Below are 72,089 nucleotides of genomic sequence, written 5' to 3' on the forward strand. Positions count from 1 at the left end.
AAAGTATATCCTGCAGTAACTCCGGTGAGGAGGGAGGCGAGAAAACAGCCGTGTTCTTTGAACCACTGGTTTGGGCAAGAGGGTTGAAAGAGCATTTTGTTATTGTTGTTATGCTGTTTGGGCATGTAATGAAATATACAAAGGTTATAACTAATGTCCTCTAGGAAAAACAAGTACAAAAGGGAAGTGAAATGCTTTTGGGGTAGAAGGTTAGAAGAATAGATGTGTCAGTAGTAGAGGTTGCCCTTTGAACAGAAAATGAGTGGTTCAGGTATCAACACCACCATATTTTTGGGAACTAAATAAAAAGAATATATACACCTGAATATTCTATGGTGATATGTAAGTATTAACACATATCCGACTGCAGTTATGCAGAAATAGTGGGGTAGAGAATCATTTTTGCTTAACAGAGCAAGCTGAAATATTACAATTTCAGTTTTATTCATTCAGTCATTCATGACACATTGCACTTGTTTAGCTGTTTATGTTGTTGTTCTTACGGCTACTCCCTGTTCAGGGTCACCACAGCAGATAACTTGTTCCACATGTTTTGATTTGGCACAGGTTTTGTGCCGGATGTCCTTCCTGACACAACCCTCCCATTTTATCCGGGCTTGGGAGTGGCACTGAGATATAACTCTTTAGTGGCTGGGTTAGCTCCCTACCTGGGAATCTAACTCAAGCCATGGCAATGAGAGCCCGGGATCCTGCTGCTGGACCACCAGGAGGATACTTGCTTAACAGTTCATACTTACATTTAATGTTATGGACAGTCCACAAGACAAGTACATTACAAGTCATTACAGTCATCTCCCAAAAAAGCAGTTTGTCATTTGAACTCAAATTCAGCTCTGTCCTGAAGACATGTCTGGAAACTTATTGATGACTAAATACTACTATGGTTTAACAACAAAATTGCGCATTTGTTCATGTGGAGCCTCTGCCATACAAGTCTCTGTGAATTAGCTGTTCTTATATAAACATTAATGTACAGTATAAGAATATTAACACATGTTTTCATTTACAGCCAGTACTACTGTAAGAACATACGTTATTGTGAATTCAACAACATGATCTAACCGATCAGATATGAGCTTTCAAAAGAACTCTAGTTTAATCAATGCTTTAACACATTTAAATGATTAACCTTCAGTGACAATCTGTCCCAATCAGTGCAAGGGGCTTAATGGTTACTAAGTTTGCCTCATACCTCCAGGGTATGGGGTTCGATTCCTGCCTCTGGCCTGTGTGCATTGACTTTGCATGTTCTCCTCATGCTTCGGGGTTTCCTCTGGTTTCCTGGTGGGCTTATTGGTATTTCTAAAATGTGAGTGTGTTGATCCCCCGCCTTAGGATCTTAAGTTCCCTGGGATAGTCTCCAGGTTCTCTGTGACCCTGTGTAGGATAAGCAGTTCAGAAAATGGATGGATGATGGATGGATGGACTATCAGTCCCTTCCAGGCTTGCTATATATTGTCCTTTATGTCATTCCTTTAAAAAACACATGCACACCATGTAAAAAATATTATACTGTTAATCCAGGCTGTTGTTCTCTTCTCCTGATATTGAGGAGAAAGAAATCTGAAAGCGTTTGAGATCCATAAACATCCATCCACAAAACAACAGAGCTGCTTTCAAGCATCCTCTAGATAACTGTGGCTAATTCCTCTATAAGATGCAGGCAGTGGAGATAGCAGGCATCACATGCTTTTCTATCCAAGCTGCAGCTTGGCAAACACAATCACATCGGACAAGGTTACAAAATAGAGAAGAACAATGTATTTAAAACCCACGGTTTCCTTCTATTCGGATTTTCTGAGCATGACATACAATTCTATGTTTGGCAGCTGACCTGCTTATGTGATAACAGATTGAATTGAAACAAATCAGTGAGGGATGTTGGGCTTGTAGTGAAAAGGGATGAAACTTCAGAGATCAGGGTTTAGGAGAGGCTATCCAAGCACATCCTGACCTTGACTTCAGCCAAGTCAAACTTGGAATGATGTTCAAATGCTTGGCATATGTTCCAGCGCTTTTAAAACCTGAACTGTTTATTTCCCCTAACATTCTCATTTTTTTAAATATCATGAATACATTCAGTACATTTTCCATCTCTCTGAAAAATGCGATGTGAATATAAGCTAAGCTTTTCAAAGCCACCCCATTCACCAAAAGACCATCTAAAAAGTGTTCCTATAAAATAGTGAATAAAATAAAGAACACAAAAAACATATACTAGTTTGAAGACAAAGGAAATCTTAATGTCTCATTCTTATACATTAGCTATCTTACTTTTACTGTAAACCTATGCACCGCTCTAACTGCCTGATTGTTTACAGTACAACAGCTTAAAAATAATAAAACCACGGCTGCATTTTGATGCTTTCACACATCAGAAACTTTATCAGCCCCCATAACCCACACATACACTTTTAAATTATATTAACTAATTAAAATGCTTCAAAACATGCCTATGAATGGTCTAATGAGGTATGACAATCAGTATCCTGCATAATTTGAAGGTAGGACGTCCTTTAAGGAACATTAGGAGCACATTGTGTGATCAGTGGGTGAGAGGAAATACACTGTTTAACTTAATTTTAATTCATGTGGAATCGTTTTATCAAGCTAGGAAAACTTAACTGTCTAAACAACTCCCATATAGACCCTGAAGATCTGTACCTGCACCTTTTTCTATTCCTTGGAGTTTAGTTGCTAAATAATTCATAGTATTTTCTGAATAATATTCTATAAGATGAATATTTTTCCACAGGGTCTCATACAAAAAGCTGCAAAGGTGAGGTTTAGAGTGAAGTCTTTAATACTTTTTCTCATTGTTTTTGGTATGAAATCGAAGGAAATACTACTACAATGCCCTTACTTGTTCAGTCATTTATTCAATCATTTTCATTAGCCACATTGTCCTGGTGAAGGTTGCCAGAGCTTTCCTAGGAACACTGGGTGCGTTGTTGGAATACATCCTAGAATGAACATCAGTCCATTTCAGGATGTAACTCACACACACACACACACGCACACAAACATTCACACTTGCATTCATACCTAGGGGCAATTAAAACAGCCAATACACCAACCGAGATTTTTGGAGGTAGGAGGAAACCAGAGAAATCTCATGTGGAAATGATGAGAACAACATGTGAATCTACACATAAACAGTAACCCAAGCTCAGGATTTATCATGCCGCCCTCTCCTTCCACATAATTTCTCATGAGATCACATTTGAATAATAAGCCTGGACTTTAATGGGCTAAAGAAATTAAATTAGGTTGAAATTTCCAGTTGAAGAAAAAAAAATTATGTGATTATGGAAATTTAGGTCACAAATATTCAGGCTGTAGAAATTCCGGTTGTGGACATTTATGGATAATAGCTGGGAGAAACAGTTAATAAGCCTACAAGCCTTGAATACACCTTGCATTTGGAACTTGCAATTCACACCTGGTGATTACAAAAGGTTTGCTGTGTTCATGTGGAATTACAAACTTTCAACAGAGTCCATCAACATTATCACACGTCTACACAGCGATATATTTTACCTCTGCTATATTTAGAGGAAAGTAATATCTATTCTACTGGTTAGCACATTTGCATCACACCTCCAGGTTTGAAGGCTCAATTCGTGCCTCTGCCTCTTGTGTGGTGTTTGCATGTTCTTCCTGTGCTTCTGGGATTTCCTCTGGAATTTCCTCTGGGTTTTCTGGTTTCCTCCTCCCAGTCTAAAGTCATGTACTAATGACTTGGGTCATCTACAAATTAGCAAATGTCTAAATTGTCTGAAGTGTGTGAATTGATGTGTGTGTGTATGTGTGTGTGTGTGTGAGAGAGAGAGAGAAAGGTTGTGCCCGCACTGGGTTGGCAGCCCCTCCAGGGAGGTCGGAGTCCCCTGGGATAGTCTCCAGGTTCCCTGCAACAATGTGTAGGTTAGGTAGCACAGACAATGGATGGAATTGCAACTTTTCTAATGACAATAACATGCTTTTAAACACAGAACTACAATAATTTGAGCATGTCACATTATCTATGTACAAGTCAGGACTGAAAAGAAAAGTTTTACAATATTTTTGTAGTCCTATTGGTGTATCTAGTTACGTATCTATTGTTATAATTTTAAAGAAAGTTTATATAAAAATATTATGTTTCTCAACAAAGTGCACTTTTATTGCTTATACTAAACTGAAGTTTCTTAATTATTAGATTAAATTATGTACAGTGAGGCTGATCAATTAATGTAGTATTAACCTAAACCAAGTACACTGTGAAATCTCACAAGGATGGCACTTAAACTGTAGTATTAAATTTAGATGCTTTTAACATATGTGCTAGAATAATGTGGTAGTAATGTGGCTAATGCAAACCACCAGAATTGCTGGTTTGTGTCTCAGTTCAGGTGTGTAATTGGTCTTTGATTTTATTTAGGGCTTTGACAAAATGTAATAAAACCATGCTGGATGTACAAAAAGCAACTTTGATAATATTACTCAATTCAATCATGTGGATCCGATGTACGCATTTAAATGAATAAAATTCAAGAAGCTTTTTTTTTCCAGTGTAGGACTGCCATGAACTGCAGCTTCATGTCTAAATGGATTTACCCTGGTTAATTCATGAACAAGCCCAGTAGTTAACATTTTGCTAATAGTGCCTACAAGCACACAAAGAAGAAAAAAAATCTTTGAAATTCAGCCAAGGTTAACATTCATGTGACATTTACCAATATTTTTTCTGCCCCTACTGTAAAGACCCTTCAACCTATTATAGCCCAGCCTGTAAGCCCTCACCCTTATCTATGAAGATCACTAAGGTCATTTGTCATAAATATGTAACACTGTAAGCTGTGAAGACCTGCTGGTGCACAGATTATTTGAAAATACATTATTATACTGTCTATTAATACATCATTACTAGATATTATTAACCCATCATTAGATTTTGACATTTAACAAAGGTTAGCACTTCATGAATGCTGGATCTTTAATAACTATGAACGCATACATGAAGTGTCATTTATAAACATTTTCTGAATAATTATGGATTCATTCATGTCTATCAGTTATTTATGAATAAAATATATGAAGTTTACTACATATACTGTAAACAAAATAGGCTTTAGTTTCAATGATTTGCTTATTGCTTTACATATTAAATTGACATTTACTTTGATTTTGTTATTTAAACCTGTAATAGAGATGTAAAGTAAATAGTACTGAATTACAATGTATCTACTAATATTATAAGCTTTTTTATGCAAGACATTTAATATTGTTTAACAATATTTGATCATATGTTGCCTGATTAAATCAGAATTTAAATTCATGCTATATGATGCCTCTGGCCTGACTGCTTGCCTGGAACTATTGTTCTGTTGAATGAATGGACACTGTAGAAACATGGCATCTCATCCATGGAAATTTCCAAGGTCAGGAATTTGTTGACCTCAAAGGCCATTATGATGATTGTTTTTATTTATAGCCTCACACTAGCACCATGTGTTCTTTTCATAGTTGTTTTGAATTGACAAATTCGATCATATTCTGTCCAGGGTCTTAATATTTATTAAAAAGGAATTTCAACAATGGTTCTATGTAAGACCCTCTTAGATAAGGTAACTGTAGGCTTCTACATAGAACTATTATGTATCTGACAGTTTTGTCTTTGTGGAGATATTTAGTTAGTTCCCATTAGTTGATTTTTACAAAAACTGAGGGAAAAATTATGAAAGCTAATCTAATCCATAGATTAGGAATTTATGAAAGCCAATTTATTCTTTAGATTAGAAATATCTGATAGTTCTTGTGGGGACATGTAGTGTGGTTCCAATTAGGTGACTTTTGCAAAAAATGGGGGGAAAAAAACCCCTAAAATTAAAAAAGTTTCTTTCAAAAATGTTTGTGAGTATGTCTGTTGCATGTTTCAAGTTAGATCAGTAGTCTTATTCCTTCAGACAATTCATGTAAACCTCAGCCCTCTATGAAACCCTCACTTCTTTTTTGGCTTCTTTAACTCCTTTATTTCAGCTCTGTGGAAACTTTGGTCTATGTAACCTTCAGGGAAAAATGGCTCACAGCCTGATTCCTGATTGAAAGCGTTGATGGCGATCCATGGCCTGCAGGTTGAAGCAGGTCTCTTTGCGAAGGGCCGTGATCTGGAGGGACCATCTGATTGGAGGATTAAGGGTGGTGAAGGTTACATGCTGGCCTAAGGTCAGTAAGAAACGTTTTAATGAACACCTTGTCTCTAGCCACGTCTGTGGAACCAAGCCAGGTGGCACCAAACACTAATTATCTAGTAACCTTTCTGCTCGGGTCAAAGGCTCACTACCTCCACAATTTAATTTAAGAAGTAGTGGAAAGGAACAGTGAACTTTTAAGTCTAGTTCTTTAGGTCTAGATTTTGCCACAATATGACTCCTGTTGCTAGTAACTTTTCTGTTGTAGTAATAAACCCAAGAGAAATTGAAGGAAAAAATGCAAACAGCAGGTTCTTAATGTATTAACATGCATAGTAATGATCTGTGTTTTTGATTGTTGGAAGGAATTAAACTCTTTCCAGTTATCCTTCAACACATTTGCAATTCCTGTTCTCAGTTTCTCACACTCTGTCCAGAAATTTTAGCTCTAATTGTGTGAATTTGATTTGTGCACCGCTCAACACAACTAGAAGTGGCGTCTCTGATTATTAGCTTATTCTTCACACCCTTTCACCATCTTGCATGAAGCAAGGTGGTGTTTTCTCAAGAAAATAATTATTCTTCTAAGTTTTTGCAAGAACCCGATATCAAGGAAAATTATGAAGGGTTGCTGTGTTTTATTATTTTATGTACATATTAAGAAAAGCAAACTAACTAAAATATAACACTGAACATACCCAGAATTCCATGTGCTGTTTCAAGAATGCAAATAATTCAACATTTACATAGTAAATTCCATAATAGCCTTAAAGCTTGGTTATTAACTAATAACTGATTCATTCATCTTTACAATAAGGATCTGATTATTTGAGTTTATCATGCTAATATATATATATATATATATATATATATATATATATATATATATATATATATATAACAAGAACACTTCTTTGGGAAAGGTACAAATGCACAAAAAGAAATGTTTATTAATTTAGTCACTAAAGCCTGCATTTACCTCCTCCATTTTCCTCTTATGCAGTTTAAAGAGAAAAAAATAAATCAGTTGTGGTCAAAGTTCAGATTCACTTCTTTTTTTCATGTTACACTTCTCTGCACATCAACGTAAAAATGAGAGTTTTGTCTCTTTTTTTTATTTCCAGAATTGTAAAATTAATGCTTGACTTGTTTTTCACCTTTCTTAGTTTACAAATGACACAAAGATTGTCTCAGGGAAAGGCCTATGTGTGTAGAACTGTTAAATAATAAATAGAATGAACTCCAGGTTTAAGATTAGATTTAGTGTTATTGTATAGGCTAAACTTCAGTTGTTGTACAAGCATTTTGTGTTAATCTGTGTTTAATTAATGAGTTTGACGGCTTTAAAAAGGAATTTTGTAGTGATTTAATAATTGGCTAATAGATTATAAATGCTATTTAATTGTTTGTAAAAGTTAATACATAATGCATTGTTTCCACTTCAGGGTACTGCCCTATAATCAATTAATTCATTTTAAACATATTCTTGAAAGTAATTGCTTTTTTTTATTGGTTTAATATTCACCACATTTAAGAACACTCTGATACATATCACCTTCATCCTTTTAATTCATCCTGCAATTAAATCATGACCGTGAGCTTTATAATAGTGATATGACATATCTAATATCTTATTATGATATAATTTAGCATTGCACAATTGTAGATTTTTCACAATGGTGTAGCAGTTGTGTGTTCTGACCTGTATTTAATGAAGGCTGTGCTGATATAGAGTGACAAAATATATGTTTTACTTGAAACATTTGGATTACAGAGTATGAAATGATATGATGATACTTTCTTTTAAAAAACTGAATTTTTCAGTAATTGTATTTGTAGGCATATTTTTTTAAAGGGAATTATTTTTTCATTTACTTTAATATGTAATAATAAATATGAGTTAAATATGTGAAAACAGAGTCTTTATGTAATTTATTATGTAATAATAATTATGAGTACAAATAAATAAATACGAATAAAACTTTCATGTACATTTTTCTTTTTGTTGTTCAAAGCAGTTATTTTATACCATGTTACAAAACATGGAATACAGTTTATATTGCTGTGTTTTTATATCTCAGTTAGTAACACATTTATTATTATTTTCAACTATTTTAATTAGCACTGTTAATACGTAAGTCATGTTAGGAACATCTGTACACCTGTTCATTCATGCAATTTTTATATCAGCCAAACGTCTGGCATCGGTGCAATGCATAAAATCATGCAGATACAGGTCAAGAGCTTCAGTTAATGTTCACACTAAATATCAGAGTGGAGAAAAATGTGATCTCTGTGATGTTGACCATAGCATGGCTGTTGGTGCCAGATGGGTTGGAGTATTTCAAAAAGTGCTGATCTCCTGCCATTTTCATGCACAACAGTCTTTAGATTTCACACAGAATGGTTAAAAAAAAAAAAAAAAAGTATCCAATGGGCAGAAGTGCTCTGTTGATTAGACAGGTCAGATGGGCTATGGTATCTATAATAACCAGACTTGCTGAAAAGTATGTAATTATGTGAGCCTTTAGACTACAGCAGAAGACCACACTTCTGTTAGCTAGGAACACATTTCTGAGGCTACAATTTTACTGAAATTAGACAGAGCAGAGACAAATTATTAATGTCTACAGATGGACTTAATTTTTGATATATTTGTAGATTTTTTTTTAATAAATAGATTTGTGTATTTATAAATCAATAAATGCATCTGTGATTTATTTCTCATTTCATTGATAAAAATTATTTCATTTCTATCACTAGTTTTCATTAGTTTAGTATAGTTACTTAACTGATAACTGGTGAAATTCCATTAAGTTGGCAGACGGACAGGCTTGATCTCTGTAGCTCACCAAATTTTAAGAAAGAGACCGGATACTCCTCCTTTATCTTAGTTTAGCAGAGCCCTTAAGACTAGTTGAGAAAATGATAGCTTAAACACAGGTGTACGATGGAAACATGTTTGATTCAGGCTTACAACTCAAATCTTTGATGTCGGCGTAGGTCGCTTGGTAACTATTAAGCCACTAAGCTATGTAAGTTGCTCTGATATGAGGAGAGAGAAAAAAAAACACTGCATCCCTCTGGTGCCATTATCACCTCTTTTCTTGAAGACAGTCACGATTAACAAGAAAAAAGGAAGACAGATGGATCTGTTGGCATGTTAGGCTCAGTTGAGGCAAATGTGTGTTCATCTGGCTTAAATGCAGTGCACTACAGCCAGCTTAGCTGGTAATCCGCTAATATATGTTTATTCCTTTATATTCCGTTGCACTCAGACTACATGCTGGGCAATGAGAAGCTCTGGAAGAAAGGACATCAAACAGCCAATAGAAGTGTGGAGATTTGTAAAGCCCCCTGGGTCCCCACATGCGGGGTTGACGTGAAAATAATCATAATCGTTTGACAGTCGCTAGAAATGGACACGCATGACTATGTTCTAACCAACATGCATGCTTACTGTCTTCCTTGCTCTCTCATACACATACACCTACACACATACACACACTCCTTTCCATTCATTCACTTACTCACACATCCTTTTGATGTTTTGAAACCAAGAAGCAGTTGGTAATTAAAGCTTTGAGGGGATAATGTCGGCCTGAACGTGTGTCTGTGTGAGACACAAAGGCAGCCAATTAAAATTTAAAATGGATTCCACTCTTGGTCTTTCATAGATCCTCTTCCTGGGGAAAGAGGTGACAGGGATGACAGCGGTAATACACAAGAGTGTGTATGAAAGACCTAAGAGTCAGACTATAAAAAACAGCATATGACCTTTGTAGTGTGTCAGAACTGCAGCCCTGCATCCCATCATCACAGTATTGTTGAAACAGGTGACTCACACTAGCGAGCTGGTAGCTGATGGCAATGTTGAAATGAAATCTCATTAACTGAGAAGAAAAAAAATCCCAACATGTTTTTCCTTTTCCAATAACAAGTGTATTGCAGAAGGGCTTGTTTAATATGTAGCATTCAATAGCTAAAATGGACTAATTACACGTGATGCTGGTAAATACATTGACCATTTAAATATGTGCAAATGAATAGATGTGCTTGACAGTAACTGGTGCAATGGGTTAATGAATAATTATGTAAATCCTAAAAGGAATACTCTGCATACTTCTCAAAACAATGGAACTAAATAAAAACGGATGGCAATATTTCATCTTGATATTCATAGTGAAATAGTATTACATATATTGTGTATATTCACACAAACAGCTTGTTATGGCTACTCTTGAGTGCTGATATAGATTTAACATTAATCACTATGTGCTTACATATGTAACATGTGAACCAATTTATAATTACACAAGTCAATTTTAGACCAAATTTATAAGCAGTATTTAAAAGCAGTTATTGAATTGTAACAACAAATATTGCTGTGCAGCTTTCACCCAAAATACTGTATACAAGTAATTATTCAAAATTAATAAATACTTACCTATTAAAGGCGTATAATCAATAAATACATAAATGCAACCTTTTTTTCAGTTTGTTGCTGATTTTACAATTATTAAAAAGTTGCTTTGGACTTGTTTCAAAAATTTATCCAAATCAGGCTTTATGGGAATTAAAATTCATGTATTATGTTACTTAATTAAAAATATCAATGTCATTTGTTAATATTAAAGACAAAAGAAATTGGCATTTGTGGTATTTTAGAAAACAAGCTTTCAGGTGAGGCATTTAATATGTGACTTGATTGTGCTTAGTGTTTTGCATCAAAAACATGACATATAACATTTAGCTGTTGAGTAATGAAATATTTTATACAGTTTAAGAGAAAACATATGTCACTCGATTCATCATTTATCCCAAATGATCTCTAGTATCTTGGGTTAAATACCATGTACTTATCATACTGAATAAATTGCTACCAAGTACTCTTTATTAACACAATATTGCCATACTTCATAATTCATAATTACATACTAGTATTTGATGTATTACATGGAAAGTTGTTATGGCAAAATGGTCTGGCTCTTTACATTTAACCAGAGTAAGGAAGCTATTGAAATACATAGGGCTTTAAAATGTATAATGAGATGTTTGAAGCCTCTTGCATTAAAAGAAGCAAGAAATATGGCGACAAAACAAGTCACCAGTCTAGAAACCTTGGAGCATCTTGGCACAATAATTAAACATATTCAGCTCTATTTGCCAATACATTTGTCTGTATTCACCTTTAGAAGAGCCATGTGTTTATCAGACACCGAAACCCAGCTTGAGCTGTACGAGAATGTATTGATGTATTTATTTACAAATCAAACTCATTGAATCAATATTGAAAGGCGTTCAGGGGCTGTTGAGAGGCCCATTTGTGGTAAACATCTCATTTCCTAGAGTTCTCAGAGATGGAATAAATAACACGGGTGTCGTCTTTATGCGAGCTCATCGCCATCCTGCGCAGCTAAGCTCTCGGCAGCCCTGCTCACTCAATGGCCCATTCAGCAGTATTTATGGCATGACAGCAGGTGTCATTGAGAAAGAGACCGACACTCACCGAGAGTGAGGAGGGGACACGGAGAGCTGATAGAACAGAAGACGTTTGAACTAAAAGACGGATAAAAAAATTCCAACAGTTTCAGAGAGGTGAGTGTTTATTCAGCGCACACTTACATAGACTACACAGCTGTTGACTTCAGTCAAGTTGACTTCCACTTTTTGAGATAAAGTTTTGTTTGTGCTGTCTGACAGTGCTACCAAATATCATGTGCTGAATACAAATCTGGGGCAAGAAATAATAACAGATTCATCTGGGCCCATTTTTCTGTGCTTTCCTAGTGCACTCACTCAGTAGTGAAATAATTACTCTATTAACTATGTTATGTTAAAATGCTATATATTCTATGCTATATATGCTATACATTATTTTGCATAGCATATTACTTAATATTGCTTACTTAACCATCCCATATTTGCCCTGGTTATCATTTAATCTCTGCTTTATTCTAGATTATAAACGTACTATGACGTACGAAATGATTTTTTTCTCCCTTACAACCAAAATGCAAAAGGAAAAGCAAGAAAACAACTTGAAAGTCTGGGCTGAACTGATAATGTACAGGCCCAGTAGCTAGTGGAACATTGCCAGCCTTCCTGATTTGAAATCAGTAAAAAATAAACACTCTGCTGAGAATATTGCAGATAAAAGTGCAACAAACATGAAGCAAGTCTTTGCTAATCAACTTGCCAAATGGGCAGAGATATAATTTGGAAATTATAAATTATGAAAACATGCTCTGCTTAACATAAAAACTGAAAAAAAAAAAAAAAAATCTATTAAAAATATCAATCATTAAATGGTTTAACTGGAAGCAGTTAATGATCATTAATTGATAATAATTCCCAATACAGCATTTTGACATAGAACAATTTAACAAACAGGTCCATGGTTTAAAATAGATGGCTTGCTGAAACTGGCCCCTGGTGAAGTGTCTGTAAAAATGAGAACTGCGCCTTCTCTCAAAGGTGTGCTTTCGCTGCTTCGACACAAAAAGCCTGAACAGAAGAGGACGGGGAGAGATGGGTCTGACAGAGACAGTGTATCACAAAGAAGAATACAAAATATAACAAAAGCAGAAAAAGGCAGAAAAAAAAACAAGATGGTGGGGTAAAGACAGACAAGCTCTATCAGACTAACAGTTTGAAGAAGTAGACAGGACATCTTTCAATAGTAATACTCACAAATGATATTTTCCAAAGCCAAAGCATAAATATACTGAACCCCTAAAGGGTCACAATGAGATTTCTTTTTTTTTATATATATATATATATATATATATATATATATATATATATATATATATATATATATATATATATATATATATATTTGTGTTCCCTCACAATATTTTTGTCTTCCCTAGTGTGGGATTCATTTCTATTTTTCCATGATTATGTGATAAAAGATATATGATTCAATCATTTAAGCTTTTTTTTTATTATTATTATTTTTTGATATATACGTATACGTATGAAGTCACTGTCTTGAGTGTATCCTTTGCGCATACACCTCAGTATAAAAGTTGCCCTGACTTTTAGTCTTCTGATTCTTCAGTCATCTTACTTCTGGTGAAATTTTCTGATTATCCAGAAAGATTAGCAACACTAGCAATTGTTTTCTGTTCCTTTGAAATAATATTTGTGTTTGCTTGCAATAATTTTGCCTTCCCTAACAGGAATTTTCTGTTACTGCACAATGCATTGAGTTTCCCCTGCACCTCTTCTGTTAGTCACTTCATGCATTGTTATTATACACACCAAAGACTCTTCTGCACCACTATGGATGCACTTACTGAAATTACTTTAAAGCTGGCTTTAAATATAAAGAGATATCTTCACATTGCTTACTACACATGTTCATGTTAATTAGTCAACAAAACACTACAGCACATTTTAAAATGTAAGTGACTTCTTAAACGACAGAACGTTTTAATTTTGGGGATGCAGACAGTTATATTCATGATCAGTTGCAGCGCTGCAGACAGCTTCACAGATACAAATGAGGGGATTGCAAGTGCAAAGAATAATATGTATATATATATATATATATATATGTATATATATATATATATATATATATATATATATATATATATATATATATATATATATGTGAGATAGGAAGACGAATCTTTGATAATCAATGAGCTGGATCCAAGAGGGGGTTTACTGAGGAAACAAAGCCATCACAATTGTCACAAGGGAAAGCAAAACTATTGCGAGAGAAAGCCCAAAAAGTATTGCACAGGAATACAAAAGTAATAAAAAATAAAAAAAAAAAACACTGTGACTCTTTTGGGGCTTGGTAAAGAAAAGTAGATAATGGGAGACATTTTCGAAAAAGTATTTATGTTAGACACATGAGAAAACCTGTGATTTTTTTATCATCGTAAAAGAATGCTAAGTGCCTTTAATTGCATAGTTAGTGCTCATGAAATGAATGTTTTATCTGTATATCTGCACTGTATTATTACTGGGATTCGTGCTAAATTGAGAATGGCAACTAGAGTCTGAGCTTAAACCTTTTTATAGATATACACACTTGTGTTTTCTCTGTTAATTCAGTGCAGTCCTAGCCAATCAATGTTTGTGCTAGGTGACGTCAAGATTTTAGCAGTTAGCACCCTCTTCCACGCTCGTTCAGATGTCCTTTGACAATGTGTGAGCAGTACTTTGAAGTTGTGCAAATGACTGCATGTGCCAAAGCTGCCAAGTCTCAGCCTCACTCAGAAGCTATTGTGCAAATAAATAAATAAATAAATAAATAAATAAATAAATGGGAAGGAATATGTTCCAAGTAGGAAATGACCATGATTATTATGAGAAAATTGGAAGGAAAGACAAGCTTCTTATATCTACAGAAAATCAAGATTGTAGATTAGAGCATAAAAGTTTCCTTAATGCTTACATTAGACTTTATCTTCTGCTTCATCTTCCATGACTAACCAGATTCCTTCAGTGTGATCGGTCGTGACAATACCTGTCATAAATATATGGCTCACAGGTGATGATATTTAATTCGGTGTCTAACTCACCAGCTCTAGAATGAAATCAGTTAGGCTAGCTTGCATGCCTGACTGCCTCATATCATCATATTTTTGAACAGACAAACGCTGAAGTAATTTGGTTGACATTTCTATGTCAAAGAGGCTTTCGTATGGTCTACACACGTACATGATTTTCGCTCTTCCTGATTCCAGAAATACTATAGGACAGGTGAGGTCCAATTTCATACAATTCCTTCCTTCCTTTCCAGATGTATGGATAAAGAAATAAAATGAGTAAATGGTGGAAAGTTACATTTTAATGCTTGACTATAGATGTTTCATTTATAGCTATTAATAAGACTAATCATGTTGAAGTGGTTTTGTTTTGTTTTGTTTTGTTTTGTTTTGTTTTGTTTTGTTTTGTTTTGTTTTGTTTTGTTTTGTTTTGTTTTGTTTTGTTTTGTTTTGTTTTGTTTTGTTTTGTTTTGTTTTGTTTTGTTTTGTTTTGTTTGTTAGCAGCTGTGGCACATGCCCCAGACTATAGATGATGAGATATTGAAACAGGGAGAATGAATGCACATTTGTATTTAAAACTATACTGTTTTATTTATCAACACTTTTTATATAAGCCATGATTATATTTAATAATCAGAGGAGAGAGCATAACTGAAATGGGGAAAAAACAATACAAGAATCTGTGAAAAGTCTCCCCTTTCTGATTCAATGTGTCTAGCTCTGTAGCTTGTCTCTGCTCCACTGAGCTGCCTTCAGCTAAATAACTGATATAAATGCATGTATTTCAATATGCTCCAATAAAGAATCTGCTAAAGAAGCCACAATGGTTTATATTTTGAAATATGGAATGACTGAACTATGACCAGGTTTTAAAGGGTATTGCTATAGTTCTAGTACAGTCCACTCATATATGTTGCTGGGTCCCACATCTGTCAGTTCCCAGTCACTGCTATTGTTTTGTGTGTGCGGTTTTATGGGAAGGGTCCACAGCCCCTTATTCAGCAGAGCTTACATTCGCTGAATCTGGTTGAACCCCTCCTTTCTTCTACATCCTTCGCTGTCCTATAATTCCCCCTTTGCATATCTGACTCTGCTTCTCTCTTATTCTCTACCATTACCCTGAGCTCCCTCTCTTTACCTCTGAGCTCCATCTCTGCTCCCTGAACATGCAAGCCAAAGAGATAGAGCTGCTAAGATGGCAGTTCTTTCATCCTATTGGACCACAGATTGAATTGGCGAGCTGCACTTTGATACATGTGTCTTGAAGGCCCACTGTATACCATAGAACTATATGTGCTGGCAAATGGTATATATGTATAGGCGTACATCGTATTATATAGAGAAAGTCTGCATTAATATTGTATGCAGCTTAAATATAAAAAGGTGAAGTGCCATCAATTGAATCTGACTGAAACCCTGTCACACACATGCATATATAAGAACAGAAGTTCAGTCTGGAGATAATGACATAGTCCCTCTCACACACACACACACACACACACACACGCACTGCATCAAAGTAGGAGCCAAAGAGAGAGACACTTTGTAAAAATGTGCTGTGGCAAAAAGCCCCTGCAGAGCCATTCATTGGCTGGTTGGCTGCATACATGCCTTGTACTCTCCCTTGAGATAAAAATGTAGCCACAGTGCCCTCTGTTGGAGAGTGTTACCATTCCACTGAAAACAGCACCGTTTTCAAACAGGAAGCAAAAAGCAATGAGCAAAGGAATCACACGTGTGCATGTATGGATGTAGTGTTTGTGTACCTGAAATTGATTTGCTATATATACATGTGTCAGTGTGCATTAGCATGAGTTTAAATTCTTTGCTATTTATATTTATATAAATACAGGCACTAACCAATCAATTTACAGGAATCAACCTGCCTTTGGGTTGCTTAAATTTTATCACTCTACATATTATTCATGAATCAAATCATGAACACCAGTAATTGAAAAGGATGGGCTTGGCCCACACAGAGCTCTGGTTGAAACTACAGCACCAGAGGCTACACCAGATTATTCATTCATTCATTTATTTTCAGTGAGTACTTTATCCTGCCCAGGATAGTGGTGGATCTGGGGAATATCCCGGTACCACAGGCAGTGATAAGGGAATACTGTCTGGAGCCAAGTAGCGAGCTAAGGAAATCTCCATGGACTTAACTCACCGGGGGAGCTATCTGTTTCAGAAAACTCTTCTCAAGTAAATCATACAGCTCTAAGAACCAGTATCAGAAAACACCTGAACAGGATTTACCTAAAAGTGGTCGCTCTTCTCAACAAGGCATCCACCAAAAAAAAATTAAGCAGAGCTGATTTCTGTGATTTCTGACTTCTGTGATTGTCCAGTTTGTATTTAGTGTGTGTTGTTGTATTGTATTTGGATTTTGTTTTGTGTATATTATTTATTCTACACTATATATGTTTGCATTTGTATTGGTCTGCACATGTTTGTTGGTGTTATTTTTTTATTCATTTATTTATTTTTGTACTAATCTGTCATGCTAAGTTACTGTATTATTGTATATTTTGGCTGATGGGATGACACTTTCCCATAGTGCCTGACCCTAACCATCTACAAACCTTCATACAGTCATTCATATATTTCAGTGTAGTAAATTTTTGGGAGGTGGGAGGAAAACAGAGAACCCTGAGTAAACCTACATGGACATAGGAAGAGCATGCAAAACTCCACACAGGCTGTGGAGGAAATGCCACTGCAGAATTTAACTGGAAACATTTATCCATCTATTCATTCAATTTCTGTACTGTTTATCCTACACAAGGTCTGGGGAACCTGGAGTCTATAACAAGAGACTCAGGGCACAACGCAGAGGACTCCCTGGACTGGGTGTCATAATCACAGGGCACAATTGTGCACAAACACCAGACAATTTAGAGATGTCAATCAACCTACAATGCATGTCTTTGAAATAGGAGACGAAACTGGAGTACCTGGAGGAAACCCCTGAAGCACAGGGAGAACATGCAAACTCCGCTCACACAGGCAAATATGTCAACCCCTCAGCCACCAGGCAGCATTTACACAACCCCCCAGCAGCATCTACACAACATTTAATAAATGCGTTCTTACCTCCCTTGTGACACCAGTGGAAATCACATATGCATTTTCTCATGAACCTTTTTCATCCTGATCTGAGAAGTCTGTATTCTTAAAGATCTCACTTGGGAAATCAGTTCCTAAATCAAGGCATGCACAATGTCTAAGTATAGTCCCAATTAGCTTGCTGCTCCTGTTAGTTAAAAGTGTACCTCAGATGGTCCTCAGAATGTTATTTTGGGCTTCCATCAAGGAAGCTCAATTTTCCCAGATGGATATTCAGTAAGAGTCAATCAGGAAACAAGCAGGGATAACGACTGAAGATTATTAAGATGGACACCCATGGTCTCACGTTCACACACTCCTCAGGTGTACAGTTTCTCTCTCAGACATTACACATATTAAAAACAAGCACATTAGAGTTTAGCAGATGATGTTTTCCTAATTTTCACCCCAACACTCTATATCATTATATGATATCGGTTAAAGACATGGTTTTAAAGCAGAGGCTTAATTCAGGCACAGAGCACTATTCAGTTTAGACAGATTCAGACACCTCTACTACTGAGCTGCTAGAATGTTTGTGATGTGAGGAGTAGCAAGCTCTGTGGTGCCTTCAATCACAGTGTATCACTCAGACAGACTTGGAGCGTTGACTGATCTTTGCACTGAGGTGTGAATAAAGGTGCCTAGAATTACTCTCAAACACATTAGTTAATCTTAGTTAACGCTTTTAACCAGTACAGGGGTCTTCCATTCCACCGGCAGAACTGAAATCAACTTCAATTATATCAGACCGCAAGTCTGCTATAAAATTAGTCAGGATGGCGTTCAGTGTGAGATGTTTATTACCTGGGTCTTCCCATTTTAAAGCTTTCACATTTTAGATGCTGATGAACAAGAACTTGAGGCATCTCTGAGAGCAGATATGGGTTTTATATCATAATTTACATTGAAGATATAAACAGTTGTGTGTTTATTAAAAAACGTGTTTGAATTTTGTATCTTTGCTATAGTAGGCTCCTAGTAGGCTAGGCTGAAACAAGAGTTAAAAACCTAGTGTAAAAATGGGAAATTAAAGTTCTTTGGAAAAGTACTTTGAGCATGTACTAGAAAGTAAGAATAAATATTAGTAAATCTTAAGTATAAAAGACAACAGTTGCTGTAAATTGATCAACCACACCCCATTCCTGTAACATAATTATAACAGTGTTAGAAATCACAGTCATCATAATGCTGATCATTATCTTCATCAACATAATTATCACCATCTTCATCAAGAGGTGGAATGTTGGTGCAGCAGGTAAAATTGACAAGGTCCATGGTTTAATTCAGAGCTCAGTATAGTAGAATTTCTTTGGCTTATGTTCTCTCTATGTGGGTTTCCTCCATGTTTTCTGGTTTCCTCCAATTTCCCAAAATCATGCCTATAGATGGACTGTCCATGCTAAATTGACATTAAATGTGTGAATATGTGTGTATAATTGTCTTTAATTATCTTATCATCTTCAAGGACCTGCCATCATATTAAGCATGTATTCCTGGCAAAAGCCCAGTGATCTCAGGACAAACTCTGGATCTCTTGTGGCTCTTCCCAGGATAAAGCATAATGTACTTACTGAAGATGAATGAATGAAGGAATGAATAATTATAATGATAATAGTAAATGCAAATATATTCATGTGAAGTCTGAAAAAAAACCCCACATTTAATAAGCTGCAGTGTCAGTGATAATGGATTTAATGCCACTTCCACCAAGGACATCCAATTACAGATGCTCTATATTTATTAAGAGCTGTCTTTGAGATTTGGCCTGCATATGACATCTAATTGTTCTTTGTTCAAACACAAACCAAGTACTGTATCCACATACAAATCTTATATCTGAGATGAAAGAATGAAAGAAAGGACAGTATAAAGGGTAGATATGGGATCAATATTACTTATAAAGACAAAGAAAACTGTTTGCTAGGAGATGCTAGAGGTGAATAATGCCTTGTTTCCCAGTTTGCCCAATACAGACACAGATTGCAGCATTTAAATAATCACAAGAAGCCACAAACAATACAAAAAAATCTGCACTAAAACATACTTAAAGTGTATATCAGTATTGCTTTTGCCAAGATCAGAGGTAGACTCATCAAAATTGATTATTTTCTGATTGGTTACTCCAGTAGGGGTGTTGCAAGGTCCCAGCAGATCCAAGCATTCCTGAAAAAGTAATTTTTTAAGATAATGATATGTAATGTACATTATTACATTATATTATATATATATATATATATATATATATATATATATATATATATATATATATATATATATATATATATATATATATATATATATATATTATTATCATACATTATATATGTACATGTATATTAAGCAAAGATGATTTAGTTGGCTAAGACCAAAGATGTACGGTCCACACATGTTGTGCTTTACTTGTGTAACTGAACACTCTGCAAAATAGGGCATCTCAAATATTTAAGGTTACTGATCAGAAGGTTGGGGGTTCAAAGCTGCCACTGTTGGGCCCTTGAGCAAGCCCCTTATCCCTGTCTGCTCTAGGGTGCTGTATCGTGGCTGATCCTGTGCTCTCACCCCAACTTCCTATAAAAGGATCTGAGAAAAAAAGAATTTGACTGTGCTATAATGAATATGTCACAAATGATGGCTTCTTTCATCTTCTTAAACAAAAAACATCTCAGCAAGTTAAAATGACTTGAATCTAGTCAAATTGATTTTCTATATTAGATTATAGTGAACCAAAGATTATTCATTTCTACCACACTATATCGCCAAAAGTGTATGGCCATCACACCTATATGTGGGCCTTCTCTAAACTGTTGCTGCAAATTTGGAAGCACTGTAGCATTACAATTTCTCTTCATTGTAACTAAGAGGACCAAACCATAACACTGCCCCTGTGCAAAAAGCAAGCTCCATAAAAACATGGTTAGCCTAGGATGCAATGGAAGAACTGGAGTGACCTGCAGAGAACCCTGACCTCTAGCCCACTGAACACCTCAATGAAGTGGAAGAGCAACAGCACCCCAGACCACCATGTACAACATCAGTACCTGACCTCACTAATGCTCTTGTGCCTGAAAGAAACACATATCCCTGCAGCCATGCTCCTAAATCTAATGGAATGCTTTCCCATAAGAGTGGAGGTTATTGTAGCAACAAAGGGGAACTAAATCTGGAATATGATGTTCAAAATGCACATATAAGTTTGATGATCAGGTGCCCACATACTTTTTGCCATATAGTGTATTTCTAGAAATATCTGATTGTTTTAGGCTTTACATTTCCCAGTTCTGTTAGGAGATTATTTTGCCAATATTAAGCATTAATTTCTAGAAAGGAACAGTATTATCTGCCAATAGAATAAGAAAATTTAAAGCCTAAAAACAGTAAATGAGGTCTAGAGATATGTTTAAAAAATCATGCATCACTTTGACTAGATTCAAGATATGTTAAGATTTTTTTGTAATGCAGAAACACCAGATGACCACGTGTAGTGTCTGAAAGTAAGATATTTGACTGGCCATTAAAACCCTGATTTAAAAAAAGAATAATATCTTTATTAGCTCTGCATAAAGTATAGTACATCCTTCATACATCTCTTTCACTGCCACGTTTCAATCTTCCTAACAGACTGAGACACTTCTAAAGATCTTCTAAATACTTGCTCATTAAGGCCAAAAATGTTTGAACATTACTTTCATTCTTAGGTATAGAAAGTAAAGAAGTTCCTGACTTCTAAGAATTCTTTGGCATTAAAGACAAAAATGTAACTCTAATATTCTTTATTCATACTGACCCTGATCCTAGACTTGCATTCATGCTGCTATAGTGGCAAGATTTTAAATTTAGATGCAATTTATGGCTGAAGGAACATTCAGTAACCCGACATCCCATTCATCTTTTCATTATTAATTCATGAAAGGAACTCAATGCAGGTACTTCTCACAGCAAAAGCAGCTAAACAAAAGTACAGGAGATGGGGCACAATGATCCAAAATCCATAGGGGAAAGCTACATGGATTTAAACATCTTTCTTGAGAATCTAAAAACAGGGTCAGCAAAAACATAGCTGTAATTGCACTTGCCGTTTTTACGTTCTAACTAAACATAATTTGCTACCTCAGCCTGGAATCAAGTCAAAAATCAGTTTCTTACATGAAGTGCTTACTCATAGGAAGTGTTGTTACTGAACACTTTTTTTAAAGCAGATAATGCGGTATTTCTATAACCGGATATAAATCATCCTGGAGCTTGTGAGTTTTCATTCCGCTTCGCAGATGCAGGTACGTAACACTGAAGCATTTGTACACCTGTACTGTGTCAAAACAAAGGCAAATTTAAAAAGAAAAATCTGCAAACTAAAGAAAAAAAGAAACATCTGTCAGAGAGTGCACCGTCACTGAACTCTACCATTGTTCCGTAAATGGGATACATATATACGTATATTGGAAAAATAAAGTATTTGGACAATATTGTTTTTGTTATATATTACTCGAAGTGCATATATCCACTGGACATTTACACACATAACCTTCTTTCACTTTGTACTTTCAAAAAGTATGCATTTATAACAATAGAAAAATATATTTAAAACAAAATATTCGGTAACCACAAATTACCAACAGCAGTGCTTTGTTGCAAAACTATTGTTGGCAATTACAGCCTTGAGATATCTACAGTAATATTGCTGCTTTTTTTTGCAGCGTTGTAGTTCAATTTTGGCAATTTTTCTTGCTCTTGGCAAATTATCTTCAATTCCCTAAGGTTACGATGATTTCTCTGATGCACTTGAAATTTCAAAATCCTCCATAAATGTTTAGTGGGGTTGAAGATTAGCGAGGACTTGCAAGGCCCTCTTGAGCTATTTAGGCAGTATGTTTGGGATTTCTGTCTTGTTGAAACATCCATCTTATCCCCAGATTCAGTTGCTTTGCTCATGAGATTCAATTCTCCTCTCATATGTTCTGGTACATGATATCATGTAATGCGCCAGTGTCGTGTGCAGAGATCCAGCCCCATATCATGGGCAGGATTATACATGTGACTCTTCTTTTCCCAAAGAGATTCATCTGACCAATTGTTCCAACAAAGGTCTGATATGTCTAAATGCTTTAAGAGGTTGATTTTAGCTCGTCCTGCAACTGACAGCTGGTTTATCTCTTCACTGTCTTATCATTATTCAGAGATTGTGTTGTGAAATGTTGCATGTATTTTTTCAAAATAGTTTTCATATAAATCTTACCCCCATCATTTTTGTTTTTGTGTGTAAATGTGAAGTGGATACATGCACTAGAATCATTTTAAATTAGTGTCTGAATGGAAGAAGTGGAAGCTTTTATTATCAACAAACATGCATTTGGAGCACAGTGGAAATCTTTTCTTCACATATCCCAGCTGAGAAAGATAGGGTCAGAGTGCAAGGGTAGCTATGATACAGCGCCCCTGGTGCAGAGAGGGTTAAGGGTCTTGCTCAATTGCCCAACAGCAGCAGCTTGGCAGTGCTGGGGCTTGAACCCTGACCTTCCTATCAACATTGCAGAGCCTTCAACAACTTGAGCTGCTCCAATGCATGGTTCCCTTAACTGTAAGTGTGACATTTACAGTATTGTAATTGTATATTTCTATAAAAATAAATACTTTTCATTCTAGTTTAAACTTTAGCCTTAAATTTGTCATGAAGTATTAATGCAGCTGATGGGTCAAATCACATTTTGCCATATAGCCAACTATATCTGCACCAATTGTCAAAATTTGTCTACCGGTAATGATAGTGCCTGTTCAATATATATGAACTATGTTGGTCATAGTTGATCTACTATGATTTTTAGGCTCTTGTATTTGTATTCATGAATTTATTCAAGTAGAATAGTCTGAATGACCACCATGTCTCATGAAAACTGATAGGTTCAACTTTAAAAACTGGCCAGAGAAACAGCTCTCAGCTGCTACATCAAATTACATCAAATGTGTGTGTGTGTGTGTTGCTTTGGTCTAAGCCCTGTTTGATAGAATGATTCTTAACACATATCAGAGGAGCACTGCTGTGATGGTATGTAACTGACCTGCAGAAATGATAGACATGTCAGCTTGAGCCTGAGAGAGAGAGATGAATCTGAGACACATCACAGCCTTCAGGACAAGATGTGTCTACATTCCATCTAATATATAACCTAATAAAATACAATGCATATAGATCTCGAGTTGTTTTGTTGCATTGTTGCAAAGCATAGTTGAGTGATGTTAGATAAAGATGTATGCAATATAGATGTATATAACTAGTAGCAAATACTTGAAGGAGGAAAAATGTTCTGCTTCTAATATCAGGGCAGGTGTTGAGTGAATGACAAGATGTCTAATAAAAAAATTAGAATTTTTCTAGTATAATATCCAGAAAAATAAAATTCAAAAAGAAGCTGTTCTTGCTCAGATTTATAATGAAATTACTTGGATCTATGGCTGCCCTGGTAATTAACAGACTAATCATAATTTATGAATCATTCTGTCCATGTGGTGATTATGTATTCACTGCAAACCTAACACATGGTAAGATCAAGGTTTCAATTTTATATTGTACCATTTTAACGCTGAGAATCAGCTAACTCGATAAATATGCAGAGCAGATACAGTATGTACATAGCAGATGTAGCAGCAGCACTATTTAATCTAAAACACTGCATTTCATAGCAATACACAACCCAACTGTCTCTCATGCATTGTCTAGGTTTCTAATTCAGTCAGTGAAGTCACGTTTTCAATGATCCTTAATGAATGAGAAACAGGCTACTAATTTTTAATCTAGAGTCACATGTATGTATTCACTTTCATTTAATTATTACAATAAACATTAACATAATTCTCTGTCTGGATGAGGGCCAGTTATCTACTCTACACAAAGTAAAGAGCTACTTGGCCCAGGTTTTGACTGTCCTTGAACTCTCACTGGTTTCCTAAAGAGTGCTGGCTTTGAAAGAGATAGATAGAGAGAGAGAGAGAGAGAGAGAGAGACCTAACAAAAATTCCAGGTTTTAATATAAAATACAAAATTATAACTAAATTTATCCTCTATAGAGGATTGTATATTTCAAATATGAACTCTCTTGTGATCTTTTGAGCATTTTTTAAAAATCAATATCTGATTTAAAGCCTACACATTCATACAACAGTAACATTTTACATTATGGTTATTAACTGCAATAGTCATCATTAAGTAACTTTCACCTTTAGCATTAATAAGTCAAGTAAGAGAGTAAGTTAAAACATAGGAACTGATGTTTGTTTAAATGGTAATAAACATTCATTTGCTAGTTAGTTAATATATGACTTAAATAATGTTGATAACTTTATGATAACCTGCTACTCAGCCTCACTATGGAATTTTGACTGAACATAAGGGGCTTAAATAAGGGGCTGGTTCATTTGGGTCACTTTACCCATTGATGAGATAAAGAATAGTGTATAGGTGTTCATTATTTGGCTTATTTAGTTATTGGAAAATGTAATATAGTGTGGCTTTACTTTGTAATGTAACTAGTGCTGTTAAATGATTCAGTTAAAGAAATTATTTAGTTAAAGAAATATAAAGTGTGAACACAATCAAAGGGGAGGTGTTACAATGGTGTTACAAAGCCCATTTCTCCCAAGAACAAATAAAATCATTTTAAAAATTGTATCATGGTCTCTCAATTGTAATGAGAACATTTCTCATTATGTATGATTTAATATTGCCATGGTAAAGGTGGTTTTGTATTAAATATGCCAAAAACAATAAAATGAAGCCTGTGGAAAGGTTTTCATTGCATACGCATTAATAGCATAGTGCGCACTCATGTCGAGACATCTCAACAAATTTGACTGAGATCAAATTTACGCGAAATTCTGCATGTGTCTCAGGATTCAGTTTTATTGTTCCGGGAGTCTTTTTGAGACTAAAACCTAGCACATTGATTGTGAACAGTTGTTTTCTTCGCAATACTTTGCACAACATCATTTATGTGTTTTGATTTTTTTTTTTTTTGAAAATCATCTTCAACACACCCATTAAATATATATGCAATTTATCAGACTACAGAGGCAAACTAGTGATCTTTACTTATGTTCTTAGTAAATATGTGTATTAATATGTTGTATTTTGGTTGGTAAGCCTTTATGGATGTTTTGTAACTCACAGTCCCTATTGGTATTCTTGGCAGCACATTTGTCTTTCAAGTGCAAGTGTAAATCTTCTCCATGTCAGAGTAGTGTTGTGGCACTGGGTTTGTCTCTTGGGATAGCGTAGGAGTGGACAATGGACAAAGCAGAATATAAAGGAGTGTTGGATGTAGCATAGAGCAGTTGTTGTGATGAACCATTCCCAAAGCTAAGGGTGCTATATTAACTAGGATAACACTACATACAGTATGGCCTTACATATTACTCACCATCAAAATCCAGGGGTATGTGTTGTTCATCTGACTTTCACCCTTACATGCATCCAATCCACTGGTCATTATGAGTACCAGGATAGTATGCTGCAATAAATAAAGCATAACATAGCATACACTAGCAGTGCTTTTATCCTTAACAATAGCATAACAGCACAACACAAAGGCCCATAATCTTCTTTAAAAGTTGATAAAGAAAGATCTTTCCAACCATTTTAATGCAAAATTACATTTCATCTGAGTCAAGTGTGAACAGTGTAGTTGTGTATTAATTCAAAAGCTATGACTTGTTACATGAATGGGCCCTTTGGTGCATTCAGTCTACATGAATATAAAATGTTTAATGACAAGTGAAACTTTCGCAAAACCCCATCAGCAAAAAACATCATAAAAATATATTTAAGGTTTTGTCTAGACACAAATTGGAGATAATGCTGAAACTGTATTGGGCCAACCTACTGTACTGTAAACCCATTCTGGTTATTTGAGCAAAGCATTGTCTTGCAAATCTATTGAATTCTGAAATCTATTTAGAGTTGACTACTGTACACTTTTAAAAGAAAGCAAACTATAAAAATAACTTAAAAGATTATTTAAACTGTGCATGTGTGTGTGTGTGTGTGTGTGTGTGAGAGAGAGAGAGATAGAGAGAGAGAGACTATATTCAGTACCAGGAACAAGCTTTACACTAAGCTTAAGAGCTAAAGGAAATGTAATTTTCAAAATAAATAAATAAAATAAATAAGAAAGAAAGAAAGAAAGAAAGAAAGAAAGAATACATGTGAGGAAGGTGTTTGAGAATCATTTATAATCTAGAAAAGTGATTACATGGGAGAGATGGATTTACACACAGGCAGATGGTTGAGTGGCATGGTACAGATAAGAATGAATGCAAATATACATGAAATGTGACAGATTAACCTTGACCAAGGACAAGGTAAGCACAGAAATACAAAATATTATGGTACAGTACATACCCACAGAGATCCTTCCTTTAGCCATTTATTCCAGAATATTAACTCAGTGTGGTTATACAAGGGTTAATGTTTTAAAAAACTTAAATATTCATTTAAACAAATGAGGGCAATGTTGATTGATGAATGAAATAACCCTGCCCCAAAGTTTAACTTTCAACAACATCTAATAAGAAATGAAGTCCTGGAATAATTGAAGGTGTAAGAGAAGTTTTTGTTAGACTTGTGGTCTATACACAAGGCAGAATGGAAATCTGTATGTATTCAGGGATGGGAAATCAAAACGTTATTCATTGTTAAAGTGCTGAATGTGTTCTTTCGTTCCCTTTTTGTCATTTGTCTCTCTTCAACCTTTTCTTTAACTGTCTCTTCATTTCTGATGTCAGCAATGTGATGCAGCATCTACTCGCATGTAAAAATAGTACCTCTGCAGATGGACAGCTGGAGCTATGGAAGCTGGCAACACAATGTACTACGCTAGCAGATCGTCAATGTGGATTTTAATGTAACACAAAAGAATATTCTTCATAGGCTTGTTTACTCTCAATCATTTATTTATTTATTTTTTACTTCAGATCAGGTTTATTAACTACATACATTCATAGAGTGGCTAGTTTATAGGTTACACTATATAGTAACTAATAAACTAGGAAATAAGTATTAAAAAATAGAAATAAAATAATTCACATAGCCAGGCCAGAGTTTGTCTTTTCTCCCCTGAGCCCTAGTGATAAACACTGTGGGCTTGTCACTCCATCACTGAGCCATTACCTCCAATAAATCTGCAGTAGGTTGACAGGAAGCATGAGTGGTTGAGAGCACCTCTTTATTCAGCCCTCTGATCCCAGCAAGTAGCCGGAGAGACATTGCAAATGATTCAGGCCAGATTTACACTTGAAAATGAAGATTTCGGGGATGCTGTACATCTGAAATCATTTAGCTTGCAGAAACATAGTTTACAGTTACATTTTTGGCACTAAAACAATTTGATTCAGCCTGAAGTCTTTCCACAGTAATGACTAGAGAATGTGATTTAGGCATATGTCAACTAATGAGCTGTATTCAAACATAAAATGGATAACTAGGTTATATCTGACAGCACAAATTTCATCAGAAGGGTAATTCCTCTACTTGGCATGGTTTTCAGCATTGGTTTTCAGTTTCACAATAATCCAGGGGTGGAAAACACTTGAGAAGTTCTTTGTTACAATACATAAATAGTTCATCCATCAATCCATCCATATATCCATATTCTGTCTATTATTCCTATGAAGATATACTATAGTCTATCCCAGGAGACATGGAACACCAGCCAGGGGAAACCCTGGACGAGGTGCCAATTCACCACAGGGCACAATCACACACACTTACTCTATTTAAACACTACTGACAATTTAGAGATGCCAGTCAGCCTACAACACGTCTTTGGATTGAGGGAGGAAACCAGGGTACCTGGAGGAAACCACTGAAGCACAAGGGAGAACATGCAAACTCCATACCCAGGACAGAAAGGAAAATCAAACCCCAGAGGTGGCAAACACTTAGCCACCATGTCCCCGATTTAGTACTGTTTTTCCATGTTTCATATTTTACTTAAGCAGTATTTAGAGTGAATACTTGTGCTTTCATGCAATTTCTTGGCACAGAATTTATTGGTATTGGTATTTATTAAATCATTGTTCATTTCCAATGTTTTATTTTAAGCTACTCTTCCACCTGCCTCCATTTAAAGCCCTGCATGTGTTTTTGCAAATCTAAACTTGCGTCATTATTTATGCAAGGAAATTTGCTTGTATTCAGAGATGTGTTACGAATGTGCTTAAGCTGATTTTCTGGGTTCACCATTCAGAATTAATTTGCTATTTACAGTTGTTGAATTAATAGAGTAATGCCTGTATTCTTGTTAAAACGATGTGCAATTCTTTAAAGAAATTGAGTCCTAGAGAAGGATTTATTATTCAATTTAAGTGTATTTAAAGCCTAAACCATAAATTGCAGTGTATGGTTACGTCAGACAGTGGTGCTGGATTTAATACTGTTTCTCCCTCAAGCTGATATCAAGAATAATGGGTTTATGTTCACAGCTAGAATCATGTGTAACTCCACCCTGTCTGCACAATACGAAAAAGTTTATTGTTTAAGTACAGGGGAATGATCTCAGGCTCTGTGATTAATGAAATACACAAAGAATTCAAGCTAGATAAAAAATAATAATAAAGAAACTACTTCTTAAAATAAATTTAGCAAATGACAATAAGATATTTATTTAAAAAAAGCTTCTTTACTACAAGTCTTTATTTACCCTACTTTACTTTATAAGAAATTACTTCCTTCGAATCAATTAATGTAACAGAAATCCACAGCACAGTGAATAACTTATGAAAAATAAAACATAAAAAAACGCTAGACTTTCCTCCATAGGCAAATGTAAACCCTTAGAGGCAATTAGGGACAGTGAGTGGAGAACATTTCTCACTGCAGTCTTGTCCAATTTGGCTCCAAGAAACAGAAGTCTAATATAGCGTAATTACGGAAATGCACTCTTTCCTCTTTTCTCATCATCTGAAAATGGTTCCACTGTAGATAGATTTTTGTGAAGTAATAGGCAGATTTTCCAAGAGCAACCCATGCTAGAGAAAAACGACATTGTGCAAAATGTGCAGTGGAGTGTATATCAGTATAATGAGTAATATATTCCAAAGATCACAAATAGCAACCTAAAAATGCACCCATGGAGCGCCTAATATAAGACAAGTCAACATGCCAGATGTCACATATGTGACTTTACATTTACAAACTGCTCTCAGTCATGGAATATATCTATATCTTACATTTTAATTTGACTGTAAAAGCACGTCCTATATTCACACTTTTTACGCTTTTTACTGCCTGAGCTGTGGTTAAATAGCTTAATGCTTAATCGCAAGATATGGTTTGCCAAGGCTGAACTGGACAAACTTGAGTGTCCTGCATAAAGCCCTGACCTCGACTCCACTGAACACCTTTGGGATGTACTGGAACACTGACTGCTCCCGAGGCCTCCTCACACTACATCAGTCCCTGCCTGCTCTTGTGGCTGAATGACCACTAATCCCCACAGCCATGTTCAAAAATCTAGTGAAAAGCCTTTTCAGAATAGCAGAGGTTATTCTAAGAGCAACTCTGTGTTGAGATATTCATCAAGCACACATGGTTGTGATGGTCAGGTGTCCACCTACTTTTGGCCATATAGAGTAACTAAAGAATTTTTTCAGGTGTTAGTATTACACTGTCACTAAAAATTCACCTGAGCATTTAGGAACCTTTATGCAGTCATCCATGACTCCCTCTTTAACTGAGGAATAAACATGAGGTGAAACAGAGGACAAATTCCCTTAGTCCTTCATCAACAGGGGACCGATTAGAGAATGCACAAAAATGAAAGGAGACAAAAGTGTGTTGACCTTCATAAATCAAACAATGGCTATAAAAATATCTACATGCCAGAAAACGCCCATATTACTGCAATAATTGGGAAGTTTCCCAAACATACAATTAGGAGGATAATTAGAAAGGCAAAGTTTTCTGCAACGGTCAGAAATCTACTGCCATCTCCATACCAAATAAACTATTTAGAAAGCACACCAGAAGAAAAGCATTATATTTCATTTTAACCAAAATGACACTACTAGATCTTGGCTTTATGGCTATCTAAAGAAAGCATAAATAGATCTTTTTTGCCAATAATCAAGGTGGGTTTGGGTTAAAAAGAAGCATCTTTATAGAGAGAAGAGTCTAATTCTGAATGTTCAGTACGTATGGTAAAGGATTTGCAATGTCGAGCATCTATTTTTCCTCCCAAGCCCCTGGGAAACTTGTTAGTATACATGGCATCATTAATTCCATGAAGTTCCAGAGGATTTTAAATGAAACTCTGGCTTCCTTTGCCACAAAACTACAACTGGGTCATGGCTGGATCTTCCACCAGGGCAGTGATTCAAAACATATGTCTAAATCCACACAAAACTGGTACAGTGACAGAAGAATTAGGCTTTTGGGATGATCGTCTCAGTTCCCTGACATAACCCCACTCAAAACCTGCAAGTTGAGCTGAAGAGGCCACAAGAGAAGACCTGAACCCTGGAGGATCTTGAGAGATTTTGTATGAGCTCAGATTCGTTTGTTTGTAATCTAAAGTCTTATCAAATATTAGAGGAGAGGAGGAGATTCAGTGCCATACTGTGCTATTATGATGTACATAGTACTAAATGCAGGGGTACTCATAATTGACACTCTCCAAACACTCCCACATTCCGGGTTAAACCTTAAGGGTCATTGCAGTTCTGTCTCCTTGGCAGTTTCAGTCATCGGGACTGGAGCCTTAGGTGTCAAAGAAACCGTCATGCACAAGAGTATTTTTTCACAAGACTCGGTATATAAAAAATCCCTTTTGTTTGACGTAAAGTTTTTATGGTGTATTATTATTATTATTATTATTATTATTATTATTATTATTATTATTATTATTATTATTGTGAGGCTGCCTTAAATTGTCTGCAAATTCTGTTGCCGTCAACTACAGTACTTTTATTAATTTATGTATATTAATATTCATTATATCTTTCTTTATATTGTGTATTACTCAGTAACAACAGTGAAGCAATTGAAAAGATGAGTAGTAAGGAATGCAGCTCCTGACCTGAGAGTTTAAGGGGTTAAGTTAAATAAAAGAGAAAATGAATTTATTCAGTTACTTCTTATCACTGGGTCACAGGGTACACAAATGATGATTGAACTCAAAAAGTTGCTGACCCTTGCTGTTTTGCCCGAGTATGCATTACAGAACTATAGAGCAATGTAAGATTCTGGTTTACCTCATATGTGCTTATCCTGCAAGTGCCATCAAAGTTTAAGTCATGAAGTGCTCAGAATATTAGAGCTAAGTACATGTGCAAAATCTATAGGGATGTTGTGTGCATGCCAATTGCATAAGTAGCAAGCATAGCAGCAAAGGTGAGGCAAGAGGATGTATTGAAATTCAGCACCACTTCACCCAGCCCAGGAGAGGCCATCACAAGATTAATGAGCTATTTGGTTAGAGTTCAGCCGTTTCTCACGCACAAGGTCCACATTAGTGAAATAATTAATTTTACAACACTGGGGTGTTGTCACCCTGCTGAAACACAGCATGCAGCTATGATAAGCATTCGCTAATTAATCGGCAAGAAACATGAATGACAAAGAGGCATGGACCACCTTTTGACATTTAAATGCTTTAGACCAAAACAAGCTTTCGAGCAGACATGTTACTGAAAACGGATGCTTTGAGTTGCTGCCAGGTATTGATAGCTTTAATGTGGTAGGGAAGCCTCAGTAAAGTCCTGCCAGGATGTTAGTGGACAGCACACAGCATACGCTGATGTGTTTATCCCAGGAAATGTGGATTTTCCAGACTCGGATCAGAACTTTCACAACAAATGTCATCTACTGCTCCACCTCAACATACCTTTATAACCATTACAAGATTAACCGTGTGGTGTCTAAATTCCTGAGGTTAGAAAGTATTAGAGTTGAGTGGGTGGTATGCATAAAACATATGACTGGGAAAACTGTGCGCCTTTTGACTGCAGCTCTCAGGTAAAATAAATAAATAAATAAATAAATAAAAACACTGTCGTCGAGGACGCATGAATTTTGATTTTTCTGAACTTCATGCCGGTTTTAAGGCAGATGCATTATTAATGCCGCCAGCTCAGGAGCAATTTCAAACACTGCATATTTTAAAAGATGGATGAAATAAAATGAACTTGGTTAAATCTAGAACTTTTTATCCAGGATGTGCTTAAGGGAAGATGCTGTACTTTCTCTCAGGAGAGTGTGGGTATGTATGCGGGCATGTGTGTACGTGTGTGAAAAAGAGACAGAGAGTTAAATGCAATGGCAAAGTGTATATGACATTGAGGATACCGTCGCAGTTATTCACGTTTCTGGGGTTGCACTGTCTTACAAAGAGGCATATGAATTTCGGAACACAAAATATGCAGTATAAAATAAAAACAATAATACTAATTTGATTTCAGGATCATGATGTGTGCTAGAGTCAGGTAGAAAGAGAGAGGCACACACAAAGCAGTTTCATATTTTCTACGTAGCGCACTACTAGATTTTGAGAACCTGCCATTTTGTTGTCATGACTAAAAGCAGGGCAAAGATTATTTTACGGTAGTGTTTTTGTGAAATTCCACAATGCACCACAATAAGTCATGTCTAAACAATGTACACAAACAGGCATACAACATATAAAACATTCTTTCAAACAGCATGGATTGATGGAAAGACATTTAGAATAATAAAAAATAATGAGGAAAATATTAGATGCATGAAATTGTTTTACTTAATATTACAAATCCCATACTCTGTATTACTGTGCTGCATAGAGTTTCTGATTCTCCAGTGTATGGAATGTAATGTAATGTAGTGTAGCGAGAGAGAGAGAGAGAGAGAGAGAGAGAGAGAGAGAGAGAGAGAGAGATTAGGACAGAGACTGAGAAAGAATTTGTGAAACAGACCAAAGCAAGCTGAGATTGCAAGTGTACTCTAGACAGTGGTGAAAAAAATGGAGACATCAACTATTCAAGACAGAAAGCATATTCCTGTTATATTTGAGAACTACAATCATAAGAATCATCTAGATTTACTGCTATGTAGATTCTTGGGTCAATCAGGGACAAGTAGTGCTGCAACAGGCACTTAGACATACATACACATGGCCACACACTTCCCCACAGCCACACACACATACACACACAGACACACACACACACACATGCACAACCCACAGTAGTGCCAACACCTTGAGGCTCTGCCTAGGCGACAGATGGATATTGTCTGTGGGCAGATTAATGTGTTGCTTGGGCCCACTTTTCCAGCAGGAAAGAGTGAGGTCGAGATTGGGTTTAGTTCATCCATCCAGCCCTCTATCTACCCACCACAGGTGCGCCACATGTTCAGAGCCGACCATCATGATATACGTTTACCTATAAACTTACTGAGCATATTAATCTATCTGTTCGGGATTGTTTGTGAATTTCAGTTTCTTATATAACTAAAGTATGAATGAGTCACAAGAAGAGCTATTGAAATAGCAACAGTGATAATAATAATAATAATAATAATAATAATAATAATAATAATAATAATAATAATAATAATAGGGAAGAAGAAGAAAAAGAAGAATTGTCTTATTCAGGGTTATTTCCTGATGTATGCTCAGTGGTCCTGAGATTCTGCATTGTTATTAGTAGTAGTAGTAATAGCAGTATTTATTTATTTTAGTTATGTATTGTTTGATATATTGGCATATTTGTTTGTTTGTATGTTTGTTTTCAAAACGAATATTGTTTTAAATGACAAATCTGTATTTTAGAAGTTTATTTTCTCTTCCTCTCCAATTGTATGTAAGAATTTAGGAGACATCTGAGATAATATTAACTAATCTTTATGCATATTAATAATCATCTTGACTTTGACCATAATGCATTACATACAATTTGTTGCATGACCCTTTAAAAGGTAGCAGGTAATGATATGATATGTAGCAGGGAAACAGTAAAGACACTATTTATCAAACTTCACTTGCACAAACAGTAATCTTAGCATGTATCTGCTTTGCCCTCTCCAGTGGCATTATGCTGAGGATTTCGGCTTTTCTCTTCCACAGAGCTATTTGCTGGCTCCCATGCACCACTGCTTCGATATTTACTCCACCTCTTATGCCTGGGGAATTTCACTATTAGAGCCCACATATATATAAAAGAGAAAAATCAATATGCAGCAGGGCTCATAGGTCAGGGAATAAGTGGCACTTTATCACACAAGCGCAATCTGGTTGTTCAAGTCAGCCTAAAAGATGTCTCATGTCAGTGACAGAGCCATGACCCCGGGGCAGGCCGAACCAGAATCCGGTGACCGGTCCCTGAGGGTCACAAGGAACAATGTGTGTTATCTCAGCTGTCCTTACAAACATAACACATGCACACCCACTGATACACTCATGGACATGTGTCATACGTCATTTGAGCAGAGTAAGCCCAGCTCGTCGGCTGATAGCGAGCTGAAATGACTTCTCAGCCTCTCTACAGGGAGACGAGTGGCATTCTATTACAAAGGCAGCATAATACTTTGGCAGCCACTCTTCCTCGCTGCGTCCCATTGTCTTTCACTCCTCTAAGCTCTGTTATTGTTCCCCTCCTCTCCATAAAGATCTCTTTTCCCCCCGTGGAGAGTGGTGGCGGGTAAAATGAAAAATAGCGTTTTCAGCACGGTGACATCTCATCTGTTTGTCAAGTTTAAATTTCCCATGATGCCAGGCCATTGGTGGGCTGCTGGCTTAGCAGCTCCGGCACGCTGCTTTTGTTCTCGTGAGTCGTGAGTCAACTTTTCTTTCTGGACCTCTTCCTTATTCCTTGCATTTATTCTAGCAGAGTTAAGCTGCTTTGCATTCTCATTATTGCTACATATGTGGGCTAAAGACACCATTGGAATATGTACTGTACATCTGTCACCATGCAGTTTGTGCACATAAGAAAAGCTTGCCAAAATGAATCTGTCTGTCTCTTTCTTTGGCTACAGTATCCATGTATTGATCTTCCCACAAACACACCTTCAAATTAAATTTCATCTCTTTTCCCTCAAGGACATCTTTCCCCAGGTGGGTGGTCAGAATGGAATCACGTTTTCCTGATTTGTCACTACAAGGAAGAAACTCATTGCTTTACTGTAGATGGATGGGAGTAGTGAGAGTTGGGGAAGGTGAAGAAAGAGGCAGAGAAAGTAAATCAGATCGTCATTTCTGGCACTTGATAAGTGTCTTTAAGCAGACTGCTGTAGTTATGCAACTCTAGCAGCAGTCTAGAAACTGCTGATGCCCTTGTTGTGTGCCCAGCTATCTGGCAGATAGATATTCACGGGGCAGACAAGCAGCAGGGGGGAGGGCATTGTAATGTGGTGGACGCAGACACACACACACACCCACACACACACACAAACAAAATCATTTGACGTTAGCATTCATAACAGGGACAAAATTACAACATGCACATCTGACGAATTTTACTGTACAGAGCCAGTAAGAATGTATCCAGTGCCATTAAAAAAATGCTTCATTAAAAATTTTAATGAAATATTATTTAGCAAAGTTTATAATATGTTTGTCAGTTTCAGGCCTGGTTATTCAGTTTACTAAATCTGATTGTGAGCTATGTGCATTAATGACTGGGGTAATTTTCTGCACTATTTATGAAATGCCTTTAGATGGATTTGCAAAAACAAAGACCTGGCAATATCCTACAACTGCATGTTTAAAGATACATCGAATTGAAAAACACTAAAGCAGTGGGAGACTGGGAACAGCTTATGCATTAAACTTACTTCTAATTGCTTTACTTGTTACTTGGTAGTTCTGAAAGAAACACCAACAGCGATGCAATTATTCAATGTGCCTTAACTGACCTTTTGAGGTTAGCAATTGTTAAGGCTGTAGGCATGCTGACAACACTGTGCCATATTTCTGCCTTCAATTCATGTCTTACACAGTTTGTTTACAGGTAGCTCTGCTTAGTAAGACACCTAAAACTCCTGAGATGGCAGAGGCAGTAAGGCATCAAGACAGCAGCACCTAGAGTGTATTAGTGAAAGGCTCAATTTCCATAATGCATTTTCAACCACAGTTCATTATCTAAATTGCTTTGTCGTGACCAAATGCTATCTGTATTTCAGTTCCCATAGACTAGGAGGAGGAAGACAGGAAAATGCTTCTACTGCATCTTTAACTCACCAGCGCCACAGTATTTTTTTTTAATGGCTCAGTATATTCAGAGGAGGCTGTTAATCCCTCTATACTCAAACGTAACCATTTACAATAGGAGAAGGAGAGATGTTGGTATCCTTTTTCTGTTCTATATATAAATGGGAATATGACTCCTGCCCAGATACATGTTACATTCAAACCTAAATTAAACTTCTACCTCTTCCCTCTGTATTTTTATGCCGATCTCTACTTGGTTACAGCAACGCTGCTTATTAAAGGGGAATTATCTGATATGAAGGAAAGATGTTTGCCAGTAAATCTGTAATATTTTCCATCTTAACTCCAGAATCCTGCGAAAATGTCTGAATTGAGGCTTAAATATTACTCAATAATTAAACAACATCTTCCTTTTTGAATAATGCATTAATAATTGAAGAATTATATGGGATCTGTCAAGTGAGCCTATTAGCATTCATATGAAGTGCTCATGAATGTTGCATTGAAATGATACATTTTTTGCAAAGACAATAACAGAAGCCTTTTCAAATTTATGTTCATTTCAAATACGTAGGCAGAAATCTGAAAAAAAAAAAAAAAGCAGAATGACTGGATGTTGAAATGGCACACAGAATTCAAAAAGAATATGGAAATGCTCCACAGCTGTAATACCGAGATTGAAATTTATAATGTGATTAATAGGAGATGACACTGGATCTGCAGACTGAAGCTGATTTGAATACCAGAAAATTACTGGATATCATTCTGAGGCCTTTACACAACTCAAGCCCTGTCAGTCAAAAGAGCATATTGTTAATTTTAATGACTATCAATTCTAGCAGCATTTGGTCGGGCTTATGTCAGTGTCATGGGTAATAATGAGCAAAAGTACCTGTAATTCAGGTTTTATTGTGAGTGTAGCCTGGTGGTGAATGAAATCTCTATTTTTTTTTTATCTCTTAGACATAGCTATGCCTTGTTCTGATGTTATCCAAGTAGTCTGGAAGCTCTTTCCCTGCCTATCAAAGACAGAATGAAGTGACAGGTCTCAGGATGGATGTTAATGTCCACTGCATCTTTCTTTCCCTCCAATCCATGCATTCATCACTCCCTGACTTCTTTCAGCTGAATTCCCAGATGCTTCTGTCTCAGCATTCATTAACATAGAGCTCTATTAGGGTGATCTGCAGCCCTGTACATTAGCCATTCACCTACAGATGCTGATGGCAAAACTTTAGCCCCAGGCTTCACAGCCATGCTGTCATATACTGTCCATATCTAGAAGTGTAAGTAAGGATATGTTGGAGAATGGTGGTGAAACCTGCATGACCAATTGTATATTGTTTCTTTGTGTGGAGATGTAATTGATGTAAGAAAATGATGTAACATAGATGTAAGAGAATGACATATATTCAGAGAGGTGGCTGTTAAGATGGGGATAACATTTTCTCCTAATTATGGAAAAAATACATTCTGATTTCTTGGAGAAGCAGCACCGAAGTAGTATTGGGTTTAAACTTCTCAGACACACACACACACACACACACACACACACACACATGCACATTGTATTCTTGTATTGCTCTGTTAGTTCAAATCTGTCTATAATGGATTACCTGTTTTTTCCTCTCTTTACCTGATTTCTAATATTGAGAGATTCAAATTAGCTGCTAACTATCTCGCTAAATAACAGAGAGAAAAAAATGGGCCTCTAAAACCTCTGATCTTTTTAAGGTGTGTCCATGCATACTTTATTATCTAATCAAAGTATTTTGTTCTGCATCCTTCAAACATGTTAGGCCAAAACTGAAGTGTTTGTATGCTAGGCAAGACAAAGAAAGCAACAGGTGTAAGTTGCATATCAAGGGCAAGCAGATGCCCCAAGGATGCATTCTCACCTGTGCTAGGTTAAAATACAAAAATACAGAGAAATTAAGATACACTTCCTGTTAATAATTTGCCAATTATCATGGTATTTCTAGCTAAATAACTTCTCAACTGGCTTACAATAAAAACTACAAAGCATAAATGCATCATTCAGAAACGTCTTAGCAAATAAGAAAACAAATAAAAGCCTTAAACTCCATCAGTCCTAAGCTCTTTTCCTTTTTATTGTAAATTAATATTATTATATTTTATTATATATCACTTTTTAGTTCCTTTTTAGATCTCTCTCTCTCTCTCTCTCTCTCACTCACTCTGTCCTGATTGTCTACTGGCTAATGCCTGTCAAAATCATCAGAGGTCTTTCTTTCATATTTAAGGAGGCGATGTTAGGTGTATCTGACTTGTTGAACTACCCACAGGCCCAAGGACAAAAAAAATAACTTAAGCACCTATATAATCTAACTGAACATCAAGCTCATTCCTCAAGTAAATATTGGTGTAACTTTGAACTTAAGTCAGCAACTGAACACAAATACTAACCCTACCCTTAACCTAAATACTAACCTCAACCCTAACCCTTGGATTGTTTTTTGACATTAGACCTACTCTCAAAAAAACCTTTTAATAACATTATTCACCGTTGATATATTAGCCCAAAACCTAACAGTGAAATCCGCTAAATGAAATTAATTAATTAAACTTATTTTTTTTTAAAAAGTTAATTTCACTTAATAAAAAAAAGTTATGGTAACTCAGTAACTGATTATTTTAAACAGAACTCAAACTGAATGAGTTATGAATTAATTAGTTATACTTTATGTGCTAATTTAACTCTAATGGTTTACGTTAAAATAATTTATTTAATCTAGTTTATGTCAAGAGCAAACAAAATAATAATAAAAAAATATTCAAAAGATATTACAAACAAGTACACTTAAAATAAAGTTTTTTACTACCATTTGTGGTTCCCAGAAGAACATGTAACACCCATGGAACCTTACATTCAACAAAAGGTTATTTGATTTAATAAAATTATTCTTTTAAGTACTGTTCACTGAAAGGGCATTTTTTTCACGTGAAAAAAAAAATCTATCGAAAGAGTCCATTTGTGTATCTCTGATAATCGTCGTAAAAAAAGCACGGTCTCAATCTGGCAACAGAACGGAAACCGCTGCACATATTCCTTCAAGTCCCATCTGCCCAGTAGCCCACCCCCCACCCCCCTAACAGATTATGTCCAGGTAAGCACTGCAAAATTATATCGTGTTTTTGTACTTTTAAACGTTTTATTATCACGCCACTTCATCTTAAGATCAGCCAAAAGTTACGCGAATTTATATTAGCAACAAAGACAAAAAATTACCTCAGTATTTTTTATTTACGGCAATATGTAATGTTGAGTGATTACACCAAAGCTTTTTTTCCGGTGGAAAATTGATTTATATTGTTGTATTTTCTTACAGTTTATTGTAAATGACGAGTCCAGCGCAATTTTGTTGGAGCACATCATCTGTTCTGTAGCTCACACGCTGAAGCTAAAATCAACAGGTAATGTGGGCACAACAATTTTAAAATAATCTTAAAATTTGGAGAGTCTTTTCTCCAATGCATAATTTTTATGCGTTTTGTTAGTTACATTAACTCGCGTTTCTGTGTGATTCTTAATCTGGAGGCCTATAACGTGAGTGAACAAGCTCGTCTAGCCAAAATATAAAGTGGACAGTTAATTTGGAATAAACGAGTTTGCCGCTGAGTTCAGTATGTAGCTAGCGTTAGTTGTTTTATGCTATTTTAGCATGTGAGACAAAGCTATTTGCTCGTCACTTTTTTTTTTATTGAAGCTCTTACAGACATATCATTGTCATGCAATGCAAGTTATGGCCATTTGTTTGCTCTACCAGGCCAAGCCTTTTAAAACACTACAGACTGCACCATTTTTTGCATTCAACTGTATGTCCAGTGCCATGTTTGTATGAGGGCTGTATGTGTACATTGACATCATACAATTCCCTCAAGACACACATAACAAGATTTCACTCTGAGAAGAAAGAGACACATGGCCATGAAAAGTCTTTAGTATAGGCAAGACAAGGTTCATTTTTGGGTGAACTATTTCTTTATGCACATCCCTGCCCCCAGTAATGCTTACAGGTTATAAAACCACTGTGAATTATTTTATTTTTTGTTTTTAAAATTCTCTACAGCACTGTCATCTGGTGCATTTCCATTTATTGTTGTAGGTGCTTGCAGAGTTTCATCGCATCACAAACCAAAATTTGCGGCAAACCTTTTACAGTTCCCTGGACAAGCACACTCCACAGCTCCTGACACTTTTCAGAGCTAAGGCATCGAAGGGTGGTACCATTGGCAACCAGATGACTAAAATATTAAAAGACTATCATGAACAAGTAAGTGGAATTCCCATTGAACATACTCAAGGGCTGTACAGGTTAAAACAATTGTCACATTATCAATCATTAAAATCAGTTATTAGTCGAGAAAATATAATAATGATGAATGTTTTCAGTTGCCAGAAAAGACAAAAACATGAAGGCATTCTAAAAAAGTAGTCTATACAAACAAAATAAATAAATTACACAGAGTAGTGTAGAATAACCTGCAAGTAAGTGAATGATGACAACTTTTGTGTGTGGATGAACTAATCCTTAAAATGTGCTTGTGCAATTATTAAATTGCCTAAAGGAATTTGCCCGTTATGTGGATTTGTAAGAAAGTGTCAGGTAATAACTAGTGCTGTTACATGTTGTAGCTAAGTTTGCAGTGTTAGAATGTTGTCTCATCATTAATCACTTTAATAAATTCAAAATGTTGCTTAGTTGGGAATTAAAAGTATGGTCATTTTTTGTTTTGTCTTTAAGGATCAGGATGACATCAGTGTCATTCGAACTCTTGTCCTGGCTGGACTGCCACTTTACCTGAAGGAAGACTCGTCAGATGTTTTCAAGACACACACGGTAAGGCTCATCAGGACTACTTTTTGAAACATTTTGATCTTTTTGTTGACATCGGAAAAAAAATACAGCTAGAGTAGAGTGTATGCATACATCTTCACACATAAGGAGAAAAAAAACACAGTGCCAAATATTTAATTAAATTTAATAATATTTAATTTGAGATATTTTGATATATTTCGATTTTTTTTGACAGATAGCTATTAAGAATGCCTTTCCTGTAAAGAATTTAACAGGAAACACAACACACACATCACACGTATGATGGCACATGTTGCCAAACTGGGAGCCAAATATGGAAGACAATTCTGTGTTTGTTTGCAAAAAAGGGGAGAAATCATGTAGGGGATGTTTTATAAATAAATTTTATTTTTTAAAAAGGGTTTATATATGGTGTAGCCTTTGTCTGAAATCCTTCAATGATTTGTTGTTGCCCTTGCTCTTGATTACACCTAAGCACCTTAAAGAAGAATGAACAACTTGAAAGCAACAGCAGATTAGTCTAAAAGCCATAATGTCTAAATATTTAAACACAATTTGAAATATTTTACTTTAAAATAGTTTAAGGGCCCAAATAGATGTTATACAATTTGATAGAGATTGCCTTAATAAACGAATAAATGGGAAATTGACCAAATCGAGAATATCTATACTCAACTTGAACATTCAGAATTAGTTCAACAATTACTCCAGCTTCTCGTACTATAAGGGCAAATGAAAGATGAAAGAGATAAGGGGCGAAAAAAAAAAATCTTCCACAAGACAGCTGCGAGGCTGCTTCCATAATGATTCCCTTAGAGCACACACACACATTTCTAATGAGTAAAATGTAAATTATGTGGCCAAATTAGCTGAGAAACATCAGGAAAAAAAGGCACACAAGAGTCACATAACAGAGTCTCTTATTCAATGATATCCTGCTCTCTCCAGCTGTACTGATGCTACTATCTTGGGGAATTAATTTATCAAAGCCACTTTCATCCTTCTCGCCTCCTAACAAAATTGCTGACTATGACTTTGAATTCTGAATACCTCCAAACTGTTTTTTTTTTCCATATGCTGTGCAGCTGCCCAAAGCTTTCCACCAGTATCACATCTTTGCAAATTAGATGAAGTAAGCTTAGTTGTGTTTGTATTCAATTAAAACATTTACTATAGCCAACATTGCAGTCATTTACAGCTAATTCTGTCCTCATGGGCACAAAGCTAAAGCAAGAGAGAAAGTGGGCCAAAGAGACAAATGAAAAGAGAGTGAGTGCAGGAAGGAGAGAGGGAGAAAGGAAAAGAGGGAGAAGAAATAACCCATTTTACACAGTGGGAAAATTAGAAGACTTGTTATCTTGCCTGGGAAAATGCAGCTTTCAGCATTTTTTTTTTTTTTTGTACTACAGGGTGCAGATATTGCTTACAAGCTATAAATGACTTTTTAATACACACCAGATATAAATGACTTTTTAATACATACCAGATTACAGACTCTAAAGCAAACGCAAAGCCAGTGACCCACACTCAGTCACACACACACACACACAAATAAACAAACAGCATATATATACTCTCACCAGCCCAGCCACTTTAATAGGAACAACTGAACCTTTGCTCATTCATGCAATTATCCAATCAGCCAAACATGCAGCAGCCTAAAATCCTGCAGAAACAGGTAAAGAGCTTCAACTTCAACTTGCTGGTGCCAGTTGAGCTGATTTGATTATTTTATAAACTGATGATTTCCTGGGATTTTCACACACAACAATCTCTGGAGTTTACACAGAATAGTGTGAAAACTATAGGCTGAAATGGGTTGGTATTATGAGATCAGAGTAGAATAGGCAGACTAGTTTGAGTGAACAGGGAGGCTATGTTAGCACAAATAAACACTCTTTACCACCATGGTGAGCAGAAAAGTATCTCAGAATACATAACCCACTGAACCTTGATGTAGATGGGCCACAACAGCAGAAGATTACATCGGATTTCACTGCTGGAATACCGGAATTAGAGGCTAAATTACAGGAATTACAGTTTCCAACTTCCAGAAACAGAAAGACTAATCAATGTTTTTATTATCTTCAACTTGTCCACTGAATTTGTTGGCTGTAATATGAATTGTACTTCTGCATTGGTTTAGGGTGTTGATGTAGATTGTAGATTTAGTCTGTATTTATTTAAAGCTAAGCTCTACAAAGGCACTTGATGATGACGTTCATACAGTAATGAAAGAGAGAGAGAGAGAGAGAGAGAGAAAGAGAGAGCGTCCCAGTGTGCTTGGGCAGATTGCAAGAAATGCTGATGATGCAACGTGCTGACCCACATGCACACTACCTATTCCCAGCAGATTGTGCAGGTTGCTCTCACCATCTCCTTTTCTTCCTATTTCAAAGTTTCTATTGTTTTGCACATCAGTGTGTTTGCAATTTACATCGTCTATCCTCTCTATTCTTTTCTTCCGCATCTCATTCACATGAATCATGGCTGAACAGACAGCCAAAAGTGCCTTTATGAAGGTGAGATAAATCAGAGAACGCTCTTCTTTCCCACAGTTCATCCCTTCTGTTGTAAAGTGAACATAAAATCTGAGAGGGAACCTCGAAACAGCCTGGCCATTTATTTAGAGCTTAAATCTTACTGTGATTCAGTCATTAAAATTAAAAAAAGAAAAAAAAAATAGATTTACTGTGCTTTTTTTTTTTAGCAGATGGTTGAGCTTTGATATTCTATTTTACCCTCATTGTCATTTTTTTCATAGCCTATGTGAGCGGCACTGAAAATGAATTTGACAGCTAACATCATAGCAGAACACCATGTTTTTGATCCCATCATGATTTATCACACAATGGGATACCTCCAACTTGCTCTCTCTGCTAAATAACCTGATGACCGATATCTCACTAAAGCATGAGACAAGTACAGGCAGACACTGACACCATTATTTAGATCTGCAGGATCCTCAAAAACTGCCCTCGTATGTGGCTACGGTTCAACAGCTCTTTCAGTCCACTGCGACGACAAACGATTCTCTTTGAAAGTAGTACAGAATTTCAGCACCAAATCCCCAAAGGGAAGCACAAAACACTTGTACCACATGTGTACAGATAGAGGGTCAAAGAGGAAAAATGGTCACAGGACAGAAAAACACAGCGAACACAGAGAAACATAAAGGCTAGATGTTTTACAGCATTTATACTGATATATAGTTTTTCTTTCATTACTAACAAATACAACTGCTTATATGTATTCAGTATTTTTCTTTACCTTTAAGTGGTGTCTTAAGTGTTTTGTTACATCCCAGGATGTGTTTTTGCTGTGCGTGTGTGTCTACCTTTTTCCTATTCTTTCTATTCCACATTACCAGAAGAGAGAAGGACTGAAACACTGGGAATTATGTGTTCTAAAGCGACATTCACACCTACAGTGTTTTAATCGCTGCAAGTCACTGTACTATGAAGTTGCCAGTAGACATTCCTACTACTGGTTGCCATAGTAATAACAATTATCAGTGGATGGAAATATAGCATCCTTAATCATTTTTCTTGCATCTAAAATTAAACTTTCTGGAGCTAGAGCTTTGTCACACATCACATACGCTCTACTATTTTCACTTCCACTGAATGTGCACCAAGTTACTCCACATTTGCATAAAGATAAACTTTTCTCAACTTTGCCACGTTGCCTGACACAACCACATGTAGTTGATAGTTCATGTTGCCAGAAGTCACACAGCTCTCACTGAAAATGAAAGATCTCTGGTCGCTGTGAGTTACTGTATGTGTAAATATATCATACGAATATAAAAGGAAGGAAACGCCACATAAATGCGCATTATGCTAGCTTTTGCACTTTTGTTTCAGATCAGTGCCAGTCTGAACTTTGTGTACTGTAGCTGTATACTCTGTAAATTGTGTCTATATGCTACATCTTCGCTGGTACTTTAGAACTTTCAGCGTTTTAAACATTTTCTCTGCTTCGTGTGTAGTTATTGCTACAGACATCAGAAAGTTGTACTCTGTAAATACCAGATAATTGTTCCCTTTATAGCTACATGGGCTCTGTAGGGTGAGTGCCTTTTTTGTGAGCATATTGTATTTTTATTTTGATGCTGAAAAAAAAAATATCTCAGTTAGCACTTTTTTAAAATCATTTTGGCATTACTCACCCTGACACTAATTCTCCAATACCATGCTTCTTTTTCTACATTTTTTCAATATGTCCACATCAAAATGACTAATCTGGTGCCTGGTGTCTTTGATTTATGTAATGACCCTCACTTCCCACTGGCACAAAACTGATATTAACTTATTTTTGGAGATAAAAAAAACAGTCTCTGTAGAATAAGTGTGATTACCACAGATAATAATTTCAACACATTTGCCTGTGCTGAGAATCTCACTGATAATGGAGGTATTTCGTATATAGGAAGTTGTTAGTTTAGTCAACACCTTCCCCAGCAACCTCCTATGTTTTTCTCAGTACAGGGAAATGTTTGGAAATGTGTGTCTTTGGTAATAACACCTAGGCTGCAGCTATGGTAGAAAGATGGGAAAAAAAGCTGAGGATTAAATGTTTGGTTGTATAAACATATTATTGAAATAAAAATTCTCTCCTGTATTAATACCTAAAATAAAATAAAAATAAATAAATAAATAAATAAATAAATCAACAGAAAAGACATCACCAGGAAGAAAATCAGCTTTGGGTGGGTTGTTTGAAATGTGTCTTAAACAACAACCAGATAATTCATTTAAACTTTGTCTAGACTGATTTTGCAGGAAGAACACTTCTCAGTCTCTAAATTTGATGGTTCTGGGTGTGTTATTTGTGTCGGTGTTATTTTTCCAAGATGTTTCCTTCGCAGGGTAATTACCCAGACACAGTTATTTCCTGCATGACAGATCACTTGCTATAATTGGCTGTTTGCGAAAAGAAAAAAAAATGGAGAGAGAATCAGGTGAATTGGAACCCTTTCATTAGGCATATTCTCATTGTGTGTGCGCGTGAGTGCTTGTGTGTGTCCTTGTTGGGAGAAAGTTCCACTCCTTGACTGGGTTCAGCTCCTAATGAGAAGCTGAGGGTGAAGGTCAGCAGGCATCAGATGCTTTAGATGAGTGTGTGTGTGTGTGTGTGTGTTTGTGTGCGCGTTATTTCACTATGATGTTCCATGAACTACCACACTATACCACTAATAGATACAACATTCCTGTATATAGTATGTTACATCACAGAGCATATGGTGTATAAGACGTACGTAAAACCCCCATCAATTCTCTAAGGGAGAATCAAAATGGAAGGCAACTCCATTCTTTATCTCAATCTCACTTCATTCAAACACTCCCTTCACTAACAATTCACAGACTAAAGCGCACATTTACCATGTTATCCACATTTACAAGGAGTCTTATTTCCTCCCTCAGTCCCTCCACTTTTCCCTGTGTCTATCCTGGAAAGAACGATCGATGGATACTTGTCTGGTGAGTTTAAAATCCACTGCACTGATGATGATGAATGAACATGCCACAAAATCTGTGAAATATCCTGCAACGATATGGAAAAGCTAGGCATCCGAAAGAATAAAAGGAAAAATAGACAAAGACAAAGGATGGGTGAAGGTATTAGACAAATGTGAACACAACCAGGTGGTGGTATGTAAATAGAGAAAATAGACACATGACATATCAGCTCCATTGCTTTGTTTTTCTTTAATGTGGAAAAAAAAGGTACTGCGCATTAAGGATGTGTTAGTGACACCTAAGAAAAAGAGGGCACTTCTGAATATCCGCTTGTCTAGATAAAAGCATGTGCTAAGCCTATCTGTCTTGTTTTTCTTCATTCTGTCTCAGCATCTTGAAACCGAATAGAAATAAATAAATCAATCAACCTGAGTAAACACAATTTGGTACTGATTTGGAGAGGGTTGTTTTTTTTTTTTTAAGCGAGAGCTCTGTGATGAACCGGTCTAAAGCCAAATTCCAGTATCCATTCGACTTGAAAATAAACCCAATAGGGAATTTAATGAACTTGGTACTTTCACAAGGCAATCCTTTCACTTAACTTCTTAACTTTCATAGTCGTCCTCTTTCTTTAGTAATAGTAACAGTTGAAAGGTAAGGTTTTTATTATTGTGGTATTCAGACCATATACAGATTATAATAATACTAGCGGCCCAACAGAAAAGCATTCACCCTGCAAATTTTAAGATTCAGGTTTATTGTCATGTGTATAAAGTGTGCTTTTTAAGCATCTGTATACAATGAAATTCTTGTGTTACAATTGTACACTCCTACCCAGACACAGTGCAAAGTTTTAAGTAGAATAGAGAGATGTAAACAATGTATGCATTCATAAAGTGGCATAGTGGGAGATATTGTACATCACAATACCTTTAGAGCAAATTGACTGTACTGTCAAGGAGGGAGGGGTTGCATGCTCTCTCACCTAGCAATCACAGCGACACTAGCCAGTCATGGGCTTCTGTGAGGTTTTACACCCGGAAGTCCCGGATGCCTTTGGCATCCTTAGTTGTTAATTGCCATGTGATAGAGGAATGATGCCTGATGGGTGGGAATTGGCTTTGACTATATTAAGAAGAAAAATGCAATAAAAAGAATGAAATAGAGAAACAATATTGAACAATAATGTTCACACATGGTAATTAAACAGTAGTATCTTTTTTTTTCTAATAACAAGAATGCAAAAAACTGGGAATATTACCTAAGACCAACAGCATCAAACCCACATGCAAAAGAAAATCAGGAGATGAGATTGATGAAGCACTTTTTCACATCCCTTAATGAAAATACTACAACAAATTTAAAAATAATAATTGGGCCTAGTGCCCCAAAAAAACAGTATAACATCTTTAACGCAGCCTACTTCTTCCCTTGTCTTCCTTTTCCACTTGACTACTCACACCTGTCCATCCACTTTTAAAAGACAAAGCCAAGCACAACCCACATGCATATGCATGCTAGCCACCAGAAAAGTTCTTCCTTATTAATATTCCAGTGCATCCTGTGAAAGCTCATGAATTAATAATCTGTCCCCATGTAGCACGGATGTCAGATCTGCTTCTGGGTGTGCAGTGAAAGTAGGCACAGTGGTTTGAAACAATGTTGGTATACCTTAGAGAGGAAAGTTCTACAGAACTGCTCTACAGAAACAGCAACACGCAAATATACTCATATACACATATCCTACAGCAAAGAGATTCATCCCAGCCTCTGAATTAATGACATGCAGGTAACCGTTTATACACAGCACATGCTTTTCAGCTTCGCTTTGACATCTAGTCTTGTTTTTCTCCACCTCCTCTCTGGGGGTAGGCATATTCAGAGGTCAAAAGGCCAAGAGCGACCAGCAATCTAATTTCACGCTGCATGCTTCTGACAGACACCAGACGATCTTTTCCTCACTCTTTTCTTGCTCTCTCGCTCTCGCTTCACTGTCGCACAATGCATATTCCTCAGAACCTGCTGAAACTTAATCAAACCTTCATTAACACTCGTCTTTCACTCTAATTGGCAGACAAGCACAGGGCCAGCACCCCACTCTTGCAGAGGTGCCTTCCGTCACTCGTTCCTTCTTCTCCCTTGTTCCTTTGCTTCGTCCGCACTTGCAGCTAATCAGAACAGGTCAGTTTGGAGCAAAGCAGACTAGAGCGAGCATGCCCAAGCATGTCCTTCATTTCTTTAGCAGTCTCTTTCTGTGTCTGTTCTCCTAAAATTCTGTATTCAACACAAGTTTATAAAATGTACCTTTTCTTTTGTCTTTATGTGTTCAGCAGAATCTGACCAACTTATGTTCAGCATATGTATGTATCCTATATGCTCTTGTGCTCTTCTGTCCAGAAAACTGTATAACAAAATTCTCATATGACACCAGAACAGTCTTTTCCAGGTGCACTGTGCTTCATCACAATATTATATATCAATCATTATAAATCATGCTCTGTGGGGGAAATATCTTGGCCTATAGCTGTACACCTATCAGGTATTGAAAGTTCCTCCAATCTATCAGCTTCAGTCCGCAGAACACAGACAATATCTAAGAGACTCATAATGAAAGAAAAAAAGGTCTCATAGAATATTGACTGGCTGACACTAACATGATATATGTACATATTTTGGCAAGGAGCAAAAAAGTAATAAAAAACAATAACGGCCGAGCACTTTTGACCCTGTGTGAAGGAAAATCCATGCCAAACCAATATCACCGTGTGCTCTATGAGACAATGCAAAAGTAGTCAATGGGGACGTCAAATCACAGCCTTATCTGTCCAGAGTGAGTGAAATGCTTACAGACTCCATGGTCAGTCCACCAGAGACAGATTTTGGTCAATAGTTCAAATTTGGGTATGGGTCTAAAGAAAAAAACGAAGGCAATAGCAGATGCTGTCTCAGAGGAAATAATCTAGCAGAGTTTTTTGTTCTTTAATGACTGACTATTGTTCAATACTTCATGTAATCTAATAAATATTTAAAAATACTTTATAATTACTGCACATGCATGTGGTCTCCTGTAAATTATTTTTTAATTGTTTGGTAACTGAACATTTTTAGTCAGCTTCTCAACACACTGTATAAATGGCTTGTATCTGTAGAAACAACTAGACATATTTCATGTGCAACATATTGTATGTGGATATGTTGAAAATGTATATGTGGACTGTTAATCAAATCTTACACTGTAAAACATGATAGAACCATTAAGTTATGTGAGCCTATTTATTCTTTTTAACTTCAATTATTTTTGGATATTGAACTTAAGTTTTCAAAAATGAAACTTAAATTAATCAATTGTCTTGACAATCTTTAATTTTATTTTATTATTTTTAAGGCATTTTGATTATCTTGAAATGTTTTACAGTGTATATACAAGTGAAATGTTTTGAGGATGATTGGAATTTGAAGTATTTTATATATTTGACAAATCATAATTCCCATAAAAGCAAAAATTACTAATCAAATGTGGTTAATGTACTGTTAATACTATTAATTGTAATATTATAGTATACAAAGAAGACGGTATGATTGAGAAAGCCACTACTATTGATTTCTCAAACTAATGTTTTCTTATTATTTATTAACTATGGTGCTTTACTATACACCGATCCACTATAAAATTATGATCACATGCCTAATATTGTGTTAGTCCCCCTTTTGCTGCCAAGACAGCCCTGACATGACGAGGCATGGACTCCATTAGATCCCTGAAGGTGAGCTGTGGTATATGGCACCATGATGTTAGCAGCAGTTTCTTTAATTCCTGTAAGTTGCGAGATGGGGCCACACATCCCACAGATGCTTGATTGGATTGAGATCTGGGGAATTTGAAGGCCAAGTCAACATCTCAAACTCCTTGTTGTGCTCATCAAACCATTCCTGAACCATTTTTGCTTTGTAGCACGGTGCATTTTCCTGCTGAAAGAGGCCACAGCCATCAGGGAATACTGTTTCCATGAAAGGGTGTACATGGTCTTTAATAATGTTTAGGTAGGTGGTACGTGTCAAAGTAACCTCCACATGGATGGCAGGACCCAAGGCTTCCCAGCAGAACATTGCCCAAAGCATGACACTGCTTTCGCCGGCTTGCTTTCTTCCCATAGTGCATCCTGGTGCCATGTGTTACCCAGGAAATCGACACACATGCACCCAGCCATCCACATGATTCAAAAGAAAATGTGATTCATCAGGCCACCTTCATCCATTGAGCCGTGGTCCAGTTCTGATGCTAACATGCCCATTGTTGCAATCAGCATGGGCACCCTGACTGGTCTGCGGCTATGAAGCCCCATACGCAACACACTGCAATACACTGTGTATTCTGACACCTTTCTATCAGAACCAGCATTAACTTCTTCAGCAATTTGGGCAACAGTAGCTCGTCTGTTGGATCGGATCACACGGGCCAGCCTTTGCTCCCCACGTGCATCAATGAGCCTTGGCCGCCCATGACCCTGTCAACAGTTCACCACTGTTCCTTCCTTGGAGCTTTTAATAGATACTGACCACTGCAGACCGGGAACACTCCACAAGAGCTGCAGTTTTGGAGATGCTCTGATCCAGCCATCTAGCCATCACAATTTGACCCTTGTCAAACTCACTCAAATCCTTACACTTGCCCATTTTTCCTGCGTCTAACATCAACTTTGAGGACAAAATGTTTACTTGCCGCCTAATATATCCCACCCACTAACAGGTGCCATGATGAGGAGATAAGCAATGTTATTCACTTCACCATAATGTTATGGCTGACAGGTGTATACTTAAAGCTTCCACAAGCTTCCAAGACAATCATGTTTTTTTTTCCTGTGTCTAAAGTACATTATTCAATCCAAATAAAGTGCTAGCATATATAATACTTAATATGAATGTTTATTATGTTTGTATACACTGACCTGCAGCACTACAGCACAGCCATGAGATTAATTTCTGTGGTACAACCCACATTAAGAACTCATACAGAACTTTGGACCTTGAACCAGCAGCTTTTTGTATGTCTGTAACAATTCAGAAAATAGGTGACGGAGAAACTAAGTAACAAATTGTGGTCTTTTGATTTCTCTCAATCTATCCATGTAAATGAAATGAACACAAGCCTAGAATCTTAACAAAAAAGGAGCATAGCAATTACAAATACAAAATGAATACTTATCTATTCTAACGAATAACAAATCTATTCAGTATTCATAAAACAATATGCATTCTAGATAATATCCAAAATAAAGAATAATAACAAGAAAAATATCATTGTTTTCCAAATGCTTAAATACACTGTTAACAGTATAGTTTTTCCTGTTCCTACTCCCTGACACAAAATCCCACTGCTGGTGTTATTTCAAACACTGATAATGTGTGGGATCTGTAAGTCATAATCCTTGGGACCCCATAAAAACAAAGACTTGGCCAAAAGATTGCGATTCACAGATCTCAGGTCAACACTTTTGTTGCTCTTATTAGATTGTTAAGCCTTTGTAGAAAATCTAATCCTAGCTTGGTAGGAAACTGGTGTCAGAGGGTAAGGTGAGCCATGTTACAGTGCTTCAGTGCTTCTGAGGCAGCAAAGGTTAAAAGCCTTCCTCAGTGAGACAGTAAGAGAAAGTTGGCAGAGTATTTAAATGTGTACTGCTAGTACTGTAATTGCTACTAATCCTTTTAATGTTTCCTGTTTAAGGTTTGTTCAAGTCAAATATTGCACAGGGCACTAACTTTTTTGTCTTTAAAATTTCTAGATGATACCTTTATAAAGTTTCTCATCAGTTACCTAGGGGAAGTTTGCATACTATACAAATTAGCTCAAAACCATCATGGGATGGCTAAATTATGATTGCCTTGTTGCCACTATTGATGAGCTTGCTATGTCTACAAGTGCATCTGGGAGATTTTCAGGCTGACAATGACCCAGTAATTGAACCACCTCTAAGCTAGTCCAAAAGAATCCTTCATATGAACTTGTACAGATAATATTCTCATGCTCCACTGATGATGAATGGGAAGAATGACTAGTCATTGGACTATAAGTAGTGTACTGTTAAAGGACATTAGTCTCTGAGTTTAGAGGTCTCTGATTTATCAATTTAAGCTGATCCTTGTCTGCTAGCTGAGCCAAGTCATTAATTTGCCTAAAAAGTGACTCAGATTGCTTGTTTGGGTCTGATTCAACTCTGAATCAGGTTCTAAATCTGCTTGTCAAGCATGCCATGTTAGCATCAGCACTGCCACACTGCATCGGCACTGCTGTAAAATCAGCTCACAGGATGTCTGAATTGAAACACAGACACTACCAAGACTATAGAATAATAGAAATCCACCTATCTTATCAGACTAAACTAAGAACAATGTATGGTCTGGCAGGGAAAACCACTCAACCATACTATCATTCTGTAGGCACAGCCCTGATAGGTGGTCAGACAGTGGGGGGTTTGTGGAATACAGATAGCAGAGAACCTGAACAGACTACTAAAGCCGGGAAATCCAACTTCTGCTCCAGTACACAAATTGAAGCTAGATTCCAGAGTTTGATTCCAGTGAAGAAGAGTCCAGCTAATGTAACTGGCTCAGTACAGAACAGCATGTGGACAATGACATTGGTGTTCATTGTAAATACTTCACTTTGTGAAGGTCAAATTCTGTTTGTAGACACACACACACACACACACACACACAAGAAGATAGGTACTCATCTAGTTGCTGTGTTTGGTTTCCCCACATAGAAACTATGTCAAGTCAAATCGCTTTTTATTGTCATTTTAACCATAGACAATTGCTGCAGTACACAGTGAAATTAAACATTTTCTTCCAGTAACAAGGTGCTAATATAATAACATAATATTATGACAAGATAATAATTATATATTATTGAAAATAATACTGTATGTCTTCCAGACTTATTAGTCTCCTAAAACTAGAAATTCTCAAGACATTTTATACCTTGAAAGATTTTATTATTTTTTTTAACGAACAATATTTAAAATAAATTAAATTAAGCAAATGGCAAACTAACTAAATTTTAATTAATCATTAGCTAGCTAATTAACAAGAAGCATACAGTAGATGTTGTCTTTCTCTGACCTATATCCAAAGGCTGAGCAATTTTTGACCACCAGCCACAGTTTAATGTAATTCTAGAAAGTTTCAGCAAGTACACAATTCCTAAGCTGACATTATAATTCAAATGAGGTTTAGCACAATGATACACCTTAAAGTTGAAACATTAACATACTGTGCACTGCTATACACAGTAATATGAATTATGCATACGTGGAAATCGTGACAATTCATTTGAAGGGCTGAGTTAAAGCAGCATGTTAACCAGTGTGACAAGGAATCAAAGGCCAAAAAAGATTCGACCTTTATGTGAATGTGACTTTAAGACATTTCAGTTACACTGACGTAGTACATCAGAAACATCCATGTCTGCATCCTGAATTAGAATTGATAATTACACAATCTGGCTTTGTTTTTGCACCAGCGATAAACAGCATGTACAGCCAGACGGTGCAGAAGGACTGCAGGGCTAGCAAGGTTACCTACCAGCAGTCTGCTACCTTCCTTCTCTGCAGACTTTAGCTCATTTAACCTGCATTCCTACTTAGCCAATGTTGGAGGTCAGTGCCTTCCTCTTAGTGCTCATTAACAAGTAGTCACGATATTTATTGTTTTTTTAGGTATTTGGTGTGGTAATATGTGTTAAGGCAAATAGCTTAGAGGATAATTAACAAAGTTTTGTCTAAACACATTTCCATATTCCAGCATATGACAAATTTGTGTCAACTTTCTATACATAGGCAATAAAAAAGTAAAAGTCAAGTTATCCAGAATATATAGGATATAGTCTCCACAGTATTATTTAAGAGATTCTGTTTCAAACTCTTGAGGTCTCAAGAGGGTAATTACATTATCCTTTGAGACCCTAGCTACACATTTTCTATTAGTCTTGCTAGTGATACACACACACCAAGTCCCTCAGAAAAACCAGGCAAGTGGAACCAATTGATAAGCGCCTGTGCAAACTAGGGCCTAGTAAAAGAAGGGCTCAAGGGAGATGCTTATGATGGGGCAGATATGGTGTACCACCAGATGGGAATGAGCAGTGCAGTGGGAAAATGTGTTGAAGGTGCTCCAGGAATCATTTTACTGAAGCTGGACAGAGAATAATCAAATGCATTCACACTCACTCTCTCTGGAGAAAGAGACTTGTGGGAATTGTACTCTAGGAAGACTCTGAGATCCTGAGATGCCTGATACAGTTGTTGGATTTTGTGACCAAGCGGGTCCTTGTTTCTTGCTGCCAAGAAACAAGGACATTCTGGCAGGAAGTCCGGTCATTTCTTAATGTCAAAACAGACCATTGTGTGTGAACTGTAGAACTCAGAAACTTAGACGATATCAAATTTTAGGCTAGGAATGCTTAAGGGACATTGCTCCCAGTATTTGACCCAGTTCATCTGTCCAGTAACTCTGTTCTGCAAAGCGTCTATTGTAAAAGGATTTAAAAATAAATCTCTGTGCAGTGTCACTGAGTATGTGACTTTGAAACAACCCCAGATAAAACCCCAATTGATTCTTCCTCCAAATTTCCATATATGGATATGTGTGTCAATACTGTACAAGTATGTTTGCACACACATTGGCACAGTCAGTATGTCTGGGTGAGACAGATAACTTTAGCTAGGTGGGTGCTGAATGTGTGGTCACCTTCCCCTTTTTTTTTCCTGATTAAAGACCTGCTTTTCAAAATGACTCCAAAATCCCATACTGCTTTATTCTCTGAAGGGGAGAAAATTCTGGAGGTCCAAAAAACTTTTTTTTTTCTTTTTTCAGACACAGACAGGTCCATTTTTGTGATAGAAATATTTTTTTCAAGTATATATTCAAGATTAGGCAAGATTTTTAACCAAGATTAAACCAAGATTAAAATGACTTCAAAGATAATAAATATTCATAAAAAATATCCAAACTATTATCTCTGTGCCACAAAGTTGTATAGCATGAGCTATAGGAAATAAATGTCAGAAAGATTTATGAAAACTATAGTAAACAGACTATTTCTCACAATTCATTTTTGATCTGAAAACACACACACACACACACCAATTTATCCCGAATGATACATTTTCAGGGAGTCACAGGAGGCTTAAAGACTCCCAGTAAATCTGGGGTTCATTTTGTCAGTCAAAAGGAACATTTGTTCCAAAATGCAGCAGTACTCATTTAGGGGAACAGAACATTATTTTGTTCTTTGCAATATAAACATGGCCATAAAAATGACATCAGTTTTCATCACATGTGCTAAAGACTCATTCGTTTATTACAATTTTCCATGACTTGGTGTACACACATAAAGATATATATATGGTCACCCAAGAATAAGAGATGTGATTACAATGCAAAAGTGGCACACCTAGGATTTTCAGAATGGCTGTCTCTGTAATAGTCATGCAAAGCCTCTAGCTTTATTCAGCCAGCATCATTTTTAAAGAGTGTCAGAAGGTGTCAGTGTCAGTCACATTGTGATGACATATTTGATTAAAATCTTTTACAGACACAGACAGGAGAGCAAAACTTGGCTCACTACGTTCACAGCTATAAAGGATTGGGAGAATGAAATGCCAAAGGGCTTTTATTCACAGCATATCTCCATTTAAAACATTCACACATTTCTATCTCCCCTGAAACACACACACACACACACAGACAGACAAAACCCTGAGATCAGGATAAAACTGTTCCAATCAGTTCATTCCATATCCCTCTTGTTTGTGTGAAAGAATCTGTTTATTTTTTTGTCCTAGAGACAGGTTTAAGAGCTACACAACTGTATTATTCATTCTAACATTTTTACTCCTTGTCCCCTGCTAACACTATAACACTATACTAAAATCTATTAAACAGTGTTGTGTTATTATTAAAGACATGTCACTTTCCTTATAATAAGCAATTTAATTACCACCAGTTCTCAGCCTAGGGTTAGGGTTAGGGTCCACAAGGACAACAGCTTCATGAACGATCCCAGTCCATGGACTCTTCACCCTCGTGACACCTGGCAAAAGTTATCAGAGCATCCATGACACCATTACCAAACTCCACAATACCTTCATCCCCAGTCTAAGCAAACCTGTCTTTATAATGCTGTAATGCTGCCATGGGATGCTTTTTATTGTCATGAGACGCTTTGTAAGTCAGTTTTATTTACAGTGCTACAAGACGTCTTTCACAGCAAGTAGCATAGAGACAATTGTTTGCACTGGTTCTCTCATAAACCATGTTTGTTTGTTTGTTTAATTTATTGTTTTTTACATTTGTCTCACACTGTCCTGTATCTGGGTTACGTGTCATTATATAGTAATATGTATATAATAGTTATATAGTCTTGTGTATTGTGCTGTGTAATGTAATGTCATATAATGTACTTTATATGAGCTACTGTACACATGAGAATGACCATAAAAACTTAAACTGATTTAATTGAAAGAGCCTGGTATCTCTCACACCATATGTGATTACATAAATAATATGATCAATGTAAACATATGTGGAAAAGAAAGATTCATGGGAGAAATGTATCCACACACCCAACATATGAAAAATGAACATGAGAATAAATTAGTTGTGTGAAAAATCACGTGTGGAAAACATAACCATGTGCGGATGCAATATGTGTGAAAAAGAAACGAATAGAAAAAAAAAATCTGTGAAAATGAACGCACGGTCTATTATGTGGGGAAAAAATGTGGAAAATATGTAAAGCCTGAAACCTCTAAAATGTGTAATCATGTGATTATTCACATCTGATGTCCATGTGACTTTTCAATAACTGTCATTCAGACAAATTCATTAGAGAAAGACTTCCACTCAACCCCAGGAAAAAAAGTCTTCTTTTTCACTTCATGTTTCGGCAACACCTGAGTGAGCCACTTGCTCAGCTCTCAGAGGATCGATTGTTTACTCCAGCAAGACAGAATCGGAGTTTGCTTACTCTTGCTGAGCTTCCTATTTGAGCAAGCGTCTGTACACATTTTGTCTCTTTGTTTTAAAGGTCTAGTGCCATGAGAATCATTATGGCTCAAGCATAACAGCAAACAAGAAATGAGGCTCTCTAAAGGCATCCGACTGCATCCTAGTGAGGAACAGATTCACCCTGGCAAAGTCTTTTCGGCATAAAATCCTGCGAACAACAGAAAATCAAATTGGGTCAGCAGTCTGACTTGGATAGGCTTATCTGAGAGCACCATGGGCTGTAGGGGATGAGTGGGCCAGTTTGAGGTCTGACCTGCAAACAGAACTTTTTACTCAACAAATGTGAGAAGATACTAAAACTTAAATCAAACGTTAGTGTTCTCTGAGTATAGCTTTATAGGTAATTGGAATCATACTTTATATTAACTGTAACTGGGAGAATAACAAGGTTAAGAGATTGAACAATTATGTCCATAGGAAACACGTTGGAGGCTTTTTTCTGCCTTCTTAAGGGCACAAACGGTTTACTTTCCGCTATATGCAGATTGTTTGTTTAATCCTAATTGGTTAAATTAGAAGCTATTTTGCCAAGCAATTTCATGATAATAAGACAGAATAACTGTATGAGATTAAATTTGTGATCAAAAATTGTGATCGTTCAATTATTAAATGTTAAGACGAAAACACAACATGGCATGTTTAGAGAAGAGACAGCGCTTTTCTAAATGTAACTGTAGCCATGGGAATTGAGTAGAACTTTAAAAATGACTGTGTCCATATCTGTTTTGCATGCACACACACACACACACACACAGACACACACACACACACACACACACAGACACACACACACACACAGACACACACACACACACAGACACACACACAGACACACACACACACACACACACAGACACACACACACACACACACACACAGACACACACACACACACACACACACACAGACACACACACACACACACACACACACACAGACACACACACACACACACACACAGACACACACACACACACACACACAGACACACACACAGACACACACAGAGACACACAGACACACACACAGACACACACACAGACACACACACAGACACACACACACACACACACACACACAGAGACACACACACAGACACACACACACACACACACACACACACAGACACACACACACACACACACAGACACACACACAGACACACACACACACACACACACACACACAGACACACACACACACACACACACAGACACACACACACACACACACACACACACAGACACACACACAGACACACACACACACACACACACACACACAGACACACACACACACACACACAGACACACACACACACACACACACACACAGACACACACACAGACACACACACACACACACACACACACAGACACACACACACACACACACACACACACAGACACACACACACACACACAGACACACACACACACAGACACACACACACACACACACAGACACACACACACACACACACACACACGCTTGTACACAATCAGATACACCTGTGCACAATCACATACAACTCTACACAATCACATACACACACCTGTACACAATCACATACAACTCTACACAATCACATACACCTGTACACAATCACATACAACTCTACACAATCACACACACCTGTACACAATCACATACAACTCTACACAATCACACACACCTGTACACAATCACATACAACTCTACACAATCACACACACCTGTACACAATCACATACAACTCTACACAATCACATACACACACCTGTACACAATCACATACAACTCTACACAATCACATACACCTGTACACAATCACATACAACTCTACACAATCACACACACACACACCTGTACACAATCACATACAACTCTACACAATCACACACACACACCTGTACACAATCACATACAACTCTACACAATCACATACACCTGTACACAATCACATACAACTCTACACAATCACACACACACCTGTACACAATCACATACAACTCTACACAATCACATACAACTCTAAACAATCACATACACCTGTACACAATCACATACAACTCTACACAATCACATACAACTCTAAACAATCACATACACCTGTACACAATCACATACAACTCTACACAATCACACACACACACCTGTACACAATCACATACAACTGTAAACAATCACATACACCTGTACACAATCACATACAACTCTACACAATCACATACAACTCTACACAATCACATACAACTCTACACAATCACATACAACTCTAAACAATCACACACACACCTGTACACAATCACATACAACTCTAAACAATCACATACAACTCTACACAATCACACACACACCTGTACACAATCACATACAACTCTACACAATCACACACACACACCTGTACACAATCACATACAACTCTAAACAATCACATACAACTCTACACAATCACATACACCTGTACACAATCACATACAACTCTACACAATCACATACACCTGTACACAATCACATACAACTCTACACAATCACATACAACTCTAAACAACCACATACACCTGTACACAATCACATACAACTCTACACAATCACACACACACACCTGTACACAATCACATACAACTCTACACAATCAGATACACCTGTACACAATCACATACAACTGTAAACAATCACATACAACTGTACACAATCACATACAACTCTACACAATCACATACAACTCTACACAATCACACACACACCTGTACACAATCACATACAACTCTACACAATCACATACAACTCTAAACAATCACATACAACTCTACACAATCACATACAACTCTACACAATCACACACACACCTGTACACAATCACATACAACTCTACACAATCAGATACACCTGTACACAATCACATACAACTCTACACAATCACACACACACCTGTACACAATCACATACAACTCTACACAATCACACACACACCTGTACACAATCACATACAACTCTACACAATCACACACACACCTGTACACAATCACATACAACTCTACACAATCACACACACACCTGTACACAATCACATACAACTCTAAACAATCACATACACCTGTACACAATCACATACAACTCTAAACAATCACATACAACTCTAAACAATCACATACACCTGTACACAATCACATACAACTCTACACAATCAGATACACCTGTACACAATCACATACAACTCTAAACAATCACACACACACCTGTACACAATCACATACAACTCTACACAATCAGATACACCTGTACAAAATCACATACAACTCTACACAATCACACACACACCTGTACACAATCACATACAACTCTACACAATCACACACACACCTGTACACAATCACATACAACTCTAAACAATCACATACACCTGTACACAATCACATACAACTCTAAACAATCACATACACCTGTACACAATCACATACAACTCTACACAATCAGATACACCTGTACACAATCACATACAACTCAACACAATCACACACCTGTACACAATCACATACAACTCTACACAATCACATACACCTGTACACAATCACATACAACTCTAGACAATCACATACAACTCTACACAATCACACACACACACACCTGTACACAATCACATACAACTCTACACAATCACATACACACACCTGTACACAATCACATACAACTCTACACAATCACACACACACACCTGTACACAATCACATACACCTGTACACAATCACATACAACTCTACACAATCACATACACCTGTACACAATCACATACAACTCTACACAATCACATACAACTCTACACAATCACATACAACTCTACACAATCACATACACCTGTACACAATCACATACACACCTGTACACAATCACATACAACTCTACACAATCACATACACCTGTACACAATCACATACAACTCTAAACAATCACATACAACTCTAGACAATCACATACAACTCTAAACAATCACATACAACTCTACACAATCACATACACCTGTACACAATCACATACAACTCTAAACAATCACATAGAACTCTACACAATCACACACACACCTGTACACAATCACATACAACTCTACACAATCACACACACACCTGTACACAATCACATACAACTCTACACAATCACATACACCTGTACACAATCACATACAACTCTAAACAATCACATACAACTCTACACAATCACACACACACCTGTACACAATCACATACAACTCTACACAATCACACACACACCTGTACACAATCACATACAACTCTACACAATCACATACACCTGTACACAATCACATACAACTGTAAACAATCACATACAACTCTACACAATCACACACACACCTGTACACAATCACATACAACTCTACACAATCACATACACCTGTACACAATCACATACAACTGTAAACAATCACATACAACTCTACACAATCACAAACACACCTGTACACAATCACATACAACTCTACACAATCACATACATCTGTACACAATCACATACAACTCTACACAATCACATACATCTGTACACAATCACATACAACTCTACACAATCACATACATCTGTACACAATCACATACAACTCTAAACAATCACATACACCTGTACACAATCACATACAACTCTAAACAATCACATACAACTCTACACAATCACATACACCTGTACACAATCACATACAACTCTACACAATCACACACACACCTGTACACAATCACATACAACTCTACACAATCACACACACACACACACACACCTGTACACAATCACATACAACTCTACACAATCACATACACCTGTACACAATCACATACAACTCTAAACAATCACATACAACTCTACGCAATCACATACAACTCTAAACAATCACATACAACTCTACACAATCACATACAACTCCTAAACAATCACACACAACTCTACACAATCACATACACCTGTACACAATCACATACAACTCTACACAATCACATACACCTGTACACAATCACATACAACTCTACACAATCACATACAACTCTAAACAATCACATACAACTCTACACAATCACACACACACACCTGTACACAATCACATACAACTCTACACAATCACACACACACCTGTACACAATCACATACAACTCTACACAATCACATACACCTGTACACAATCACATACAACTGTAAACAATCACATACAACTCTACACAATCACACACACACCTGTACACAATCACATACAACTCTACACAATCACATACACCTGTACACAATCACATACAACTCTACACAATCACATACAACTCTAAACAATCACATACAACTCTACACAATCACATACAACTCTACGCAATCACATACAACTCTAAACAATCACATACAAGTCTAAACAATCACATACAACTCTACACAATCACATACAACTCTAAACAATCACATACAACTCTACACAATCACAAACACCTGTACACAATCACATACAACTCTACACAATCACACACACACCTGTACACAATCACATACAACTCTACACAATCACACACACACCTGTACACAATCACATACAACTCTACACAATCACATACACCTGTACACAATCACATACAACTCTACACAATCTCACATACACCTGTACACAATCACACACACCTGTACACAATCTCACATACACCTGTACACAATCACACACACCTGTACACAATCTCACATACACCTGTACACAATATCACATTCACCTGTACACACACACACACACACACACACCTGTACACAATTTCACATACACCTGTACACAATCACACACACCTGTACACAATATCACATTCACCTGTACACACACACACACACACCTGTACACAGTTTCACATACACCTGTACACAATCTCACATACACCTGTACACAATATCACATTCACCTGTACACAATCACACACACCTGTACACAATTTCACATACACCTGTACACAATCTCACATACACCTGTACACAATCACACACACCTGTACACAATCTCACATACACCTGTATACAATCACACACACACCTGTACACAATCTCACATACACCTGTACACAATATCACATACACCTGTACACAATCACACACACTTGTACACAATCTCACATTCACCTGTACACACACACACACCTGTACACAATCTCACATACACCTGTACACAATCTCACATACACCGGTACACAATCTCACATACACCGGTACACAATCTCACATTCACCTGTACACAATCACACACACCTGTACACAATCACAGACACCTGTACACAATCTCACATACACCTGTACACATTCTCATATACACCAGTACACAATCACACTCACCTGTACACAATCTCACATTCACCTGTACACAGTCACACACACCTGTACACAATCACACACACACACACACACACCTGTACACAAACACAGACATGCCTGTACACAAACACACACACACTCACCTGTACACAATCTCACACATACCTGTACACAATCACACACACACACACACACACACACCTGTACACAAACACACACATACCTGTACACAAACACACACACACTCACCTGTACACAATCTCACATACACCTGTACACAATCGCACACACCAATACACAATCACACACACATGTACACAATCACACACACACACTCCTGTACACAAACACACACACACACCTGTACACATACACACTCTCACCTGTACACAATCTCACATACACCTGTACACAATCACATACACCTGTACACAATCACATACACCAGTATTCAATCTCATACACATGTACACAATCACATTCGCCTGTACACAATCACATACACCAGTATTCAATCTCATACACATGTACACAATCACATTTGCCTTTACACAATCACACACACACACCTGTACACAATCACATACACCTGTACACAATCACATACACCAGTATTCAATCTCATACACATGTACACAATCACATTCGCCTGTACACAATCACACACACACACACACCTGTACACAATCACATACACCTGTACACAATCACATACACAGACATCTGTGCACAATCACACACACACACACCTGTACACAATCACACACACACACCTGTACACAATCACATTCACCTGTACACAATCACACACACACACACCTGTACACAATCACATGCACCACTATGCAATTACATTCACCTGTACACAATCACACAAACCTGTACACAATCACACACACACACACACCTGTAAACAATCACATGCACCACTATGCAATCACATACACCTGTACACCATTACACACACCTGTACACAATCTCACATACAACTGTACACAATCACACACACCAGTACACAATCACACACACCTGTACACAACCACATTCACCTATACACAATCACATTCACCTGTACACAATCACATTCACCTATACACAATCACATTCACCTATACACAATCACATTCACCTGTACACAATCACACACACCTGTACACAACCACATTCACCTATACACAATCACATTCACCTGTACACAATCACACACACCTGTACACAACCACATTCACCTATACACAATCACATTCACCTGTACACAATCACATTCACCTATACACAATCACATTCACCTGTACACAATCACACACACCTGTACACAATCACATTCACCTTTACACAATCACATAGACCTTTACACAATCACACACGCACACCTGTACACAATCACACACACACACCTGTACACAATCACATACACCTGTACACAATCACACACACACACCTGTACACAATCACATACACATGCACACAATCACATATACCTTTACACAATCACATAGACCTTTACACAATCACACACGCACACCTGTACACAATCACACACACACACACACACACACACACCTGTACACAATCACATACACCTTTACACAATCACACACGCACACCTGTACACAATCTTACATACAACTGTACACTATTACACACACCAGTATACAATCAGATACACCTTTACAGAATCACATTCACCGGTATACAATCACATACACCTGTACACAATCGCATACACCTGTACACAATCACACACACACCTGTAGACAACCACATACACCTGTACACAATCACATACACCTTTACACAATCACACACGCACACCTGTACACAATCACACACACACACACACACACACCTGTACACAATCACATACACCTTTACACAATCACACACGCACACCTGTACACAATCTTACATACAACTGTACACTATTACACACACCAGTATACAATCAGATACACCTTTACAGAATCACATTCACCGGTATACAATCACATACACCTGTACACAATCGCATACACCTGTACACAATCACACACACACCTGTAGACAACCACATACACCTGTACACAATCACATACACCTTTACACAATCACATAGACCTTTACACAATCACACACACACACCTGTACACAATCACACACACACATGTACTCAATCACATACACCTTTACACAATCACATAGACCTTTACACAATCACACACACACACCTGTACACAATCACACACACACCTGTACACAATCACACTCACCTGTACACAATGGCATTCACCTGTACACAATCACACACAAACCTGTACACAATGGCATTCACTTGTACACAATCACACACACACCTGTACACAATGGCATTCACCTGTACACAATCACACACACACCTGTACACAATGGCATTCACCTGTACACAATCACACACACACCTGTACACAATGGCATTCACCTGTACACAATCACATTCACCTGTACACAATCACACACACCTGTATGCAACCACATATGCCTTTACACAATCACATTCACCTTTACACAATCAAACACACCTGTACACAATCACATACACCTTTACACAATTATATTCAGCTGTACACAATCACACACACCTGTACACAATCACATACACCTTTACACAATTATATTCACCTGTACACAATCACACACACCTGTACACAATCACACACGCACACCTGTACACAATCACATACACCTGTACACCATCACACACACACCTGTACACAATCACACACACACCTATACACAATGGCATTCACCTGTACACAATCACACACACACTTTTACACAATCACATACACCCGTACACAATCTTACACACATGTACACAATCACACACACACCTATACACAATCACATACACCTTTACACAATCACATACACCTGTACACAATCACACACACCTTTACACAATCACATACACCTTTACACAATCACATACACCTGTACACAATGACATACACCTGTACACAATCACATACACCTGTACACAATCACACACACACTTTTACACAATCACATACACCCGTACACAATCTTACACACATGTACACAATCACATACACCTGTACACAATCACACACACCTGTACACAATCACACACGCAAACCTTTACACAATCACATACACCTGTACACAATCACATACACACCTTTACACAATCACATACACCTGTACACAATCACACACACCTGTACACAATCACACACGCAAACCTGTACACAATCACATACACCTTTCCACAATCACATACACCTGTACACAATCACACACACCTGTACACAATCACACACACACCTTTACACAATCACATACACCTGTACACAATCACACACACACACCTGTACACAATCACACACACACTTGTACACAATCTTACATACAACTGTACACTATTACACACACCAGTATACAATCAGATACACCTTTACAGAATCACATTCACCGGTATACAATCACATACACCTGTACACAATCGCATACACCTGTACACAATCACACACACACCTTTACACAATCACATACACCTGTACACAATCACATACACCTTTACACAATTACATACACCTGTACACAATCACATACACCTTTACACAATCACATACACCTTTACACAATCACACACACCTTTACACAATCACACACACCTTTACACAATCACATACACCTGTACACAATCACATACACCTTTACACAATCACATACACCTGTACACAATCACATACACCTTTACACAATCACATACACCTGTACACAATCACATACACCTTTACACAATCACATACACCTGTACACAATCACACACACCTTTACACAATCACATACACCTTTACACAATCACATACACCTGTACACAATCACATACACCTGTACACAATCACATACACCTGTACACAATCACATACACCTTTACACAATCACATACACCTGTACACAATCACATACACCTTTACACAATCACACACACACACACACCTGTACACAGTCACATACACCTGTACACAATCTTACACACTTGTACACAATCACATACACCTGTACACAATCACATACACCTGTACACAATTACATTCACCTGTATACAATCACACACACACACACTTGTACACAATCTCACACACACCTGTACACATCACATACACCTTTACACAATCACAGACACCTGTACACAATCACACACACACTTGTACACAATCTCACATACAACTGTACACAATTAGACACACCAGTATACAATCAGATACAGTGGTACAGAATCACATTCACCAGTGTACAATCACATACACCTGTGCACAATCACACACACACACAAACCTGTACACAATCACACACACACCTGTACACAATCTCACATACAACTGTACACAATCACACACACACACCTGTACACAATCTCAGACACCTGTACACAAATACATTCAACTGTATACAATCATATCTTTACACACACAAACACACACAGACTATAGTCCAATTTTTATAAGCAATGTTAACTTTTCTTACTGTCTGATTTTTTTTATAGAAATTAAAATTAGACATTACTGAGACACAGCAGTCTAGCCAGTGTTGATGTGTCAAGTTTCCTCTCACGTTCAGTGAACACAGGTGCATCACACAAGGCTTCTCTACAGCAGACACAAACGTCCATTATTGCCTCCAATTTCAACAATTAGCTGCACAAGCCTGATCAGTTTCATCTCAGCAAATAAAGCTGAATTAATCTACCACCTGTTGACACTTTTGGACGAATTGCTAGTTTTACCATGACAAGGAAAATTAGTTTCTCTTACAATTTCAGCAAATGCAGAAATCAGTAATTAAAAAATATGGATAATATGTTTATTTAACAGAGAGAAATTGGCAGAGGGGGATATCATGCTCTTATTTACCTGTGTTTTTTGTATATTTTTATATATAGTATATGGACACGAACCAGTGTCTTTGCTTATTTTCTGTTGGTTTCAGATTGATACAGTCTGATGATTTAACAATTCTGTGTATTAATATATTATCTGATTTAACAAAATAATGTTTGCAAAATCAGTTATTTCAGTTATCCAGTTTTCATTATAATATTATGAGGTTTTATGACCAGGTTTGTCATGTATCAGGTTTTAAAGGGTTAATATTTTCTCCACACTGAACCATTTCAAGAGTAACTTTGATTGCATGCTTTAAAACCTGCATTAACATGCGCCAGGAACTAAGCTACCGAACATCCCACACAGGCATTGTACGGCTATCATCTATAGACATCAGACGGGTTTATTTAATTTGTCATTTGGGAATTGATATCTCCTTTAACCTTAATGCTGAAGGGAGTATTAAACTGACACACCCAGTTACCCCTAATTACATCTCACTCCAAGAGGTGAATCATGAACACAATAACTCAATTATACAATTAGCATTTCCATGATTAAGATGTGTGCCTGTGTGTATGTGAGAGAGGGGGCGTGTTTGTGTCTCTGTGTGTATGCTAACTAGATTACCTTAATTTGATTGTAACAGCATAGACTGATAAGAACAGGATACAAGCGGTACGCAGCAGGAGAGTTTCGAGCGCTAGTTAAAATGAAATCAATGCTTTAGTTGCAGTATACAGTCAAATCAACCCATTCTGACAGCCATTGTTTCATGTGTGCTTAAAGATGTTATTGTCCTAAGCTACTACATATTAGAATTTACAGGACACAAACTGTAAAACCCAGCAACAAGATTGCTGTAAGAAATGTGCTGCAATTACAAAAGCTTATTATTCTTTGCAGGGAATTGTTTCAGTAAATGGATAGAGTCACTAACAGCTACAGAATTTTAATTATATGGCATGGAAATTGTTATTCATTCCTTTTCAGTGAGTGCTATTTTGTTCAGGGTCACAGTGGCTCCAAACCCTACACTATATGGCCAAACGTTTGTGGACACCTGACCCTCAGAGCTGTATGCAGGATGTCCCAAAGCCACAAAGTTGTATAAGATGTCTCGCTCTGTATGCCTAGCAATTTCTTCTAAGGGAACAAAGAGGTCCAAACATGTTCTAGCATGACAATGCCCTTGTGCACAAAGACCCATGAAGACATGATTTGTAAAAGTTGGAACACTGAACTCAATCACACTGAACCTTTGAATCTTTGATGAATTGGAACACCGACTGCATTCCAGACCTTCTCATCCAACATTAGTGTCTGAACTCACTAATGCTCTTATGGTACAATGAACACAAATCCAAAGAAGAGTGTAGGTTATTATAACAACAAAGGTCAGACTAAATCACAGTGCATAACATCAAGTCAAAATCTTCAGTTAATGTTCATATCAAACACTGGAATGGCATAGTTCATGATTTGTCAGATGGACTGATATAAGTATTTCAGAAGATGTTGATTTTCTTGGTTTTGCACACACAACAGTCTAAGGAAGAAATAAAAAAAGAAAAACATCTAGTGAGTGGTAGTTCTGTAAGCACACAGGTCTTATTGATGAGACAGGTCAGAGAAGAATGGCCAGTGGTTCAACCTGACAGGAAAACGCAAACAATTACTTTTTAAATCCATGGTGAGGAGAAAAGCATCTCAGAATGCACAACATGTCAACCATTAAAGCAGACACTGGTAGAAGACCTCGTCAGGTTCCACTCCTATCATCCAACAACAAGAATCTGAGGCTACAGTGAGAAGGTCAACTGAAACATCGCCTAGTTAACAAAGTTAACATTGTTTTAACAATAAAGATTAAACTAAGTTCTCAGTATTTATCCAGATTATGATATGTGGGAGGCTGCTTGCCTTAACTTTGACTTTGGAGGAAGAAAGAGTCCCTCCAGGATTTTGCTGAGTTTTCTGTGATTGTTGCAGCCAAGAACTGCATGATTTATTTAACAATTTATATAATGATTGAATTATTTGAAAATATGCATTTACTAATAACTACTAAACTTACTGAATTTGCCAGCACAAGATTTTTGTTTCAAACTCCTACAAGTTTAGACATTTTCTATGATAGCTATAGTCAGGTTTGACACACATGAATCAAAGATGCCTTTGGCTGAATGTGTGCTGTCACGACATCAGGTGACATGTCTTGGCCCAATCTATAGAAATCCTGCTGTATTTTTTTTTAAAGAACTGCAAGCTTCTTCTAATATTCAGGTGCTTGCTTGATTTTTCATGATTTCTGCATATGCAAAATCATGAAATCATGGAAGAACTGCAATAAGAAGAGACAGCTTCTCCAAAAGGAGAAGGATTTTTTACTGGCCCTCTGTCTTATATAATGATTTATCTGGTTTGTCCCCTGAGCTGCAACTTGATTGGTCAGATGATCACAAAGTGTGAGATGATAAATGTTTTTTTCATTATGAATTAAAAAATGCAGTAGCATTTCTGAAAAGCTGTCTCAATCTGACTACTCCCTGTAGAATCAG

The sequence above is a fragment of the Hemibagrus wyckioides genome, linkage group LG07 (assembly GCF_019097595.1).
Source record: "Hemibagrus wyckioides isolate EC202008001 linkage group LG07, SWU_Hwy_1.0, whole genome shotgun sequence".
Lineage (NCBI taxonomy): Eukaryota > Metazoa > Chordata > Actinopteri > Siluriformes > Bagridae > Hemibagrus > Hemibagrus wyckioides.